Source organism: Caretta caretta, chromosome 6, assembly GCF_965140235.1.
Source record: "Caretta caretta isolate rCarCar2 chromosome 6, rCarCar1.hap1, whole genome shotgun sequence".
NCBI lineage: Eukaryota > Metazoa > Chordata > Testudines > Cheloniidae > Caretta > Caretta caretta.
Genome location: NC_134211.1, coordinates 127,529,127 through 127,601,215, shown reverse-complemented (window position 1 = coordinate 127,601,215; position 72,089 = coordinate 127,529,127). Strand labels below are relative to the sequence as shown.

The 72,089-nt window shown below is 46.2% G+C and overlaps 1 long non-coding RNA gene across 1 annotated transcript; it reads left to right on the top strand.

The window, feature by feature from the left end:
• Positions 1-24,899: 24,899 nt before the first annotated feature.
• Positions 24,900-60,534, top strand: LOC142072377 (uncharacterized). The gene is made up of 2 exons (XR_012668776.1): positions 24,900-25,006; positions 59,918-60,534. It is a non-coding gene; the product is annotated as an uncharacterized LOC142072377 (long non-coding RNA).
• Positions 60,535-72,089: the final 11,555 nt, after the last annotated feature.

Below are 72,089 nucleotides of genomic sequence, written 5' to 3'. Positions count from 1 at the left end.
GCAAACAAAGGCGAGGGACACCATCCCTGCCCATCTTGGTTAATAGCCATTGATGGACCTCTCCTCCACAAATATATCCAGATCCTTTTTGAACCCTGTTATAGTCTTGGTCTTTGTGCAATCATGTGATGGCAACATTATTTAGGAAACAGAAATAGCTCTATGTTTTTCCTAGGATTTTTCCCTTCTCCTGCTTTGGAATCTCTTAGCAGGGACACCTGGATCCATCCAGAATCCCAATCCAGGAATCCCAATCCAGGGCTTTTGTTTGTTTCATTAGCTGTTGAAATATCATGTTTGGAAAGACGCCAGATGCTCTCAAAGATGAAGTCCTTTGACCCCAGAACAGAAGCAGCATCGGCAGCGGTTAGTATAAGCCTCCCCATTCCGCACATGACCTTGCTGTTACTCCTGAACCCCGGTGGCCGCGTCTGGAGTCTGAGAAGGCCCGTAGCTCAGGTTCCATGCCCCTTCAGTCTTCTGCCTCTCTGCCCCTGCTGCCTTTATGGGTGCTTAATCCTGTCAGCCGGGGTGGTGGTTTTGTGACTGGGGAGGTGAGGGAAGCAGTTCTCCTAGGAATAGAACTAAAAGCTGGAGTCATTTCTCAGAGGCACCTGAGCAGCCGTCCAGTGGAATCTATGAGTCACATGTTAATAACGTTTGGTCACTGCTGACCTGGGCTGAATTAAAGCCTCCCATGGAGGGGATAGAATCCAGGGACCCTTCTCAACCACAAGAGCCACCTTGGTTCTTGCATGTGAATTTCCTACCGCTACTTGGGACCGACTGATATAATCAAATAATTTCACATGACGCTAATGTAGCTTCTTCCCATGGCCAGCGAAATGAGCGTAAGTGGGGAGATTCCAGGAGTGAATTCCAGAGTGGCCAAGCATTTAGTTATGTGATTCCCTTTAGAGTTATTGACAGGTTTCAGAGTAGCAGCCGTGTTAGTCTGTATCCGTAAAAAGAAAAGGAGTACTCGTGGCACCTTAGAGACTAACAAATTTATTTGAGCATAAGCTTTTGTGAGCTTCCAATGAAGTGAGCGGTAGCTCATGAAAGCTTACGCTCAAATAAATTTGTTAGTCTCTAAGGTGCCACGAGTCCTCCTTTCCTTTAGAGTTATTGGAGCTTTATCATTATACGGTGCCAGTAAAATGTGGCCTCTGCAAGAGACCATAGGCAATGTGAGCACTAAATGCCCCCAAGTCATGACCCTTGTACCTTCTGATACAATTGTTACAATACCCCTGATCAGGTCATCGGTAGGAAATGAACCTCAGAGGCAGAAGCGTGACTCTTTATTGCTGGAGCAGTAAACCGGTCCAGTGGCAGAGGTCTCATGTTGTGATCATATAGTCGTTAGTACACTGTGTGGTCACCTTGGCTTGAATTGGAGTCAAGGTAACCTTTTCATCAGCTCCAGACTTGGCACTTGTCTCTTTCCAGCCATTAGCCACAAAAAGGGCTCTTTCTTTAACAAACACTCGGGGCAGTTCTCTGACATGTGTTACACAGGAGGTCAGACAAGATGATCACAACAGTCCCTTCTGTCCTTGGAATCTATGACTCTAAAGGACGGGCTCCATAGCAAGGGGGTAAGCAGTGAACTCGTAAACTTCTTTACATGATCAAGACACTAGAGGGGGACAAAGACACACCTGGCCAGTAGGTTACTACAATACTTCTGTTGCTGGGTTTCTCTAGTAATATATTTACGCAAGGCTTCAGTGTAAAATGGGTCTTTAAGCACCCCTTTCCCTATCACACCCATCAAGGTTGGTAGTATATGGCACGTTTTGCTATTTGCTTACATTCTCTATTTTTAATGGTACTTGTTGAAGACAGACCTTTGACGGGATGTTGTCAGGTTTGACCATTGTGCCAATTGACGTCCTCACGGTGCCAAAGGCCGGGAACAAATCCTCCCCTGACAGGAACGCTCAAGTGAATTTTTCCTTCAGTGCCAACAAGAGAGGCCAGGAGGACGTGACAATGCCAGCACTGTTTATTCCTCACACACAGCAGCGTTTGGAGCTGGTTGCTCACGGGGAAAGGAGGCTTTCTGATGCCTTGGCTGCCTTCCTATCATTTCTGTGGCTCTGTGCCTTCCCCTTCTGGAGCTCTGCACACGTTTTCATGCTCGAGTGGGGCTGCACAAAGCTTTATCATTGTGACATTGGCACCACATGGCACCTTTTGAATTTTCAAAGTGAATCGTTAACAGCCATTGGGCTTGCTGTAGGCAGCAGCTTTAAACTGCGGTGATTTGGGGATAATCGGGGGGTGCAGGAGGGGCACTTTCCTCTCTTGAATTTCTGAACATGGCTGAAAACCCCTTGTATGGAGGAGGGAGGAGGTTGGCTTAAAACCAACAAAATGCTTATGTGCTGTGGTCATTTCTGCTGCCCCTTTGCTCTCACATGTTGATAGTTGATGCCCTTTTTCCTATAAACACATTTTTGTGTGTGGGGGGGGGGGAGTTATTGTGATAATCAGTCTCTTTGCCATCTCCTGGCTGCCCCTCCCAGTCTTCTGTGTTCAGGAGGGTAGCAAAGAGCATCACTGGCACGTCCCACCCATCTCCCTTCGGACTCAACAAGGATCTTCTGGTTGTCTTGGTCTGCTTGTCCAGCAGGATTGTGATGGGGTGGGGAGGGGGATAAAGTTTCCCTCCACCCCCAAGAACTGTTATCCTGTTTAGTGCATATGCCACTAGCTAGGGGGAGACAGCAGCAGCAGCCCGGTACAGCTCCAGGCCCTAAAGAATGTGAACCACAAAAGGTTCAAGCGTTTGTTCCTCACCTCAGACATTTCTATTGTGTAATAAATTATCCCCTTCACTAATTATTCTTGGTGACCAGTAAATTATTCTAGCAGCATTTCCTATCCTACCTGTAACAACCTCCTGCTTCAGCCATTGGTAGGGTGCAAACCTGAACCTTCCGATCCACACTATAGGCCTTTTACCACCTGAGTGAAAGGAGTAACTCCATTAGCTGGTAGGAATAGTGAAGTGGGCCAGCCACTAGAGGGGGACAGGGCACACGCTCTTACATACTCCTTTACAGTGCTTAGGACTGACTAGCTGATAAAGAGGCTTCTCCAGATGCAAATATCCAGCTGTTCTCTGTTTGACCACAGACGTAGTGATTGTCCTTACATCTTCCTTCATCCCTCAGACATAAAAATTAACAATCCCAAGATCTGTCATGGCCTCTCTGGATCTGCCTATCGGCCTGGTAACCTCCAGTCCATCATGTCATCTCATTTACACCACTGTTCTTTGTTGTTCTTTTCTCTGGGTGCTGTCTTTCACTACACACCAGGGGCAATGTTTTGTTACAGACCCTTCTGCCATTTGCATTATTATTTGAGCAGTGAGTATTTTAGCAGAACTGTAGGAAGCAATCCAGTGTGCACAATATTACTTAATAATTTGATATATTTACAAACCAGTGCTAAAAAAAAATCCATCTAAAGCAAAACCAACCACCCTTCTTTTCTACATTATCCTGATTGTTTTATATAGCACCCTTGACCTTTAACCAGCACCACTTCAAACGGATCTGTTGCCCATTTTGATTGACCTAATCTGCCTCCAAGACCCAAGATACAGTGTGATCTTTCCCCCCACCACCTATAAAACCTGACCCAAAAACCTATGCCATGCCAGCAGACACTGCAATGCTGAGGACCATAGGAGACTTTATATGGAGCGTTCAGTCCGATGGAGAAAACGGAGAATTGTTTAATGTCTCCAGAGCTGGTATGTGTTTATGGAAGGGTTAAGGGGAAGGGTGTCTCTAGCCCCTGTTTACCAGAAGCTGGGAATGAGCGACAGGGGATGGATCACTTGATGATTCCCTGTTCTGTTCATTCCCTCTGGGGCACCTGGCACTGGCCACTGTCAGAAGAGAGGAGACTGGGCTAGATGGACCCTTGGTCTGATCCAGTCTGGCTGTTCTTATGTTAAGAGTGTTCCTGTGAACTTGGAGGGGGGATTCTGTGATGTCCTCCAGGTCAGGTCAAGTTCCCCCATGGGTGCAGGGTTATGATGACCGAGAGTGGGTTGGAAAAATGAGGAGTTTGTTTCTCACTGAAAAATTTCACAAAAAAGAGAAAAAAAATCTTTTTGTTTAAATTCTCTGTGGAAAATGTTGACTTTCACACACACACATGCCACCACCACATTTTCAACAGCTGAAATTTAAAAAAAATATTCAACTGAAAACTGCCAAAAATTGGGCGGGAAAAGGGCTGAAAAGTATCTGGTTTAGGTGTTCCAATGAAAAATCAGAACATGTCAAAGAAAACAGACACTTTCCATGAATCTGGGTTTAATCGAAGTCCCAATTTTCCGTCTGAAAAAAGGTTTTGATGGGAAATTTTCAACCAGTACTACTACGGCCATCGAGACATTCACACCTCTCAACACACCTTGTCCCAACATGGGGTGGGTGCCACACCAATGGTGAATTGACAGTGTGGGGTGGTACAGGAGAGCTCTGCATGGGAGACAGGGCGCTGTGAAATGGCGAGGAAGTGCAAAGATGGACGTGCAGCCCTGCTCTGAACAAGGTAGGACGGTTTAAGGATATTTCTATGGTAACAAGCATACCCAATGTATGTATAATAGGACTATAAAAAAAAAACCAAGAGGTTCTGGAAGGGATATAAATCCCCATGTTGCAGGGCTGAGCAGCCTGTACCTGGTGAGACTAGGAGGAAGCATCCCTTGAGGGCAGGTAATTCTATACCTGCCAATAGCACTGTTTGGGAGCTGGAGGGCTGCAACCCTGTTCGTCATGCTGTGCATAATCATGCAATAACTACCTTGTGATTCCAACACACCTGGTCTGCTGCATCCAGCCGTTGTCTCCCATCTTATACTTAGCTTGTAAACTCTTCAGGGACTGTCTCTTTGGGTGTGTGCAGAACCCAGCCCAATAGGGCTTTGATCCATGACGGGATCAGACACTGCCATCATATAAATAATAAATATTAATAATAATAATAAAAGTTTCTTCATGCCTTCCTCTAAGCCATCCGCTTGGGGATTGGTCCTGCTTTGAGCAGGGGGTTGGACTAGGTGACCTCCTGAGGTCTCTTCCAACCCTGATATTCTATGATTCTATGATTTCTATGCTGCTGGGCAGGACACTGGGCCAGCTGGGTCATTGGTCTCATCCACCATAGTGATTTGTACATCCTGTAATCATGCCACAGGCCTGGAATTCAGAAGATGTGGGTTCTATTCCCAGCTCTGCAGCAGGTCCACCTGAGGAAGTCACTTAGGCCCAGATCGTGAAAGGTATAGAAATGCCTAATTCCCATGGGCATTCAGAAAACTCCCATGGGAGTTAGGCACCTAAGTTGTTTTTTAGGGGTTGATCTAACATGCAGAATTGTATTCCTGTTGTTGAACATTTAGCGGCTGAAACCTCAGCAGGTTTAAAAACCAACAAAAGGAAGTATTTCTTCACAAACACCCAGTCAGTGGAACTCCTTGCCAGAGGATGTTGTGAAGGCCAAGACTATAACAGGGTTCAAAAAAGAACTAGATATATTCATGGAGGATAGGTCCATCAAAGGCTATTAGCCAGGATGGGCAGGGATGGTGTCCCTAGCCTCTATTTGCCAGAAGCTGGGAATGGGCGATGGGATGAATAACTTGATGCTTACCTGTTCTGTTCTTTCCCTCTGAAGCAGCTGGCATTGGCCATTGGTGGAAGACAGGATACTGGATTAGATGGACCATTGGTCTGACCCAGTATGGCCATTCTTATGTTCATGTTGGACAACATTGTGCAAAGCACTGTACCAACATCTAACAAATGACAATAGCTGTTGAGTCTCTGCTCCCCAACAATACTCCAGCGGCTGATTCTTTGAGCTTCCACTATTAGGACAAGTTCAGCCCATCCAGAAGAAAACAGATTTTTTTTATTATTATTGTTTTTTTTTAACAGCAGTAGGGGATTGAGGGAGTGAGCTGGGGCTGACCTCTTTCCTCCAGGAGCTCAGATTTTTCCCCCCGCAGCCTAATGCTGACTGGGGAACCCTCCTGGGAATTAGATCCAGGACCCCTGGGAGGAAAGCAACTCCCTCCAGAAGCAAACATGGACAGATCCAGGCCCCTCCCCTTTGACATCAGAGATGAAGGATGATGCAGTGGTTAGGGTGCTAGCCAAAGACTTGGGGGTACATTTACACCGCAAAACATACCCCACAGCAGTAAGTCTGAGCCTGGGTCTACAGGCCCACTGGCTGAGGGGAGTGGGTCTCAGAGCCCAAAGAGGAACAGCTACAGTGTTATTTTTAGTGCTATCATGTGAGCCTGCATCAGTAGGCTGGGGCTCTGAGACTCACTGCCACAAGGTTTTTTTTTTTGTTTTTACACAGTGTAGATGTACCCTTGGAGACATGGGTTCAATTCCATACTCCACAAACCCCTTGGGTGACCTTGGGCAACCGACTTAACAGCTCTGTGCCTCAGTTTCCCATCTGTAAAATGGCAATAATACCACCTTAGGAGGGATTGTGAGGACAAATCCATTAAAGATTGTGAGGTACTCGGTTAGTGTGGTGATGGGGCCACATAGGTACAGGTAGATAGATAGAAATCAGAGGCTAGACCTGGACGAAACCAAGTAACACAGCAGTGAAGAAATGGTTGTAGGCTTAAAAAAATGCCATTTTGATTTACAGATCTCAGCTGGATATCACCCCTGTATCTTTTAGTGCTGTTGCTCGCCTGTCAGCCGTTACCTGCAGATGGCTTAGACAGAGAGACAACTGCGCAAAAGGTTGTTACTTGCATCTCGGTTTTTGGCACTTAAAATAGTTGATGAAAATTATTATTTTCTTTCTGCAGCACCTGACTGCTGCTCCATGGTGGCTGTGCTGCTCGGATACTTTTATTTCAAAGATAATGAACTGTCGATAGTCTGTGGAATGGTTTCATATGTTATCTTCAAAGTGAACTCCTACATTCCAGTCTCTCGCCAGCTTGGGACTATTATGTCCTGCTAAGCTGAATACATTACATGAAAACCTCTCCTGTTTCACGGCTGTGCAAAGGTGAAATCAGATACAAAACCATTAGATTGTTTCATCTCTGTTTAAGAGATGGAACAAGACCCTAGCTCCGCACCTTGAGGAGTTGGCTTCTCTCAGTAGCTGTTTCTAGGTGTATTTGTAACTAGGTTCATGCTTGAAAACAGGCTTCTCTTTTGTGCTCTGAGAGTGTATAACACCATATACCTACCTGGTTAACAGAGAGATCTCCCAGAGAAAGAGCGACAGGTTGATTATTGAGGTTTTAATTGGATTTTCAAGGTCATTTAGAATTTAGTTAATTAGGCGGCTGATGAGAATAGAGAACCCTAAGCAGACTTGGCGCTCGGAAATACTTCTAGGCTGGAATTCAGTCCCTGCAGCAGCCCAGCTAAAGGCCGAAATCCTCAAAATAGGTCTTAAATTATGCCCATCCTTTGGAGTGGCCCCTCTATGCTGGAGTGAATTTTACCTCCTGCACTAGATCCTCAGCTGGTGGAAATGAGCATAAGAACATAAGAATGGCCATACCAGGTCAGATCAATGGTCTATCTAGCACAGTATCCAGTGGCCAATGCCAGGTGCTTTAAAGGGAACGAACAGAACAGGCACTCATCGAGTGATCCAGCCATCCATTGACAGCAATGGTTCGCAGTCCAGTTCCTTAACCATATGACGATCCCTCTTCTGCATGTCTGCCGTAACCATTCTACAGCTATGATGGTGTCTCAGGCTACATCTACACTACATTGTCAACCTGGGTCTGTGGGACCCAAGCTTGTGGACTCGGTGTTTCCAAGCTCATGCTTGAGCATCCACACTGAACTGTAGACCTGGGTTTACAATTGCGGGACCCAGGTCTCACAGTCAAGCTAACGTGTCCCTACAGCACCGTGCAGCCCTTCTGACTCAGGTCTGCGGCTTGAGCTATGTCCACTCGGCAAAACGTCAGCATTTGGACTTGAGTCGCCTGGGGCCTCAGGCTCTGACCTGCTCCCCACAGCGGGGTCTAGGACCTGGGTCCTGAGTGCTTGCTAACCAGAGTCAGACTGATTTGTGTGTGAACAGAAGGGGGACTTGGGCTCAAATCCGAGACAGAGCCTGGGCTTAGTGTGCCGTGTAAACATACCTCCCGAGGCCTAGTGTGCCTGTCTTACACAACCCTCCTTTTTATTTCACACCATTAGCGGCTGAGATGCAATGCACAGACGCATGGCGTCGGGGTGAGGAATAAGGTGGAGGGAGTTTAACCCTTCTAGATGTATTTTAGCAGAATGGTTAATCCCTTATAATGTAGCCTATTGTTAGCACCGATAAATTCATTAGAACTGCTCGTCTGAATTTCAACCTGTGACTTATACAGGGGGAAAACACCACTTTAAAATATCTGTTAAAAAAAAACCCCAAGTTCCTGTATGTCCCTTAGCTTTGTGCCATTGTTTAACAAGTGCATATATTGAATCAATGAAATCATCCACTTGTAATTAACTACTAGGAAACGTCATCCTTGTCAACTGACCTTTCTGTTTGATGGGACAAATATAATTACATTGTCCCTTCCGTTTGGTTTAGCAAACAGCCAGAAAATGTTCTTTAATAAACTGCTACATTGAGATGGCAGTTTATGGTGGTTTAAAAGAATGTTTAATCTGAGTTAATTAATACTGTCTAATCTACCAGAACTAATGAACTTTCCACTACAATAGTAGGTCACAGCCATTGTCTTCAATGACACACAAACATTACAAGTTACAAATCCATCAGAACATAAATGACACAGGATAGAAGTCAATGTTGACCTTTACTAAGTATATTTTTTTAAATGTTTGTTCGTTTCCCTATAATTACATAGTAGGTATAAGAAACATGCTGACCATGCTGGTATTATGTAGCTCCACAGGAAATCACTCAGTGGGACCTATGCCAGCGTACGGGAATAACGCACTGAGATGGTTGATCTGTAACACAGTGAAATCATCAATCATGAGTATTTACTGTTTGTATTACAGTTATGCCCCAAGTGACAGCAGGGTCCCCACTGTGCTAGGCACTGTACAAACACATCATAAGACAGCTTTTAACACCAGAGAGCTGCCAGTCTAAACAGACAAGACAGATGGGAGAGGAAACCGAGCCATGGAGCGATGGTGAGACTTGCTCAAGGTCACACAGCAAATCAGTGATAGATTTGGAATTTGAACCTATTTCTCTTGATTCCTAGTGTAGACTAATCAACAGTCCACTAGACCACCCTGCCACCCCACTAGCTGTTAACTGTAATTGTAGCCTATATGTTTCGTCATCTTTAATAACAGAGACTAAAACCCTGATCCTGCAGCTGGCTCCATGGGGGACAAAACTCCAACACCACAAATCCATTTGCTGGACTAGGGCCTGATAATGCTACCCACTACTCTGTCTCCTACAAAATTCAGCATTCTTATTTATTGAGAGAATTATTACAGAGTTCTGTAACTGGAAAGGAGCAGGATGATGTCCTTGTAGCATATAAGGATGAGGAAGTACCTTCTTGTCCATTAGGAACTAAGGAGGATGTTAAACATCTAGTAGGCATAAACATCTATAAATCAGCAGGTCTGGATAATTTGTAGCTAAGAGTTCTAAAAGAGCTGCCTGAGGAGATCTAGCCCAATGGTGTTAATTTTTAAATAAATAATGGAATACCAGGGAAAATTCAGAAGACTGGAAGTATGCTAATATTTTGCTGATATTCAGTTGGGTTAACCCAGGTAACTACATGCTGGTTAGCCGGACATCAATCCCATGCATAGTAATGAAAGTTGATATGGGATTCAATTAATAAAGAATAAGGAATACAATGGCTGTCAGCATGGTTTTGTGAAAAATTGGTCTTGTCAAACAAACCAGTTTTCATTCTTTGAGGAGATAACCAGTTTGGTTGATAAAGATAACTATGTAGATGTAATGTAGTTGGACTTTTGTAAGCATTTGACTAGGTACCCCATGATAGTCTAATTAAAAAACCAACACTATATCAATAAAGCACATTACACTGAAGTAAGCACTGGACAGCTGACAAATCTCAGAGTAGTTGTCAGTAGGAATCACTATCCAATGGGGATGTGCAGCATGGCAGGCACTCACTGCCGCAGCACCTCCTGCCGGTCATCCGGGAATGAACTCAGTTTCAGCCTCTGAGCGCCTCCTGCTGGCCAGTGTCTTCCTACCAATGCCTGCTTCCTCCTTGATCTCCACCACTTATAGCACTTCCGGCCCCATGTTCCTCCTGGACCCTGGTGCCCCTTACCTTGGGGTGCTGCCCCACAGCAGTGCTCCCACACTCTGGGTCTCCCCTCCCTTGGGGAACCCCAATCCCCTAAGCCCATCTCACCTCAGTGACCCACTGCCAGTCCTCATCTATCCCCTTACCTCAGGGGCAAACTGCAGTGGCCACTCATAATCGGCAAGGGGGTTTGCACCTGATGGCTTTCTAGGACCTCCTCTGGCCTTTAGCAAGGCCTCAATCTGGGGACTCAGCAGGCCAGAGCTCCTCAGCTCTGCCTCAGGTACCCTGCTTGCTCTCCCAGGTAGCCTAGTCCTCTCTGCTCCTCAGCTGGAGCAAGAGTCTCTTCTCTCACTCTCCCAGCCTGCCCTTTTATCAGGGCCAGCTGGGCCTCAGTGGGTGCAACCACACCTGTGTCTGACTCCCCAACCAGCCTCCCTTGGCTGCATTTAACCCCTTTCTAACTGGAGCGGGGTAACCAACCTGCTACAGGATGCTTCTAGTGGGGTTCTGAATTGATCAGTACTATGCCCAATGCTTGTCAACATTTTCATTAATGATCAGGAAATATAAAAATCATGGCTGATTAAATTTGTGGCTGTGTGCCGGGGTGTAGAAACCCCTCACCAGAAGTGAAGGGGTTAAAGAGCAATGCTGGGCCCAGGTGACCCCGCTCAGCCCCACCTGCAGAGCATGCTCCAGCTGAAGGTGGATCTTAAAAGGGAGCCAGACGGATGCAGGGGGTGGGGGGGAAGGTAGGGTAAGGAAGGACCCGACCCGACCCGACCCGGCCCGGCCGGGCCCGGCCCGGCCCTGAAAGCTGCTGAAGAAGGATGTTATAGAAACCTTTTCCTGGCAGCAAGAGCTGGCCTGCTCAGTCCAGAGGGGCTGAAGATTCAGTTATTCTCCTTTTCTTTGCAACAGTGACAGACTGTAGGACTTTGAGGGGGCAGTAGCTGGAAAAAAGGACCCCAAGGAGACACCCATAAGGCACTCCCAGGTGTTGGACATTTTTGCTTCTCACACAGCCCTGAGCTGGAGTCCACTGGAGTGGGAGAGCCAGGCTTCCACTATCAGCAACCCTTGTTAAGGAGGGCACAAAACCCCTCTCTTCCAGTCTCCCCCTGGGGGAAACCCAGAGAGGATAAAGGCTTTGCAAACTCTGTGGCTAGGACTGGACACCTAAACAGACTGAAGGTCCTCCTTTCCCCCCTTGGGGAAGGCATGGCACCCGATATATTCCTTGGGATACCATTACCCTGGAGAGGGATACGGCTAATCGGTGAACTGAGCGGAGAGTTGGGTCAACACCACAGGATGCGACAGGGGCCAGTGAGAGTCATTAGAGGAAGGATGGTAGAGTCAGAGAACCCTAATGACTGGGACACACTGCCAGTGAGTGCTGCCCATCCCCAGCTGACACAAAGATTGGTGGAGCGGCAAATAATGAGGGTGGACAGGGCCACCAGATGGAGCGATGTGGATCACTTGGAAAGCTGGGCCCATTGAAACCAAATGTGTTTTAACACAGCCAAATGCAAAGTTATACATTTAGGAACAAGGACTGCAGGCCAAGCCTACAGAATGGCGGACTGTATCCCAGAAAGCCGTGACTCAGAAAAGGAGTTAGGGGTCATAGTGACCAAGCAACCGAACCAGAGCTCCCAGGCAATGCTAGGGCAAGAGGGGATAATGGGATCCTAGGAGGTATAAACAGGATAGAAGTAAGCCGGAGAAAGGAGATGATTTTACTTCTAATTGCAGTGTAGACATACCCTTCACCCACTTCCCAGGCCAGGGTGAGACTGACCATGAAAAACTGCACACCCTTCTGGTGTCCTTTATTTTTACAATGATGTTGGAAAATTGGAGTGGGTGCAGGAAAGAGACACAAAAACAAGTTGAGGGCTGAAGAAAATGCCTCACAGTGAGAGACTTAAAAGCTAAATCTGTTTAGCCTTGCCAGAAAGACAACTAAGGGGTGACTTCATTTTAGTGCATCGGTACCTCCCCAGGAGGAAAATACCGGCTTTGGGAGGGCTCTTCAATTTACTAGAGACAGGCAGAATAAGAACTAGTTGGAAGCTGAAGCCAGATAATTTAAAATTAGAATTTAGGCACAGATTTTTAACAATGAGGATGATTAAGCATTGGAACAAACTACCGAGGGGAACAATGGAGTCTCCATCTCTTAATGGCTTCAAATCTGATCCCTTTCTGGAAGATGCTTTGGTCAAACACAAATCAATACAGAGGGAAGTGTGTGAAACTTAGGGTATGTCTACACTGCAATTAGATACTCGCAGCTGGCCCATGCCAGCTGACTCAGGCTCACAGGGCTCAGGCTGTTTAATGGTGCTGTAGACATTTGGGCTCAGGCTGCAGCCCAAGCTCAGGGACCCTACCACCTTGTGGGGTCTTAGATCCTGGGCTACAGACCAAGCCCAAACATCAGCACCACAGTTAAACAGCCTCTCACCATGAGCCCAAGTCAGCTGGCCTGTGATACGCAGGAGGCCAGACTAGATGATCTAATGGTCCCTTCTGCCCTGAAATTCTAGGTATCTGAGTGTGTAATGCATGTGCTTAAGTTCTATTGAAGTCAATGGGCCAGAGTCATGGTAGTGATCAATGGCTCCATGTCTAGTTGGCAGCCGGTATCAAGTGGAGTGCCCCAGGGGTCGGTCCTGGGGCCGGTTTTGTTCAATATCCTCATAAATGATCTGGAGGATGGTGTGGATTGCACTCTCAGCAAATTTGCGGATGATACTAAACTAGGAGGAGTGGTAGATACACTGGAGGGCAGGGATAGGATACAGAGGGACCTAGACAAATTGGAGGATTGGGCCAAAAGAAATCTGATGAGGTTCAATAAGGATAAGTGCAGGGTCCTGCACTTAGGACGGAAGAACCCAATGCACCGCTACAGACTAGGGACCGAATGGCTAGGCAGCAGTTCTGCGGAAAAGGACCTAGGGGTGACAGTGGACGAGAAGCTGGATATGAGTCAGCAGTGTGCCCTTGTTGCCAAGAAGGCCAATGGCATTTTGGGATGTATAAGTAGGGGCATTGCCAGCAGATCGAGGGACGTGATCGTTCCCCTCTATTCGACATTGGTGAGGCCTCATCTGGAGTACTGTGTCCAGTTTTGGGCCCCACACTTCAAGAAGGATGTGGATAAATTGGAGAGAGTCCAGCGAAGGGCAACAAAAATGATTAGGGGTCTAGAACACATGACTTATGAGGAGAGGCTGAGGGAACTAGGATTGTTTAGTCTGCAGAAGAGAAGAATGAGAGGGGATTTGATAGCTGCTTTCAACTACCTGAGAGGTAGTTCCAGAGAGGATGGTTCTAGACTATTCTCAGTGGTAGAAGAGGACAGGACAAGGAGTAATGGTCTCAAGTTGCAGTGGGGGAGGTTTAGGTTGGATATTAGGAAAAACTTTTTCACTAGGAGGGTGATGAAACACTGGAATGCGTTACCTAGGGAGGTGGTAGAATCTCCTTCCTTAGAAGTTTTTAAGGTCAGGCTTGACAAAGCCCTGGCTGGGATGATTTAATTGGGGATTGGTCCTGCTTTGAGCAGGGGGTTGGACTAGATGACCTCCTGAGGTCCCTTCCAACTGTGATATTCTATGATTCTATGATTAAGTGCTTTCCAGAGCTGAACCCTTGATGACTATCGATATGCTCTAGAAGTAGCTGAGGTACTTGCAGTTCAGCTATCATTGCCCATATGAATCCATGAAATACGATTGTTTATCACTTGTATTACCATCAACCCCCATTGTGCGATGTGCTGTACAAACATAGAAAATGAAGACCATACTTGTTATTCCACTTTTTGGACCCTTTATTAATCTGAAGACTTTTTTATAGGGAGGAATTTAAAAATGTACCATCTGGCTTTGCTGAAGTAAGCACCTTTTACATATTCTGCAAACAGAAATTATGAGCTTAATCTAGGTATTACTGGATTAAATTTGCTGGCCTGTGTTATACAGGAGGTTATACTAGATGACCACAATGGACCAATGGACCTTTCTGGCCCTAACACATATGAATCTGTGAAAAACAAATGTCACCTGTATTGAACTGGTGGGCTAAAGAAAAAAAATCTCTTCTTGCAAGATTTCCAGCCAAGTTTTATAGACCTACAATAAATAAACACCCAAATACTTTCAGCCAAGTGCTTTTCTTCACTCAAAGCTGTGAACCTTAAAACTTTGCCCATCTCTTGTTGATATTCATCTGCTTAAACACCTTTCCAATTACTAGACACAAATATATAGCAGATGCAAACTCAATGAAATTAGGTTCTGGACGAGTTTGTGAGAAAAGTGAATATTTTGAACCTTTCAGCCAGTTGGTTTTATGATTCTTTTTCCCATTAAAACTCTTTTCCTGGCAAACAGAAAGAATATTCTCTACTGGATTTGGCTTGTGCAATAAAATAACTCTTTAGCGGAATTACATAAGTGCCCATGGCTATTTGCTTGCAGTCATGAATATAAGGTAGGATCAGAAGCTAAAATAGGGAAAGAGCAAGTTAAAAATGACTTAGACAAGTTAGAAGTCTTCAAGTCACCAGGGTGTGATAAAATACATCCTAGAATACTCAAGGAGCCGACTGAGGAGATATCTGAGCCATTAGCGATTATCTTTGAAAAGTCATGGAAGACGGGAGAGATTCCAGAAGACTGGAAAAGGGCAAATAAGGTGCCAATCTATAAAAAGGGGAATAAGGATAAGCTGGAGAATTACAGATCTGTGAGCTTAACTTCAGTACTTGAAAGATAATGGAGCAAATAATTAAGCAATCAATTTGCAGACACCTAGAAGATAATAAGGTGTCTGAGCCCCAGTTCTTTGTCCCTTCCAGCCTTCTACACTCGCTTCTGCAAAAGCCTGGGGGAATGGATGCAGATCTGCAGTTTGTCCTAAACGATTGGAAAAAATACCTTATAGTGATAGATTCAAGGAGCTCAACCTATTCAGCTAAGAAAGGGAAGGTTGAGGGGTGATTTAATTATAGTCTATAAGAACCCACCCACTAAAATATTTAAATCTAGATTGGATGTTTTCCCAAGAGATCTAGTGCAGACAGAAATTAGATCAGGGAACTCCTGTGGCCTGTATTATGCAGGAGGTCAGACTAGATGATCACGATGGTTCCTCCTGGCACATCTGGCCTTGTGGGTAGCAGGAAACCAAGCCCCTTAAGGAAACATCAAAATCCACTTGGGACTCAGTTGTCAGTCCGTGCCCGGCGCCGAGCACAGGAGCCATCCACTCTTGGGGTGGGACACGGCATAGCAAGTGGACAGCCGCTTTCGGCACTAGCTGCATTGGTCCAAATGCTGTGCAGGAGCAGCACCACGCACAGCTCCTTGTCCCAATCCGTGTCTGAGATGATAGAGGCCAGGAGAAGGTGTGGGGAAGTCTGCATGCTGCGAAAAGGTCCTGCCGCCCACCTCCCAGATGGAAGTGAGCAGAAGTAAGCTGCACAGTCAGAAGTAGCGAGGGGAAAAGAGGACAAACTAACCCGCCCAACACATCTCTCAGTCCAGGGAGATGGTTGGTTTTCATTGCAGCAGCACCTAGAGGACCCTGTCAAGCCTAAGGTCCCTCGAGGCTAGGCTCTGTTCACATGCCTAATAAGAAACAATTTCTGGCCCAATGACTTTACAATCTCAATAGACAAAGACTAGATTAATATCCCCATTTTAGAGAGAGATGAAGTGACCTGTCTGAGGTCACCCAAGGACTCTGTGGAAGAGTTGGGAATTAAATCTAGATGTCCCACACAAGACCATCCTCCAGGAGTTACTAATACAATATTTACCAATTCTATTTGCTTCCCCCCGGCCTATAAGCTTTTAACAAGAGGACTAGGAAGAAGAGGGGTTTGCTCACTAGGCTCTCTTGATCTCTCACTTCTTTTGTTTTTTTTTTGTTGTGTTTTTTTGTTTTTGCATTCTTAAAGTTCAGTCTAATATAAAGTTTTAAATCTAACCGGTGTGATCAGCTCTGGTTATTTTCATTTGATTTCCTCACCACATCTTTTCCTCTCCATTTCCTTGCTCATTGTGTTCATTACGTCCTTAAAAGGTATTTTAAATTAATTTACAGCAGTGTGTGAACGCTAGTAAAAATATTAGCTTTCAAAGAGTTATGTCAATGTGGGAAGCATGCTCATTCTTCCTTGAAGAAAGTATATTATAAAAACTATAACCCATAAAACAAAAGCTAACTTGCATTTTCCTGCTCTTTAAATCCATTCCTGAGCTAATGCAATGGATTTTAGCACTTAATTTATAATAAATATGCATGGAAAAGCCAGAACACCTAACCAAACACGCTTATTTACAGTGTTACCCACGAGGAAATTATTAGTATATCAAAGGAAATAGTCACACTCTGCAGCAAATACAAAAGGGGCTCATACAAATTCCTGTCGAAATAATTTTTCTGCGTCTGAGTTATGGGGGAAAGCCAGGCTGCTGGAGCTGACCATGCCAGTGCAGCGATCATTCTGACGCAACAGGTGATTGCCAATGGAGTTTGGTTTCTAGGTTGTAAACATCTTTCTGCAGCACAATTTAAGAGCTCAGAGGTCCTGCAGCCACCTCACCTCTGTAGTGTGTTAAGGATGCCGAAGGAATTACTGGGTGCGCTTGTCACATAGTGGTGCTACGCAGAGGGAACAAAGGGTCATCTTTCTTGTCCACTGCCTGCCTTTTGCACAGCCTGTGTATTCAACAGGACACAGGGACTGCTGCCAAATCACTCCTCCGCCATACCTGGAGGAACTCACCAGAAAGGGGGAGGGGGAATAGGTGGCGCCATGGCCATTTTACGGGGAGCATGCTGCACCCACAGAAGAGATGTCTCAGACTGGGCTCCCACCAGTGCAACTGCCCAGGTGGATTCCCCCCCCCCAATGCTCTGTACCATGGGCTGTGTCTTAAAACCACCCTCGAGCCCTACCCGGGGGCAGCTTGCCACACGCTGCAGTAAAAGCACCTGTGGAGTGGCCAGTTACAGCAGCTCAATAAAGAAGCAAAGAGTCTTTTGTAGGAAACACCTAAGCAGACAGGAGAGCTCTAGGTAAAAAGCAGATGGAGGTTGGCTCCTGGAGAGTGGTAGAGATTCTGCATGAGGAATAAGTTTTCTGGGGAGGTCGGGGGGCGGGAGGTGATAGTTAAGATCCCCTAATTTTAAAGAGCAGCAGAATGAAAAGCCAGAAGGTGAGAATGTTTTAGTGTGAAGGATCTTTGGCTGATGGCAAAGTTGTTGGGTTTTTTTAATTTGTGTGGGTGTGTCGGGGAGTTGTTTTTGTTTTTGTCACAAAGCACCAGGTGACACAAGATGAGCCTTGCGGGAGATGTCCTTCTTCATCCAAAGTGTAGGAGCTCAGGACATTTCCCAGTGATCCGAACTGCTTCCAGGAGCCACACCCACCGTTTTCTCTGCCCTCGCTCTCAGCATTGCTGCCACTCTCTCCCTGGATCCTCCCCACCTTGTAGAGCCAGCAGGGCCCAGGTCCACAAAGGAGTCTGGGTGTTGTGATGTTTAGGGTTGCAGCCCCTAACGTTGAGGCACACACTCAACCCTGTAACCCACAATGCCCGAGTTAGGCGTCTAGGCTGCCTGTACAAGCGATGGGGAGAAAGAGACGCCTGAGCATACAATTGACAAAGCCAGCATGCTAGGCGGAGAGCCGCCTGCACTAGCCAATGGCTGATGCCAACCAGAGGGATAAGTCAGAAGCCCTGCCCCCCAACAGAGATAAGCCCGAAGTCTGCCTTGCCGGGAGATGCCTGTCTCTGCTTGCAATCCGCAGATAGGCGGAAGATTGGCATTCGGCCAGCCAGGTTCTGTGGGGCCTGAAACAAAATGGCTGAGAGAAGGAGGCCCTCCCTCATAACTTTTAGCCCAGTGGCTAGGGTACTCCCTCAGAATGTGGGAGACCCCCAGTTCAAATCCCACCCCACTCCACCCCCCGAGGAGAAGGGATTTGAAACATGGATCTGCCACCTCTCCAGTTAGTACCCTACCATCTGGGTGATGATGTTTTTCCAACTCTTTTTTTCTGATCCAATTAATATATAATTCTTCAATGATATAATTAAAGAGCTGATCCCCTGCAAACAGTAACAAGACCGGAGAAGCCCCAGAACCTCTAAAAGGTGAGGAACAAAACCAGTACAACTTGCTCGCAGGTGGCTTGCCATTGCTCAGGCTCTGCGGCTAGTTTAAGGGGTCGAGTGTGGGTGAAGGCAGGGAACACGACCCCTGTGGCATGCTCTTGTTTAACTCCAGTGTATACACAGCAGAAGTGAAGGCTTCTCCTTGAAATCAGTGGGGTTACAGCAGCTCAAATAGGAGTAATGCATTGGTAAATCAGCCCTCCAGTGTGCATCATGTGCTGTGTTAATTGCTAAGCAATTTATAATGATCTACAGAAAGACCATGGTTCAGATACATAAGGGGAAGGGGCAGAGTTAAGGTTACATTTGTGCTTTCTGCCTCGGTCCTCCATTTCCTGGCTTTTGAGGCTTTCTTGAATTTGACTTTGCAGTGACGCTAGCTTTTTGCATGGAGCAGTATTTTATGCAGGTAGCAAACCACTGATCTAAAGTGGAGTGAAAGCTAAAGTTACCTTCAGCATATCTGTAAACTAATGGATATTGTGACTGACTCTGGGAATTGCTTTCAGCAGGTTCCACTCATAAAATATCTTAAAACCTATCAATATAATAAATCCACTCTCAAGTTCCTATTCATAGACTAATAAAGCTGTCAGAGTAAAATGTTTGCAGAAGAAATTTCCATTGAAAGATGTCTTCTGCCAGAAGTTAAAAAGTACAATTGTTTTATCTGAGTCTGTGGTAACCTATGAAGTGAATCCAAATTGGTTTGGAGGGAAAATCTGCCAAGATTGTAATTCCGCCTTTTCAAGTGGACAGACTTCCTTTGAAGAGGAGGGCATTTTTATTATAATTAATTAAGACATTGCAATCAAGAAAGGAGTCGATTCTTTGATCTCTGGATCAGCTGCAATGCACTAGACATGGCAGAAATAGCTAGAGGCTTCTGCAAGTCTCTTTGAAACGCGTCATCGTGATTTTCTTTTGTAACAAAATAGGTGTTATATATGCTGAAATGAACAACCTTAACCAAGCTAAGAAACCTCTTCCCGACCTCCCTTTACACGTTGTGTTCTTTCCATAAGTACAAATGAAAACCCAAGTGGTAACAGAGAAATGTGCAGAAACAAAACAGACACTCTTCTTTGTTGAGCTTAAAAGGAACGTTGCGGAACTTGTGTTTGTAAGAATACAATTGGGGCACTGGATGTAAAACATCGAGTCTACTCAGTCGTTATTATTTAGATCAACATGGTGACAGTGCTTTCCCAGTACTGACCAACCTGAAAATAAGAGCCTGGCCAAAGGTATTTTAACGGACTAAATCAGAGGCTGGCTCAGAAATAGGTCTCGTCTCAGTCGAATACCTTGGTGTTCACCTGCAGACAATGAGAGGGTGAGAAAAATAAGCACTATAGCAAGTGTAGCTAAAAACTAACCTGTTGTTCGATTATCAGCTCTTCGGAACACGAGCTGTCTTTTTTTTTTTTTGTTCTGTGTTTGTTTAGCACCTAAAACAATGGGGGCGTGGTCCAGGAATGTGACTTCTAGGTACTACCATAATACAAATAATTAATAGTAACAATTGAAATTAGAATTCAACAATATAATATTCAGGACTATTCCAATTATTTCTGATTGAATTATCTATTTGTGTTAGTGTTACCAATTCTCTTGATTTTATTGTGATAAATTGGGATAGGACCTTAAAGCTTTAGCTCCTGGAGTCTTGTGGTTATGGTAGAATCTCAGCTTTTCTATACAAATCAAAGTAAGTTTCTTGCCCTTGTGGTTATGGAGAAAAGTTGGGAAATGTGAATCCTAAAGGCTGAAAAACCAAAGAGAAATAATAAGAACCTACAAAGTATTGTTTTTAAAATCTCATTATTTTTAAGCCAATCTGCTGATTTTGGGGGCCTGACTCTCAATTTTTGAATGCTGCTGAGTTGAGGATTCCTACTTGATCTTTTCCCTGTTGGCTACCTGCTTTCGAGATCTAGATGTGGTCTGGTCTTCCATTCTTCCTATGTTTTAGGTATGAGATATGCAGATATGGCCAATCCAGGTGACCTGAAAATTGACTGAACTGAAAGTAAAACTATGCATCCACTTAGGGTGCATACATTTTTTTCAAAACTATGCACATGCGTGGTGGCCAGCAATTTACTGAAAGATGGATTAGGCCACCTGTTAACTGCTAACTCCAGGAGCAAGGTGGAAGCAGGGAAGAAATTATGTCTCTGGATTTTCTCTGCCTCTTAGTGGGTCACCCCGCTCCGGCTCAGAAAGAGTTAAAAGCCTGCCCTGGGAAAGGGACGGGGCTGAAAGCAGCTGAGGGAGGCTGATTGGGTAGGCAGCAGCTGCAGTTGTGGCCACACCCAATTAGGGTCCAGCTGGCCCTGATAAAAGGGCTGGGAGCTAGGCAGGGGCAGAGTCTCACTCTAGCCTGGGAGTGAGAAGGGCCTAGCTGCCTGGGAGCACAGGGTACCTCAAGCAGAGGAGTGCTGGGGAAGGGCAGGCAGAGCTGGGGAGCTTGGGCCAGGTGAGTCCCCAGGCTGAGGCCTGGCTAAAGGCCAGGGGAGGTACTGGGGCTGCCAGGAAAGGTAGCAGGTCCAACTCCTTTGCCAATAATGGGGGACCATTACAGACTGCAGTTTCCCCAGAGAACAGGGGCTAGATGACGACTGGCAGTAGCCACTGACACAAGGTGAGTATAGGGGGTTGGGGTTGCCCTGGGAGGGGAGACCCAGAGTGTGGGGATACTGCTGTTGGCAGAACCCCAAAGCAAAAGGCACCAGGGTCTGGGAAGGACATTGGGCCTGAGGCAGGAGAGACACCGGCCAGCAGGAGGCGCTCGGAGGGCTGGAATTGAGCTAATTCCTGGACAACCAGCAGGAGGTGCCATGTCAGTGAGTCAGCGATCTGCTACACCTGGGTTCCTGATCGCCCCTTGCACTGGGCTTCGCCTGTAATTGCTGTCTAACCATGTATATATGTCGCTCTTATTGTCCTGCACAACCATACGTATGCTGATGTGTCATTCATCTGTGTGCAATTTGAATGCATTTAAAAACTTTTTTGGAAACCACATTAAAAATATTGCAAGAGTAACCCCTGAATTCTCCCATGAGACCTGCATTTTGACTTCTTTAGCATTCCACTGCCTGTGCACGGTATTCAGCTGCTCTCGTTCATGCTGAGCGGCACCTGACTCCACGACAAATCAATTACTCAGAGACTCTCAGGGCTGGAAGGGACCTCAGGAGGTCACCTAGTGCAACCCCCTGCTCAAAGCAGGACCGATCCCCAATTAAATCATCCCAGCCAGGGCTTTGTCAAGCCTGACCTTAAAAACCTCTAAGGAAGGAGATTCCACCACCTCTCTAGGTAACGCATTCCAGTGCTTCACCACCCTCCTCGTGAACAAGTTTTTCCTAATATCCAACCTAAACCTCCCCCACTGCAACTTGAGACCATTACTCCTTGTTCTGTCATCTGCTACCACTGAGAACAGCCGAGCTCCATCCTCTGGAACCCCCTTTCAGGTAGTTGGAGGCTACTATCAAATCCCAACTCATTCTTCTCTTTTGCAGACTAAACAATCCCAGTTCCCTCAGCCTCTCCTCATAACTCATGTGTTCCAGTCCCCTAATCATTTTTGTTGCCCTCCGCTGGACTCCCTCCAATTTATCCACATCCTTCTTGTAGTGTGGGGCCCAAAACTGGACACAGTACTCCAGATGAGGCCTCACCAATGTTGAATAGAGGGGAACAATCACGTCCCTCGATCTGCTGGCAATGCCCCTACTTATACATCCTAAAATGCCATTGGCCTTCTTGGCAACAAGGGCACACTGTTGACTCATATCCAACTTCTCGTCCACTGTAACCCCTAGGTCCTTTTCTGCAGAACTGCTGCCTAGCCATTCGGTCCCTAGTCTGTAGTGGTGCATTGGGTTCTTCCGTCCTAAGTGCAGGACTCTGCACTTGTCCTTGCTGAACCTCAGCAGATTTCTTTTGGCCCAATCCTCTAATTTGTCTAGGGCCCTCTGTATCCTATCCCTACCCTCCAACATATCTACCTCTCCTCCCAGTTTAGTGTCATCTGCAAACTTGCTGAGGGTGCAATCCACACCATCCTCCAGATCATTAATGAAGATATTGAACAAAACCGGTCCCAGGACTGACCCTTGGAGTACTCTGCTTGATACCGGCTGCCAACTAGACATCAAGCCATTGATCACTACCCATTGAGCCCGACAATCTAGCCAGCTTTCTATCCACCGTATCGTCCATTCATCCAGCCCATACTTCTTTAACTTGCTGGCAAGAATACTGTGGGAGACCGTGTCAAAAGCTTTGCTAAAGTCAAGGAATAACACGTCCACTGCTTTCCCCTCATCCACAGAGCCAGTTATCTCGTCATAGAAGGCAATTAGATTAGTCAGGCATGACTTGCCCTTGGTGAATCCATGCTGACTGTTCCTGATCACTTTCCTCTCGTGTAAGTGCTTCAGAATTGATTCCTTGAGGACCTGCTCCATGATTTTTCCAGGGACTGAGGTGAGGCTCATTGGCCTGTAGTTCCCAGGATCCTCCTTCTTCCCTTTTTTAAAGATGGGCACTACATTAGCCTTTTTCCAGTCATCCGGGACCTCCCCAGATCACCATGAGTTTTCAAAGATAATGGCCAATGGCTCTGCAATCACATCCACCAACTCCTTTAGCACTCTCGGATGCAGCGCATCCGGCCCCATGGACTTGTGCTCATCCAGCTTTTCTAAATAGTCCCAAACCACTTCTTTCTCTACAGAGGGCTGGTCACCTCCTTCCCATGCTGTGCTGCCCACTGCAGCAGTCTGGGAGATGACCTTGTTCATGAAGACAGAGGCAAAAAAAGCACTGAGTAGATTAGCTTTTTCCACATCCTCTGTCACTAGGTTGCCTCCCTCATTCAGTAAGGGGCCCACACTTTCCGTGACATTCTTCTTGTTGCTAACATACCTGAAGAAACCCTTCTTGTTACTCTTATAATCTCTTGCTAGCTGCAACTCCAGGCGTGATTTGCCCTTCCTGATTTCACTCCTGCGTTCCTGAGCAATATTTTTATACTCTTCCCTGGTCATTTGTCCAGTCTTTCACTTCTTGTAAGCTTCTTTTCTGTGTTTAAGATCATCAAGGATTTCACTGTTAAGCCAAGGTGGTCACCTGCCATATTTACTATTCTTTCTACACATCGGGATGGTTTGTCCCTGTAATCTCAATAAGGATTCTTTAAAATACAGCCAGCTCTCCTGGACTCCTTTCCCCCTCATGTTATTCTCCCAGGGGATCCTGCCCATCAGTTCCCTGAGGGAGTCAAAGTCTGATTTTCTGAAGTCCAGGGTCCATATTTTGGTGCTCTCCTTTCTTCTCTGTGTCAGGATACTGAACTCGACCATCTCATGGTCACTGCCTCCCAGGTTCCCATCCACTTTTGCTTCCCCTACTAATTCTTCACGGTTTGTGAGCAGCAGGTCAAGAAGAGCTCTGCCCCTAGTTGGTTCCTCCAGCACTTGCACCAGGAAATTGTCCCCTACACTTTCCAAAAACTTCCTGGATTGTGTGTGCACCACTGTATTGCTCTCCCAGCAGATATCAGGGTGATTGAAGTCTCCCAGGAGAACCAGGGCATGCGATCTAGTAACTTCTGTTACTTGCAAGAAGAAAGTCTCGTCCACCTCATCCCCCTGGTCCGGTGGTCTATAGCAGACTTCCACCACGACATCACCCTTGTTGCTCACACTTCTAAACTTAATCCCGAGACTCTCATTAGCCCAGGTTTTTGTGCAGTTTCTGATCGGAGCTCTGAGCAGTCATACTGCTCCTTTACATACAATGCAACTCCCCCACCTTTTCTGCCCTGCCTGTCCTTCCTGAACAGTTTATATCCATCCACGACAGTACTCCAGTTATGTGAGTTATCCTGTATGGGGAGACTTTGGCAAACCAGTAAAGTGCTTGAAACTACTATGGCTTATTGCTAAAATTAGCCAATTCAGCAGGCTGTAAATTAGCCAATTCAGCAGGCTGTAAATTGGCCATTCAGCACTCTCAGTTTGACCAAGGCAGGAGTGGGGTGGGGTGGGGGAGTTTTGGGTGCCACAGAAAAGGCAGCTTGACCCCTTGTCCTTCCTGATAAGAATTGTGTTGAAGTGGCTGATACATGCATTTTCGAAGAGCCGGATGTGCCTCAGGAATGTCTATTGGGGCCTCAAGGCTGCAAACTCTGGAAAAACCCACACCTGGTTAATTGATAATCCGAAGGAACCTCTTGCTTGACTATTGAAACTGCTTACTTAACAAGTTTTCTTTAAGGGACATGTCATTCTATTACTAATGTATAAATAAGGGGGGGAAAGTTTGATGTAGTTGGACTCTTTTTGGACTCTCCCTCTGGATACATCTTGCAGTCCCCAATGGCAGTCGGAAGATTTGGCCACCGGAAGCCTGCCACTGTGCCACTCGAGAGCCACACTCAGCTTTGGTAACTATCAAGGGCTGGGGGTGTTTTACTAACCTTTTGTGGATGTGTGTTAGTGCTTGAGACTAAGTAAAGTTTAGCTTTAAGTGAAAGCACGCTTGTGTTGTCTTGTTTGTGCCAGACATCTATTGGTCGGACGGCCAAGTCTCCCCTGATTTATTTCCTTACACCACCTCGCACAGAGTAAAAGTTACCAAGAGCTTTGGGTTGAAAGAACCCCGAGTAACAATCCCACCAAGTCTCTGTTATTCCAATCACATCATAATTCCTTGACTGTGCCAGGACTTCCAGTTCTCCCTGCTTGTTTCCCAGGCTTCTTGCATTTGTGTATAGGCATGTGAGATAACTCGCTGATCGTCCCTCTTTCTCAGTATGAGGCAGGAGCTCTCCCCTCTCACACTCTCCTGCTCATGCTTCCTCCCAGTATCCCAAGTCCCCACTTACCTCAGGGCTTTGGTCTCCTTCCCCCAGTGAACCTAGTTTAAAGCCCTAGGTTAGCCAGCCTGCTCGCCAAGATGCTCTTCCTTCTCTTCGTTAGGTGGAGCCCGTCTCTGCCTAGCACTCCTTCTTGGAACACCATCCCATGGTCAAAGAATCCAAAGCCTTCTCTCTGACACCACCTGCATAGCCATTCGTTGATTTCCACGATTCGACGGTCTCTACCCGGGCCTTTTCCTTCCACGGGGAGGATGGATGAGAACACCACTTGTGCCTCAAACTCCTTTATCCTTCTTCCCAAAGCCACATAGTCTGCAGTGATCCGCTCAAGGTCATTCTTGGCAGTATCGTTGGTGCCCACGTGGAGAAGCAGGAAGGAGTAGCGATCTGAGGGTTTGATGAGTCTCGGCAGTCTCTTCATCACATCGTGAATCCTAGCTCCTGGCAAGCAGCAGACTTCTTGGTTTTCCTGGTCGGGGCGGCAGATAGATGACTCAGTCCCCCTGAGGAGAGAGTCCCCGACCACCACCACCCGCCTCCTTCTCTTGGGAGCGGTGGTCATGGAACCCCCAACCCTAGGACCGTGCATCTCATGCCTTCCAATCGGCGGAGTCTCCTTCTGTTCCCTTCCCTCAGATGTATCATCTAGTCCACTCTCCGCAATGGTACCTGTGGAGAGAACATGAAAACGGTTGCTTACCTGTATCTGCATTGCTCGTACATGGACGCTCCCCTTTCTTCTTCTGGAGGTCACATGCTGCCAAATTTCTTCACCGTCCTCCTGTCCCCGCTGTGGAGGCAGGCTCTGGGCAGCTCTCTGTGTTTCTGTGGATCATCATCCAGGAGGGTAGCTTCCAATTCCAATAAATTATTTCACCTCCACGGCTGCCCCTGGCTCTCAGGCTCAAATATGCCAGGTTGGTTAGTATTTAAGCAGTTTCCAGATCAGTGTTCTCTTTGAATCTGTCCTTTGCCTCCCCAGAAGTGCTGGTGGGAAAACATCACAGCATTAGGTTGCGCTGGTTGATTTAGCCTCTGCTGTTTAGCATAGTGCACAAAGCTGAAATGGACGAGCCGCTCAGCATTGGCCTGTCATTTGCAGAGCGCCCACCATTCCACCTGAAAATCCGTGGGATCTGAGGGTACCTTGCACCTCTGAGAAACAGGACCAGTATTTTATTGCCAAGTAAGGCTTTTGGTGCTGTCTCGCATGACCTCCTCCTAAACCAACTAGGGAACACAACCTAGATGGAGCTACTATAAGGTGGGTGCAGAATTGGTTGGAAAACCATTCCCTGAGAGTAGTGATCAGTGGTTCACAGTCATGCTGGAAGGGCATATCGAGTGGGGTCCTGCAGGGATCAGTTCTGGGTCCAGTTCTGTTCAATATCTTCATCAGTGATTTAGATAATGAGAGTACACTGAAAGTTTGTGGATGATACCAAGTTGGGAGGGGTTGCAAGTGCTTTGGAGAACAGGATTAAAATTCAAAATTATCTGGACAAACTGGAAAAATGGTCTGAAGTAAACAGGATGAAATTCAATAAGGACAAATGCAAAGTAAGAAGAACAGGAGTACTTGTTTCAGAGTAACAGCCGTGTTAGTCTGTATTTGCAAAAAGAAAAGGAGAACTTGTGGCACCTTAGACTAACCAATTTATTTGAGCATAAGCTTTTGTGAGCTACAGCTCACTTCATCGGATGCATAGAATGGAACATATAGATAGATATAGATATATCTGAGAGGGAGAGGGAGGGGGGTTGGACGTTACCATACAAACGCTGAGAGGCTAATTAGTTAAGATGAGCTATTATCAGCAGGAGAAAAAAACTTTTGTAGCGATAATCAAGATGGCCCATTTAGACAGTTGACAAGAAGGTGTGAGGATACTTAAGTTAAGGAAATAGATTCAATATGTGTAATGACTAATTAGCCTCTCACAGTTTGTACGGTAACTTCCAACTTATCTGTATGTATATATATATCTTACTATATGTTCCATTCTATGCATCCGATGAAGTGGGCTGTAGCTCACGAAAGCTTATGCTCTAATAAATTTGTTAGTCTCTAGGGTGCCACAAGTACTCCTGTTCTTTTTGTGGATACAGACTAACATGGCTGCTACTCTGAAACCTATCAAATGCAAAGTACTTCATTTAGGAAGGAACAATCAATTGCGCACATACAAAATGGGAAATGACTGCCTACGAAGGAGTACTGCGGAAAGGGATCTGGGGGTCATAGTGGATCACAGACTAAATATGAGTCTACAGTGTAACGCTTTTGCAAAAAAAGCAAGCATCATTCTGGGATGTATTAGCATGAGTGTTGTAAGCAAGACATGAGAAGTAATTCTTCCGCTCTACTCCACGTTTATATGACCTCAACTCAAGTATTGTGTCCAATTCTGGGCGCCACATTTCAGGAAGGATGTGGACAAATTGGAGAGAGTCCAGAGAAGAACAAAAATTATTAAAGGTCTAGTCAACATGACCTATGAGGGAAGATTGAAAAAAAGTGGGTTTATTTAGTCTGGAAAAGGGAAGACTGAAAGGGGACATGATAACAGTTTTCAAGTACATAAAATTTTGTTTCAAGGAGGAGGGAGAACAATTGTTCTTCTTAACCTCTGAGGATAGGACAAGAAGCAATGGGCTTAAATTGCAGCCAGGGCAGTTTAGGTTGGACATTAGGAAAAACTTCCTAATTGTCAGAGTGGTTAAGCACTGGAATAAATTGCCTAGGGAGGTTGTGGAATCTCCATCATTGTCTAACCTGCTCTTAAAAATCTCCAAACACCTGTCAGGGATGGTCTAGATAATACTTAGTCCTGCCATGAGTGCAGGGGACTGGACTAGATGATCTCTCAAGGTCCCTTCCAGTCCTACAATTCTATGATTCTATGAAGTACAGTATGTTAACCAATCTACTACATTTCATCCCAACAACCCTAAATGTGTTACACCTGCAGGTGGGCTCCTAGCCTGCATGACAGGAAATTACTTATTTCATACACAGATCCCAACATAGTGTTGAGAGCGTAGACCATTTTGCTTCTCTAGTGCTGCCTTTTTCATTCCACGTTCTCCTTCAGCTTTCGGTCAGTTTGTGGGAGATGGCCCAGCTATGCCAACCCAAGCTGGAACTGAACTTGCAAGCTAAGCAGGGTGGAGCCTTTTCAGGACTTGAAAAGACCCAGGTGCGACAGGAACTAGTGCTGACAACTAAGCAGATGTCTCGCTTCTGATTTGCTATTTCTCCAATGCTCCAGCAAAATGGTTATCTGTTAATAAGGTACTCAGTTGAAAACACCAGAAGAATTGACAGGGGCAGATTATATTTATATTTAGCCCAGTGTCATGACCAAAATTCCAAAAATGTAGGTAATTATTTTCAGCTTCCCTAAATTTCTCTATGATTAACAATCTGTAGCTATTGTATAAAAGTTGCATAAGACGTTCCCAGGCTTAATGCTTCCCCTCCCCCAGCCCCGTCCCCCGCACTGCTAAGCTGCTGCTGTTTCACACTAGAGGTAGTTGTGTGTTTAATTGTGGATAAAATGGTCTCTGTATATAGCATTTGCAAAGCGCTGTAGGACCCTCCGAATGGAAGGTGCTGGGTAAGTGTGAGTCACTCTCCTGAGGTTGAGGCACCGTACTCTGAATCTTTGCATTGTACCTTCAGAATCTCGGCAATTTCCTTCCTGTAGCAATATGACTACTACCTCTCGAGGGCTACGTTCTTCATCTCCCATTACTGTGCGGGGCACCCATTGAAACATTTATAATGAAAACGTTAAAGCAAAAATAAAAATGAATTCTTGCTCTTTCTAGCTCCCTTTTATTTCCAGCAAAATGCTCCTTCCCTTGCTTTCCATTCTGGAATAACCTAAGAAACACTCTTGATAATTATTGCTGGGGTGGGGGGAGGAGGAGGAAATTTCAAGAATTTATCATGAATAATTTAGGTTAATATTCAGAAAAGTGGGAAACAAGGCCCAGATCTTCAAAGGTATTTAGGATCCTTACTGTCCATTGATGTTTGGAGGGTACTTTGGAGGATCTGGTCCCAAAGCCCAGAATCATCTTGAACTATTGGCCTTCCAGTAGACTGTCACAGGGTGGCAGGCCCCTCTAAATGGAGTAGGTGTAGTGTCCCTAATGAGCAAGCAGGGGAAGCCAGTTGATGGCCTGATGGGGGCAGGGTGACACCTGGCTTTGAGAGTCAGCAGGGACTTGCAGAGAGGAAAGGGAAGTTCCAGCTTGGCAGCCCCGAGTGGGCTGGAAAGGGAGCCTGGAGAAAGGCTTTGGGCTGAAAAGCTGTCTGAGAGGCCTTCAGGGTGAAGGGAGGCCTGGGGAGGGCACTGACATGAACCTGAACCAGCTGAGAGTCCCTCGTGGGGGTGGGTAAAGTGCAGCAGGAGAGAAGGTGACCCAGGAAAGACAGTGGTATGAACTCTGAAATACTATGATTATCCCCAAATGGGAGGACATTAATTTGGGCTGACCGTGGGGGGAACCTGGGGACTGCTCCCCCAGGAAAAGATAATCAGAGCCCTGAAGAGCCTGGTGCAATGGAATGGGACTGATTTAAAAAAAAAATCATACTGGCAATAGAGTTGCTTAAAATGCTAAAAGGGATCTGTGAAGTAATTATTAAGAGACCAGCAAAGGGCATAATCCTGGCAAGAACTGTGGGTCCAGACCTGGGCTAGCAGAAGATGCATTTGGATGAGCCAGTTGTAGACCCAGTGCCACGAAGGATGTGTGTACACTGCAATAAGACACCTGCGGCTGGGCCGTGCCCGCTGACTCGGGTCAAGCTAAGGGGTTGGTCAACGGCAGTGTAGACATTTGGGCTCGGGCTGGACCCCGCAATGTCGGTGGGTCCCAGAGCTCAGACTCCAGCCTGAGCATTGACACTGCAATTAAACAGCCCTCTAGCTGCAGGCAAAGTCAGCTGGCCAGTCGTGGGTGTCTCGTTGCAGTGTAGACCTACCTAACTGACTAAGGCAGTAGGCTGGACTCTGATCTAACGTCCAGTGAAGTCAAAGGAAAGTCTCCCATTGATTCCACTGGGCTCTGGACTGAGCCCCTGTTGAAAGCAAATAAGAGCAATAGTTCAAGTTTTGCTACCTTTTCCCCTTCTCCCTCTGAAAACCCCATCCCTTCTTTCTCTATTTTGAGAGACATTCTGCTTCAAGTTGCAATTATTTTGTTTATACATGTAAGTATTTTCCAGGTTTCTGGCCAGTTGAGCAAAAAGATTAGATTTAATTGGCACGGTCATGCATGAAATTATTTCTTTTCAGGCAAGTAATGTTACCAATTGACATCAAGTGAAGAAATGATTAAGATTAAGATTAAGAAGCTTAATGCTAGTGAAATGTCTGACATTAAAACCTTTTGACTCAATATAACTACGGAAGTTCTTTGACATACTTCTGGAACTTTAATTTTCTGCGTGTGGGTTGCAAGAGCAGGCTACCGTTCCTAAGAAAGCAAGGGAAGCGAAAGCATATTCTTCTCTGAGATGGGGGGAAAAGCACTGCCCAAACATTTGTTTTCCTGTTGGAGCATTTGGTAATACTTATGTAGCTTACACTCTCCATCAGCTCCAAGACTTGGTCAGAAAAATAGGGGAAGGGAGGGATGAGGTTCTTGTGATTATGGAGTTCAAGAATAATGAGTCTTCCCCACCTGCAGTAGCTGGGTACAGGTGGGTGTGGATTGAGAAACACTGTCCATTCCGCTGCCTAGCCGCGTGTTCTTTCTTGGGGGCTGGTACCAGCTGTGAGAAGCTTCAGAAGAGGCAGGTGCTGCGATGTGAGGACTTTGGCTTCCTGGAGGTTGGAGGTTAGACATTCTCGCCTCATACCCTTAATGTTACATCATTCCATTACTCTGGTAAATCAGCTTGTGCCAACCATTCATAGCAGGAGATTTTGGGAGGAGCAGACCTCTGCCAGATTTCCCCAGGGGATTTTCCTCAAATCAGACGTTCTGGAAGGTTCACCCCCAAAGAATGGGCAGCAGTTCTACCCACCTTCCCTGCCCCCTGCAGATGCCCCAGAATCTTAAGGAAGCCAGGAGAAGCCATGCAGACACCCTAGGGCCCTCCACCACTTCCCCAGATGCCTGGCAGGGTTTCTTCATTGTCACCGTGCTGCTGGGGCGGTTACTCAACTGCAGCTGCCTCGAGGCATACCACCGTACTTCCCTCTCTGCAAATGGGGTTCCCCAGGGAGCTGTGGAATAGTCCACACAGCTATAGGCTGCATTAACTCCCCACCCACTTTTCCTTTGGTCACTGGCGGGATTGATGTATACCTCTTCCTGAGCTAAATATCCCTGACCTCTGCTGGCTCTGGGGTGGGGTGGTCCTACAGAAGAGGCTGAGTCTGGGAGGGAGGATGAAGATCCACATGAAGAGTCTTTTCCCCATTGGATATAGTGAGGAGGAGACTAGGCCCTCAGAGTTCACCACACAGCCCTATGAGAATGAGCGTGCCGAATGCTGGGGAGAGAGAACTATGCCTGCTGTCACCAGATGCACCTGCTGCGGGAGGAATGGAGCCCAGTGGTTTGTGCGTGGATCTGCCAAAGTGTTAAGTACATTTTCAAGGGACAATGCTGCAAATCAAGGCAGGGATCTGGGGCTCCTGGCCTCCCTTCACCAGAGGGCTACAGGTGCATTCTGATAAATTTTAGGATTATTTTTCTTGGTCCTCTTCATCCAATTGCTTCTCTGTAGGATCCAGAGGGGGCTCAAAATAACCATTCCATCCACTTGTCTCCCCACCCCCAGCTTGCATCAAATTAACAGCAGATCCAGGACTTGTACTCAGGAATGCTGACTCCCACTCCTCTGTTCTACCCACTCTACAGACACAGTTTGCAGTTCCCAGCAAAGGTCCAGAGGCTGCATGCATGGGGTTCTGGCTTTGATTTTCTACAGGCAACAGTTCAGCTAATAAAAGCGGCAGATCTCAAAACTAATTGGTGAAATTGATTCATAAATTACACTAATTGAATGGATAATATGATCTGATTCAAAACATTAGAGATAATGCAATCTGTCTAGGTATGCATCAAACAAGTCTGAGTGGCCAGGGGCTGTCCTATGGCGATCCAAAGTTGGAGTGGGGGTGGGAAAACTATGGCCTATGGGCCGGATCCAGCCTGCCAGCCATTTTAAGCCAGGTCTGGGCTTGTCCCGCTCCAGAAGTGTAGCTGTGTGTTGTGATGGCAGCTGAGGGACCAGAATGGAAATCTCCCAAGGGACCTGTTTTCTGGAGGGACCTATTTTACTTCCTGATCATTATTTTTTTCTGTGTTAACTGCCTTGTTTTGTTCATATTCTGTGTGCGAGGGGTGAATACAGGGGTAGAGACTGTCACAACACCACACGATTTTCGGGAGCAGCGTGTTTCCAGTTTGTATATGATGCCTTACGTCACCTTATCTTGTAGATACAGCTTATGAGAAGTGTGCATTAGGTGTAGCGAGTATGTCAGGCCTGACAAGAATTGCTGATCCAGAGTAGTAAACCACCAATGGGCCTCTGTGTCACTCCTGCCTTCTTTTTTATGGATGCAACTGAAAGTTGGAGGCATGAATCTCCACATTCACCCTTCCGACTCCCTGACTGCCTGCATGTCTTGTGTGTGTGTGTAAAGCTTTAGTTACAAAGAGGGTGGGGAACACACACATTTGTGTGCAATACCCTAAGTAGGTAAAGAAGCCTTAATAGCCAGTTCAGATTTTGCTGTACCATCCACGCTGTGATATTTTTTAATCAAAATTATTGGAAAATATCATCACCAATTGCTCATTCTGATCTGTTTGGAAAACTCCAGCCAGGTTTTGGAACATATCACTGCTGAGAAACAGCATTATTGATGGTATCTAATGATTTACTTGTGGCCCGAGAGGGAGGATCTTGGCCACTTTTAGTGGCATGTGTTCTTTCAGCTGCATTTCATGTGGTAGATCATGGTTAAGCCGGGTGATTGGTTAGAATAAATTATACAATCATTATAATGTGGTCTTGAAGGAGGAAGAAGACAGAAGTCACAAATGTGGAAGAAAAATAATGTCCAAAGTCAGAGATGGCATTATTTTATTCAAAAGATTCTTCATTCTGCAGCTAAAAATGAGTTAGGAGTTCTACATATTTAAAAAAAGAGAATCATAGGCTGGGGTTAACATAATAAACAACCTGAATAAGCGAGCATTAATATTCAGCTGAAATAGAGACATGCCAGGGATACAAAAATATACAGTCCAAAGGGCAAGAGTTGGAATAATTTTGGGAAAAAAAATAGGAAAGGGGGTTACATTGATGATGTTGCTTAGCACAGCAATGCCTCACTCATCCCCTATAATCAACATTTTCTGACTATCAAAACAAGACAAAAAACCCCACAATAAAATAGAAACTTTTTTGCAAGCCTTGTAGAAAAAAGATTAAACAAGCCGCAAATCAACTGCTACCTTATTGATCTACGTGTCTTGAAGAACTTGCAATAATTGAAAAAGTTAAAGTTAGAGTGGAGGTGCGTGTCCTTTGGGTTTGTCATGACAGTCAGACCTATATTTAGATATATTCCGATTAAAGGTAAAGCTTTGAGTTTAGCATTTTCCAGGAAATCTGCACTGATTAGCCAGTTGGAAGATCTTAGCTAAGGCCAAGGGCTCCACAGATGTATGAGAAGGTAGAAAGCCTGAATATAATTCTGCCACACTAATTAACTGCCTTGTTTTGTTCATATTCAGAGTCTCAGGATTGCTGAGTCACTTCATTTCCCAAGCTCTTTCTTGTCTATGGTCTCTGCCACCAAACTGCCGTGTATTTATGATGTGTTTTCAGGGGTGAAAGTAACTTAAAAGTCTTACCGATATGGAGGCCCGGCCTCGGGTGGAAGGGGTGGGGCTGGGGGGTCAGCCTCCCCAGCCAGCTCTTCAGCACTGCCCAGCCCGCACCGCCCAGGGCACCAGCGGTGATTTAAAGGGCCTGGGACTCCGGCCGCTGCTGCAGCAGTGGTGGCCAGGAGCCCCGGGCCCTTTTAAATCGCCAGGCCTCAGGGCAGCTGCTCCTTTTGCCCCCATCCCCCTCCCATCGGCAGCCCCCGGGGGGGGGGGGGGGGGCAAAGGGGCAGCGATGGCATCGCTTTAACGTGGGCTGTGTACGGGCCTGTACGGGCTGTCACTTCTTACCACTATGCCGTGCTGGCCTGTACCGGCCCACTTTCAGCTCTGTGTGTTTTCCTTCAAAGCGTGTTTGGAGGACATAGTCTGGAGGCTGATTTACTGTACAATGATATAATTCCCTGCAGTGCTGAGTTCTAGCTTCAATGACAACACAGTAGAGCAGTTGGATATAAACTCAGTTTCACAGGTTAATGTGAGTTAGGGGGGTCGGGGAATTCCATGAGTGACAAACACGGGTAATGCAGCAGATACGAGCTACGGCAATTTAATCCCAAAACCATCTCTCAGGAGAACGTGTCCATTGTTTGCACCTCTTGTGCAACACCAGAAACAAACTCAACCAAATCTGCAGAGGAATCCCACTGGCAACAATTAATGCAACCATGGTACTTGCAATGCAGTCATTAACTGTGATTATTTGTATTCTAGTAGTAACTTCAGGTAGGCCCCACTCCAGATCAGGGCCTATTGTACTAGGGGCTGCTGATAGTAAGAGACAGACCCTGCCCTGAATTGCTTGTGATCTAAATAGACATTTTCTATATGGGGAACTCAGGTGCAGAGAGATTGACTTGCCTGAGGCTACCCGGGGCTGGGAATTGAATCCTGGTGTCTTGAGTCCAGTCTAGTGTCTTAAGTGAAAATCTATTCTTCCTTTCTATTGCTGCTTCCTTTATAAACTCTATTTTTCACTGGTTTGTCGCTCAGACAAAACTATTCCCTTTGACTTGAAACCTGCATTTGAGGTCTCAGCTAGGGACATCCTAGGAAAATCTAAAACACTAGATAAAAATATTGCATAGGTTTTCATATGCATTTTTATATTGTTTTCCCTATTAATTAAGCTGTTACTGTATGTGTTTGGTCACGTTGCAATAGCAATGTGTGTCATGTCTGCTTCACACACAAAATTCTACTTGCTTGTGCCAAAATGTGACTAACAGAAAGGTCTCTATGCATAGTCCTTAGAATATAGACATCATCCCTCTGTTTTTAGAACAGCAAACCACACGTGGCAAGGCAGGAACAAATTTTCTTTCTACCATTTGGGGAAAGAGAAGGAAGAAAGTGGAGCAGAAATCAAAATCTACATAAATGGGCAAAATTAAAAAGCAAGAAACTAACCTTGAAGTATGAAGCCATTGCAATGTATTTCTTTGTCTGCCTTAGTTCTTACAGCACCAGCCCGATCGCAATTCTTTGCTCCCTAAAGCTTGGCACAATTAATCAATGTTGTTATAACAGAATTACATTAACTTTTTACAAATATTCCTGCTGAACCATTTAACTCAATAACCCTGCAAAATGTCAAGCAGAATAGACAAAGCAGCTGACTTGTGCAATAATTAGCAACATTTTGTAGAATACCATCTCCTATGGAATGCAAGTAATTGGATCAGCTGGTACAAATTAGTATAGTCTTTGTTATTTTGATGGAGCTTTGCTGATTTACATCTGCTGAGGATAAATCCAGTTTCTTGACCTGAGGAAAAACTATCTGCAATTAGTGCAATAGGTTTGATCCAGTATGACAATTCCTATGGTCCAGCGGCCAACACCAAATGCTTCAAAGGGAGGTGCAAGAAATGCCACAGTAAGCAGATGCGGGTTAATCTGTCCTCACACACACACACACACACACCATGAAGGTCTCACACTAATCCCCAATAGTTAGAGATTGGTTTACACTCTGAAATATGAGATGTAGTAAGATGAGGCCCTGAAACATAAACCTTTGGTATCAGAGGCCCGGTATGAGACCTAAGGCCTGAGCTAAAGTAATGGTCAAGACTTTGCTAACATAAATCAAAGTTAAGCTGTGATTTAGAGGCAGGCCCTGTTCACAGAAGCTGGCAAGGAAAGGGCTGATGTTGCATAAACATATACTGTTGCATAAATATATATCTAAAGTATATTGGATACCAGAGCTGTACACAAATGGTACAAGAACATTCTCACACTGTCCACAGAGATAACAAGGACAGGAGCAAAAGGCTAGGATGATGGATAGAGTTGTTTTGTTCAAACCAACGTGTACAAGGTGAGAGGCGGCACCTTACTGCTTAGAAGGGTGTGCATTGTTACGTAGAGGGGTTGCACCTCAATACGTCAAGAGTGTTATATAACTTGTTTGCACCTGTGTATAAGAATGCATCCCTGAGTGGATGTCTCTGTCCAGCCTAGGGGGCAGTGGAAAGTCCCGCCACTGACTGAGCTGAGTCCATTGTCAGGGAGCACACAGGGACTAGCAACAAACCGTATATAAGTTATATGAATCGGGAGCTAGAGACTGTGTTTCTCTTCGACAATAAACCTGGCCGACGTGCCTTCGTACCTTACTAGAGTTTGTGCTCATTGGAGGTTCTCTCGGGGTCTGCTGTGTCAGCAATCTGTGCAGACCTGGGGCAGCACATAGAGGGAACACGCACGCAGCCAACTGTTATCATCATCGAACAAGAGCAGAGCACCACACTGGTAGCTACTGACAACATGAGATATCTCCCTCCCAGTGCTTTTTATTATCTTTAGCTATTATTCATATAAATGTCCAATACCTCTTTGACTATTGTAAATTTGTGGCCTCTGTGACATAATGTGGCAATGAGTTTCATTGTCTGTTTATATGCATTGTGTGGGGGCAAAAAGCAGTATTGAATTTCTCCACACTGTCCGCTTGTCCTTGTGTCTCCTTCTCATAGCACTGGGACTAGGGGTCACCAAATGAAATTAATAGGCAGCAGGTTTAAAACAAACAAAAGGAAGTATTTTTTCACACAACACGCAGTCAACCTGTGGAACTCCTTGCCTGAGGATGCTGTGAAGGCAAAGACTGTAACAGGGTTCAAAAAAGAATTAGATAAGTTCATGCAGGATAGGTCCAATGGCTATTAGCCAGGATGGACAGGGATGGTGTCCCTAGCCTCTGTTTGCCAGTACCTGGGAATGGGCGACAGGGGATGGATCATTTGATGATTACCTGTTCTGTTCATTCCCTCTGGGGCACCTGGCATTGGCCACTGTCAAAAGACAGGATACTGAGCTAGATGGACCTTTGGTGTGGCCATTTTTATGTTCTTATGTTATGAGACAGGGAGACCAGAAGTTCCTCTTCCCCAATCTCTAGATCATTCATTATTTTAGAGACTTTTATCATGTCTCCTCTTGTTTATCTGCTTTCCAGGATAAACAATCCCAGTCTTTTCACTCTCATAGTTTTTCCAAGCCCTGATTGTTCTTGTTACCGTTTTCTGTATCCCCTTTTTGAGTGGGTGGATACAGAAAAGTGTTCCATGTGGGGTCCCCAATGAGGCCACACCATTGATTTAAATAAAGGCATTAGGATATCCTCCATATTATTCTCCATTCCATTTCTTAGGCATCCTACCATCTTGTTTGCTTTTCTGACCACACTGAATGAAGGTATCCATTGTATTGTCTACAATCACACGCAGGTCCCTTTCCTGAGTTAATACAGGTAATTTAGGGCCCTGTAGGGAGTTCAAGTTGTTCAGCAATTTCCCTCCGATCTGCATTACTCTGAACATAAGAACGGCCATACGGGGTCAGACCAATGGTCCATCTAGCCCAGTATCCTGTCCTCTGACAGTGGCCAGTGCCAGGTGCCCCAGAGGGAATGAACAGAACAGGTAATCATCAAGTGATCCATCCCCTGTCGTCCACTCCCAGCTTCTGGCAAACACAGGCAAGGGACGCCATCCCTGCCCATCCTGGCTAGTAGCCATTGATTGATTTATCCTCCATGAATGTCTCCAGTTTGTTTTTGAACCCTGTTATAGTCTTGGCCTTCACAACACCCTCTTGCAAAGAGGCCCACCGGTTAACTGTGCGTTGTGTGAAGAAATACTTCCTTTTGTTTGTTTTAAACCTGAAGCCTATTAAACATTGCATTTATTGACAATGAACTTAATCGGCCATCATATTGACAAGTCACCTAGCTTGGTTTGACCCCTCTGACTCGACTAACCTGAATAACTTGTGTCACGTGCGCATTTAACTGCTTCATTGATCACTCTTCTATTACCTATAAACATATTTAGAAAAACCCACAGGGCCTAGTACAGAATCCTGAGGCCCCCCTGTTAATCTTTTGCCATGATAGACCATGTATTCCCACTCTTCTTGCCCTGTGGCCAATGGTTCTATGTCGGTGTGGATCCACCACCCCCATTCTGTTTCTAGTCTCCTCCGAATCCTCCTCCCCGGCAGAGGAAGGGCTCCTTGCGCAGCTGTGGAGTCTGAACCCCACGCACAGACTTCCCATGTCGTGGCCCCCTCTTTTGTTGCATGGCTTCTGCTGCTTTCCCCATGCTGGGGAAGAGGTTGGGTTTTGTCCCGCAAGCAAATAGTGTGGTGTTGTTCACTGCCCTGATTAAGGAGTGATGCATAGCAGAACTGCCTCAGGGAGGAATTATTACTCAGTCACAATTTGCTACAGCCCTTTCCTGGGTCTAGTATATCCCCGACTTTGTGCTGGCTCAGTTCTGCTGAAGGCCCCCTCTCAACCCACTCCATCTCCTTCCAGCCCACCTGCTCAGGGGAGAGTATCAAGTACACAGCTGCTGACCTCCCCTTCCCTGTGCCTGGACCCAAGCTCTGGACAGCTATACCTGAGCTGCAGAAGAGGCTGGGGACAGTCTGCCATTCTCCCCTGGGTGGTACAGTCTGACTCTACATGGTTTCCAGCACTGCCCACTGAAGGCCTGCTCTTTGACTCTGGGAGTCTGATGGGAGACACCATAGCTGACTTTCTCCAGTGCGGTTGCCCTGAAACAAAATCGCTTTTCCTATTGATCTGGAGGACACTCCATTATTTTTCCTGTCGGCAACCAATCTGAAGCCAGATTGGCTGCTAATTTTGAAAAATGAGGAAAGAACCCAAACCCTGGCATTAGGTGCAATTAAAACTGTCCCTTTCTGGTGTCGATGGTAAAATATTGGTTTCTTAATAGCAAATTCAGCCTCTTCTAAGCCAATAAAGTGCTACGCGGATGAGTGCACTTTTTTCTGCAGACCTCATGGAAAGAGGTACAAGAGAAAGAGACGTTATGTGGTAAAAACATCAGAATGTTTGAAATATGAGAATATTATAATTGTCGTTTAATATGCTAATGGGAACGGAGAAGAATTAAAGTAATTTGCCCATATATTACGAAATCCTCAGTGACAGGTAATCTGGGAGTCTGGACATCATTATTAATTGGAAACTTGGCCTAGAATTTATTGGACATCGTTACTGAATGGAAACATTGCTTGGAATTGAGGGCAATAAACTCCCCCAACTACAGTTTATGTTTTCCAGTTGTTTCTTAAAGCCATTTCGAGCACATGGCACGTGTTGTTTCTGCAAGCAGAGTTAATTGAAACCAACGGGTTTTCATTTTATGTCTTGAATCCTTTGAGGTTCAGGAGATGGAAATTAGAGTCAAGGAGTAATTGCTGACTGCTGAGATTTGGTGCATGCTTGGCACGCACATTGAAACTTGCGGCTCTACAGCCAGGAGATCATGCCACAGTAAATTTCGCCACTGAGGGCTTCATCTAGCCTGACTCTGTCCTATTAAGGTTCTTGTACCGAGCTCTTCACCATGGTATCTGGCGCCCAAATCCTCAAAGGGATTTAGGTGCCTAACTCCCATAGATTTTAATAGGAGTTAGATGCCTAAACACCTTTGAGGATCTGGGCAAGTGTCTAATCCCTCTAGCTAACGAAGTCCAGGACTTCTCTACATCCAGAATTCCACCAGTTTAATTTAGGGAATGATTTTAAACTGATTCAGTTAAACCAGTGCAGGAGGCTGTATGGATCTTCTTAATTCAGTTTAAGCCAGGTTTATTTTGGGTTTGCTTAAGTTGGTTTGGAAGAGGTTTACCTGAACTGCAGTAAGCCACTTTTAAATCAAAACAAGCGTCCGCATTAATTCAACCAGTGCATGGTCGTGTTTTCTAGACAAGGATTGGAAATCTGTGATCTACTTCTCTGGAGCACAGGGCTTTTCTCAGTGCCCATCGACGTCTTCACCCCCTGACTCAGATTTTAAAGGCCAGAAGAGGCCATTAGAGCACCCAGTCTGACCTCCTGATTAACACAGGTCCTTAGATGTCGCCCAGTTACACGGACCCCAATAACTTGTGTTTAGCTAAAGCAAACCTGCCAGAAAGGGATCCACTCTAGATTTGCCACTTTGCCCCGGTGGTTCTGTGACAGTTCAGTGATGGACAAACTGGGCCAGGGGTTTCTTGAGGTAGATGCCGGTTTCGCTCCTGCACACGCCCCCTCCCCCCCATCCCCCAGCTGAGCTCCCCCCAGCCCTGCCTCCAGGCTGCAGATCACAAAAGAAGAACTCCAAACTGCTTTCGACATCACTGGAACTTTGCATGGGGCCTTTCAGTTCCCTCTTCCCTGGTACAAGTGAACCCACTGAGACACCCCCTATAAGGACAGCCTTCTCCATTCCACCTGCTTTCACCTGTGGGGCAGTCTGCAGGTGTGTATCCATTCAGGGCCTCATCCTCAGCATGTCCTACCAGTTGGGTTTCTGTAGTTTCCCCAGCAGCCTTTAGACTTGCTGGCTCACACACATAGGTAAGATGGCAGTGGTAGCAAAAAGATTTGTCGTCCATCTGTGTGGGGCACGGGGGGAGCTGCTAGTGCAGGATGATGGACCTCCTCTGTGCATTCGCTTGGGCTGATTCAGTGGTGTAGGAAGCCTTCACATGTGGGGTCCAGTGTGTGTACTGTGGGGAGGGGAGAGGGATGGGGTTAAAGACGTGTCAGATCCTACTGATTGGCTTGTGCATAACCATCGCTACTTGGGCCGGCCGCAGGATTTGAACCCTGGACCCTCAGTACCGATGAAGCATGGTCCCTTGGCATTTGAGCTAAAGGATCAAGTCTCCTAACTGGCATCTGAGGCAGACTCCTTAACCCTTTATGTCAAGCAGCCACTGAAGCAGGATAAAGACAATGGCAATCCTCTTCAGCGTGGAATAATTGGGTCAGAGAATGGTGGTGACCATGAGTTTCCTACCCACTTTGAAATCTCAGGATATGGCACCAGGCCACAGTCCTCTTTGTGTGTTTGAGAGGATGTCCCCTAGCAATGTAAAACGGGCCTATAAAATACATCTGTGTGGCACAAGGCTTCAGTGGCATGTTTTCTCCCGTGAAAGTATCGAGACTGAGCGATGGGTACGCAGTTCCTCTCAGGCCACACCCAACTGTCTCCAGACCGATGATGCAGCAATCCTCACGGACACTAGCCCCAGAGAAACATTTCTGGCTCCTTATGCTGATCCCAATGCGGTTCATACACATGAAGCAGAAGAACAGACTTTCACTTTGGGAAACAGCACCATAGAATCATAGAATCATAGAATCATAGAATATCAGGGTTGGAAGGGACCCCAGAAGGTCATCTAGTCCAACCCCCTGCTCGAAGCAGGACCAATTCCCAGTTAAATCATCCCAGCCAGGGCTTTGTCAAGCCTGACCTTAAAAACCTCTAAGGAAGGAGATTCTACCACCTCCCTAGGTAACGCATTCCAGTGTTTCATCACCCTCTTAGTGAAAAAGTTTTTCCTAATATCCAATCTAAACCTCCCCCACTGCAACTTGAGACCATTACTCCTCGTTCTGTCATCTGCTACCATTGAGAACAGTCTAGAGCCATCCTCTTTGGAACCCCCTTTCAGGTAGTTGAAAGCAGCTATCAAATCCCCCCTCATTCTTCTCTTCTGCAGGCTAAACAATCCCAGCTCCCTCAGCCTCTCCTCATAACTCATGTGTTCCAGACCCCTAATCATTTTTGTTGCCCTTCGCTGGACTCTCTCCAATTTATCCACATCCTTCTTGTAGTGTGGGGCCCAAAACTGGACACAGTACTCCAGATGAGGCCTCACCAATGTCGAATAGAGGGGAACGATCACGTCCCTCGATCTGCTCGCTATGCCCCTACTTATACATCCCAAAATGCCATTGGCCTTCTTGGCAACAAGGGCACACTGCTGACTCATATCCAGCTTCTTGTCCACTGTCACCCCTAGGTCCTTTTCCGCAGAACTGCTGCCTAGCCATTCGGTCCCTAGTCTGTAGCTGTGCATTGGGTTCTTCCGTCCTAAGTGCAGGACCCTGCACTTATCCTTATTGAACCTCATCAGATTTCTTTTGGCCCAATCCTCCAATTTGTCTAGGTCCTTCTGTATCCTATCCCTCCCCTCCAGCGTATCTACCACTCCTCCCAGTTTAGTATCATCCGCAAATTTGCTGAGAGTGCAATACACACCATCCTCCAGATCATTTATGAAGATATTGAACAAAACCGGCCCCAGGACCGACCCTTGGGGCACTCCACTTGATACCGGCTGCCAACTAGACATGGAGCCATTGATCACTACCCATTGAGCCCGACAATCTAGCCAGCTTTCTACCCACCTTATAGTGCATTCATCCAGCCCATACTTCCTTAACTTGCTGACAAGAATACTGTGGGAGACCGTGTCAAAAGCTTTGCTAAAGTCAAGAAACAATACATCCACTGCTTTCCCTTCATCCACAGAACCAGTAATCTCATCATAAAAGGTGATTAGATTAGTCATGCATGACCTTCCCTTGGTGAATCCATGCTGGCTGTTCCTGATCACTTACCTCTCATGCAAGTGCTTCAGGATTGATTCTTTGAGGACCTGCTCCATGATTTTTCCAGGGACTGAGGTGAGGCTGACTGGCCTGTAGTTCCCAGGATCCTCCTTCTTCCCTTTTTTAAAGATTTTAAAGACTTCTTCCCTTTTTTAAAGACCATCAGGCCTTGAAGCCTGGCAGCCTTACTGTAGGAAATCAACACAAGTCTCTTGGGCTTCCATTCAGACCGGCCTCTAAGCTTCCTTCCAAACACTACTCGGTTTCAGTGGACTTTTCTTTCTGTATCCTTCATGTGAGGCACACCACCCTGGTGGACAGGTCATCCTCAACTCCGGTCTCTAGAGAAGGATGCTCAGAGCAAATAAAAAGTTCCTCTCTGATTCCTCTCATAGACTTATTGGGCACACACTCCCTATTGGTAGCACTAGCTGGCTCTTTTTCTTTTAATTAACCACATTCTGTAAAGAGATCTTCAGTGCTAACACATGGAATTACATGTGAAAATTTCAGATTACCAGAATCCTCTGAAAGGACTGATTGTGCCCTGAGACAGGCTCTGAGGATTCTTGCTTAGTGAGGACTTGACACATCTAGGAAGCAAATATCAATACCTGTTGTAGAAAGAGCCTGGCTTTGTTTTAAAACAGATCAGAATACCTGCTTGCCTGCAGTTTATTTCCAGGATATTGCTGCCTTGTGTTAATTAGCTGTTTTATAGAACACTGCATGTGACCAGTGCCGTATCAATCAATCCACTATTAACGTGGCAAAAATGGTAAGAGATGCTCTACACATGTATTGGCATAAGCCATGTCTGGGAAGGTAGGTCAACCCATAGAAGGGGTAAACAGCCATTGCAGACACACCTGCCAAGGGGGTGGGGAGAGGCTGCATGGTGGAGTACAGAGGGGAGTGGGTGTTACAGTATCTGCAAAGGAGCACGTCTACCATGCTTCCCCTGCGCTCCCCAGAGCAAGGTGACATTTTCCCTCCTCCAGCTACTTACTTCCACATCACCCCCTGTCATAAATATAAAGGGAAGGGTAAACACCTTTAAAATCCCTCCTGGCCAGAGGAAAAACCCTTTCACTTGTAAAGGGTTAAGAAGCTAGGATAACCTCGCTGGCACCTGACCAAAATGACCAATGTGGAGACAAGATACTTTCAAAGCTGGAGGGGGGCGGGGGCGGAGAGACAAAGGGTCTCTCTGTCTGTGTGATGCTTTTGCTGGGAACAGAAAAGGAATGGAGTCTTAGAACTTAGTAAGTAATCTAGCTAGATATGCGTTAGATTCTGTTTTGTTTAAATGGCTGATAAAATAGCTGTGCTGAATGGAATGGATATTCCTGTTTTTGTGTCTTTTTGTAACTTAAGGTTTTGCCTAGAGGGATTCTCTATGTTTTGAATCTGATTACCCTGTAAGGTATTTACCATCCTGATTTTACAGAGGTGATTCTTTTACTTTTTCTTCTATTAAAATTCTTCTTTTAAGAACCTGATTGCTTTTTCATTGTTCTTAAGATCCAAGGGTTTGGGTCTGTGTTCACCTATGCAAATTGGTGAGGATTTTTATCAAGCCTTCCCCAGGAAAGGGGGTGTAGGGTTTGGGGAGGATTTTGGGGGGAAAGACGTTTCCAAGCGGGCTCTTTCCTGGTCATATATCTGTTAGACGCTTGGTGGTGCAGCAATAAAGTACAAGGGAAAAAGGAAAATAGTTTGTACCTTGGGGAAGTTTTAACCTAAGCTGGTAAAAATAAGCTTAGGGGGTTTTCATGCAGGTCCCCACATCTGTACCCTAGAGTTCAGAGTGGGGAAGGAAACTTGACACCCCCACCATGCAGCGGGGCATTGGCCATGCTGCTGTCCAGCCTCTGGTGTTTTGAATAGAGCTGATGAGGATGGAATCTTTCAATGGAAATCTTGTCTCCCTGAAAACGCCGATTCCCAAAACCCAAAACTTTGCAGAAAAGGGTCAATTTTGATTAATCTCCTGATTAAAATAAAAATGGGGCGAGCAGAAGGGGGGGGGAATTGTTAAAACGTCCCATTTCAACATTTTCCAAACGAAAAGTTTCCTTTTTTAGTTTGAAACAACTTTTTGGTTTGAAACTGTAGTTAATTTGTACTTCAAGTTGTTGGTGGTGTTGGGGTAGGGGAGAATGAAAAGGTCAAAACCAAAATAAAACATTTAGAAATGATCAAAATGAAATGTTCTGATTGACTCAATCTGATTGTTTTCCCAGCCTCTCAGTTCATGACAGCTTTTGTGATTTTGACTTTTTATCCCAGTTTCGGGAGGGGGAATTTTTTTTCAAAATCCTGAGAATTCTCAGAGGATGGAAAAATTGTTTCCCATTTGACACCTAAATTCATGTGGCCTTTCAGAAGCCATGGCCATATGAGGGGGCTGAATTTGAGACAGCCCCTGGACATGATCTTCATAAAGGAACTGAACACGTTTGGGGAGTTAAAGTTGCCAGAATCCCACAACCTTCCTGCAGTGACCCCAACTCTTGAAGTTGAGCATCTATCCTCCCTCAAATCAATCATAGCAACCACTCAGCTGGGTCTGTGAGATGCTGAACACCTAATGTTCCTGTTGGCTCCTATGGGAATTGTCAGGGCTCTGCACACCTGAAAATCAAACCATCAGAGCATGCTGTAAATATACAGAAACAGGTGAGGAAAGAATATCCTGAGTCTATCCCAACAAAGAAATAACCCAGTCCTGGTGTCAAAGTCCTTCCTGACCCCCCAAAGTGGTGGCAATTCGGTGGGTTGTTTGGTGTCTAGGTAGAATGTTGGCAATGTTGGAGAAAGGACTAACTCTGACTGAACAGGGGAACTACAGGCCAGTCAGCCTCACCTCAGTCCCTGGAAAAATCATGGAGCAGGTCCTCAAAGAATCAATCCTGAAGCACTTGCATGAGAGGAAAGTGATCAGGAACAGCCAGCATGGATTCACCAAGGGAAGGTCATGCCTGACTAATCTAATCGCCTTTTATGATGAGATTACTGGTTCTGTGGATGAAGGGAAAGCAGTGGATGTATTGTTTCTTGACTTTAGCAAAGCTTTTGACACGGTCTCCCACAGTATTCTTGTCAGCAAGTTAAGGAAGTATGGGCTGGATGAATGCACTATAAGGTGGGTAGAAAGCTGGCTAGATTGTCGGGCTCAATGGGTAGTGATCAATGGCTCCATGTCTAGTTGGCAGCCGGTATCAAGTGGAGTGCCCCAAGGGTCGGTCCTGGGGCCGGTTTTGTTCAATATCTTCATAAATGATCTGGAGGATGGTGTGTATTGCACTCTCAGCAAATTTGCGGATGATACTAAACTGGGAGGAGTGGTAGATACGCTGGAGGGGAGGGATAGGATACAGAAGGACCTAGACAAATTGGAGGATTGGGCCAAAAGAAATCTGATGAGGTTCAATAAGGATAAGTGCAGGGTCCTGCACTTAGGACGGAAGAACCCAATGCACAGCTACAGACTGGGGACCGAATGGCTCGGCAGCAGTTCTGTGGAAAAGGACCTAGGGGTGACAGTGGACGAGAAGCTGGATATGAGTCAGCAGTGTGCCCTTGTTGCCAAGAAGGCCAATGGCATTTTGGGATGTATAAGTAGGGGCATAGCGAGCAGATCGAGGGACGTGATGGTTCCCCTCTATTCGACATTGGTGAGGCCTCATCTGGAGTACTGTGTCCAGTTTTGGGCCCCACACTTCAAGAAGGATGTGGATAAATTGGAGAGAGTCCAGCGAAGGGCAACAAAAATGATTAGGGGTCTGGAACACATGAGTTATGAGGAGAGGCTGAGGGAGCTGGGATTGTTTAGCCTGCAGAAGAGAAGAATGAGGGGGGATTTGATAGCTGCTTTCAACTACCTGAAAGGGGGTTCCAAAGAGGATGGCTCTAGACTGTTCTCAATGGTAGCAGATGACAGAACGAGGAGTAATGGTCTCAAGTTGCAGTGGGGGAGGTTTAGATTGGATATTAGGAAAAACTTTTTCACTAAGAGGGTGGTGAAACACTGGAATGCGTTACCTAGGGAGGTGGTAGAATCTCCTTCCTTAGAGGTTTTTAAGGTCAGGCTTGACAAAGCCCTGGCTGGGATGATTTAACTGGGAATTGGTCCTGCTTCGAGCAGGGGGTTGGACTAGATGACCTTCTGGGGTCCCTTCCAACCCTGATATTCTATGATTCTATGATTCTATGAACAAGGAACATACACCTCCAGAAACACTGATGGGCTGTTTTCTAGCCTGCAGTTTCAATTAGTGGCCAACTCCTGGGTCATTAGGGGAAAGGGAATGGCTCAGAGCATAGTTCAGATTTATATTCTGGGCAAGAGCCCACACTCTTAAAATTGATCAAAGTAGGTAGGTATATGATTCAGAGGAAAGCTCATACACAGATTTGTACACTAATTTGCTAAGAACTTAAAGAGTGGCAAGAGGCATGGTCTGCTTTAGTGATTTTGTAGCTAGATCTGCTTTAGCTTTGCCTTCTATTGTCTTGTTTCTAAGTGACAAGAGCTATGTATCATCAGTCTAATTGCATAGAGGTGCTCCCCATGGTTTATGGGTACCATGATAAATCTCTTCCCCATTCTCCATGACTGCACATGAGTTAAAGATACTTCCCAAAGCCCATAAGGGCTGAGGAACGCTAGTTCCAAGCATCTCCCAGGGAGCTCCTCTTACACGGATGCCCAAGGTAAGGAGAACATCTCCATAGCCCAAATATGCAACATATAGCAGCACAGAAGAAACACAGTGGATGAGATCCATGAATGCACTGGGAAATGGGTCTTGTAGGCTATGACCATGAAATCCTAAAAGAGTACCCTTACTCAGTGCTCTGTTTATGCAGGGGATGATAAGATGACATTGCCTACAATGGCATGTGGCCCATTGGCGAATGTCAGTAGCAAAAATCGCCAATGGCAGGAGATGGGACACTAGATAGGGAGGGCTCTGAGTGACTACCTAGAATTCTTTCCCAGGTATCTGCCTGGCGGGTCTTGCCCACAAGCTCAGGGTCTAACTAGTCACCATATTTGGGGTTAAGAAGGAATTTTCCCCCAAGTGAGATTGACAGAGACCCTGGGGATTTTTCACCTTCCTCTTCAGCTTGGGGCATGGGTAACTTGGAGGTTTAAACTAGTGTAAATGGTGAATAATCTGTAACTTGAAGTCTTTAAACCATGATTTGAGGACTTTGATAACTCAGCCAGAGGTTAGGAGTCTATCACAGGAGTGGGTGAGGTTATGGGGCCTGCAATATACAGGAGGTCAGACTAGATGATCATGATGGTCCCTTCTGACCTCCAAGCTATGAATCTATGAGTGCTATGGTGGTCAGGAGGAGACCAAAATTCAGCAAAGTCTCTATCTGATACCAAGAATTGTCACAGTGAAACATCTGACAATAACCCAAGATCTCATTAGTGCCCAGGCTAATAGTCAAGTATCAGAGGGGTAGCCGTGTTAGTCTGTATCCACAAAAACAATGAGGAGTCCGGAGGCACCTTAAAGACTAACACATTTATTTGGGCATAAGCTTTCATAGGTAAAAAAACCCTTCTTCAGATGCATGGAGTGAAAATCACAGATACAAGCATAAATATACCGGCACACGAAGAGAAGGGAGTCACCTTACAAGTGGAGAACCAGGGCTGACAGGATCAATTCAGTCAGGGTGGATGTGGTCCACTCCCAATAACTGGTGAGGAGGTGTCAATACCAAGAGAGGGAAAATTGCTTTTGTAGTGAGTCAGCCACTCCCAGTCCCTCTTCAAGCCCAAATTAATGGTGTTAAATTTGCAAATCAATTGTAGCTCTGCAGTTTCTCTTTGAAGTCTGTTTTTGAAGTTTTTTTGTTGCAGGGTGGCTACTTTTAGATCTGTTGTAGAATGTCCAGGGAGATTGAAGTGTTCTCCTACTGGCTTTTGTAGGTTACCATTCCTGATATCTGATTTGTGTCCATTTATTCTTTTACATATAGACTGTCCGGTTTGGCCAATGTACATGGCAGAGGGGCATTGCTGGCACATGATGGCATATATCACATTAGTAGATGTGCAGGTGAATGAGCCCCTAATGGTATGGCTGATGTGGTTGGGTCTTCTAATAGTGTTGCTAGAGTAGATATGGGGACAGAGGAGGCAACGGGATTTGTTGCAAGGATAGGTTCCTGGGTTAGTGTTCCTGTGGTGTGGTGTGTAGTTGCTGGTGAGTATTTTCTTCAGTTGGAGGGGCCCTCTGTAAGTGAGGCTAATAGTGTATATTTTTCTTCAGTCCAAATCTGGATTTCTTTGACTCTGGTTAGACACTAATTAATATTCTACTAAGGAAAAAACAAAAGCCTTGGCATGTATTGTGTTTTTCTTTTTTTAATTCTTGGAGTATCTGTATTTTTTTTTCAGTGCTGCTTCATGCAAAGAAATCCAGATCCTTCCCCAATCTGGGACACTTTTTTAGGGGACATCAGATCCCTGAAGTGTTTTGGAAAATGTCAGTGAAATATGGAGGACAAAATCGAGCAAAATCCTTCAGAGATATTTTCCCACTATTCAGCCAGCTCTGTTGGTCATACACAAATCCCCTACAGCAGGCTTATGTGCAGGCCTCCACTACTATTTTCAGTATTGGATGTCTGAGGCATATGTTGCCACTAGAAATGGGTAGCTTCCTGGGAGCCTGATCAACAATGTGCTAAGCACCTTCCATTCCTATTGACTTCAAAGGGAGCTAAAAACGTTTAGCAGCCCTCAGGATCAGATTTTGGTACCCAGTGCATCATATACAGTAACCAGTTCAACAACCATCAGGAAATGCATGGGATTGATCCAGCCTATCATTCCCTATATTATCATTCTCCCTTGTTTTTCCCTATGCTGCCTTTTACTTGTGGAAAAACTTCCCATCAAAACCTGGAAAGCCAACACCTTCAAATCCCTCTTAAGACTCAACTTTTCCATGATTCCTACACCATCTCACCTGCTCACCCTGGCTAGGTGGCTGTGACTACACCCTATTATCACAGAACATGCTCATTTTACTGTTACCTTGTCCTTACTCCCCATCCATCCCATGCAGCCCTCATTCATCTGCCTGCTGTGTCCTGTCAACAAAACTAAAATGTGAGCCAGGGTGTCAGAATAGGGGTGACCAGTGGGGCATGCCCCTCCCATAAGGGCGAGCAATGGGAGGAGGGGGCAGAAAGAAGCAAGTGGGGGGCAGGGTGTGGGGGAGAAGAGGCAGCGTGGGAGCGGGGCCTCAGAGAACAAGGAGGTTGCGGAGGAAGAGCGTTGGGGGGAAGGGGTGGCGCGAGGCAGGGAGCTCGGGGAAAAGGGGTGGGGCGGGGTGCGGCTTCAGGGGGCAGCACAGTGCAGGGTGGGGCCACAGTTTGGTCGCCTGTGGCCCTCCCACTTTTAGGGCACTTCCACCACTCCTGAGGTGAGCTATCTTGGTCCAGGACTGTATTTTTCATTCGTTGTTTGTACGGCCCCTCAGCACCAAGGGACCCTGATCCTGGAAGGGATCTCTCGGCTCTATTGTAATCCAGATAAAAAATGCTGTATGCAGTAAGTACCTAGCCCTTCGTTGATAATCCCCTTCCTGAAGCATCATCATCTGTGAAAGGTCTAAAAGCTCTTTTTTTGTGGTGACGGTTTCATGAAAATGTCTCTAGGCCTAGTCAACAAGATGGCATAAGAATACATGCTGGTGACCTGGCTTGCTTTCAACCACCCATGGACTCAGATTCATCCCTGGTGTATTTCTGTAGTGTTACAGCAGGGATCAGTTTGGCCCATGTTTGTTTAAAGAACAAGGGTGGTAACTGTTTTGCAAAAGGAGAAGGAGGTAATTATGAATTGCCCATCACGGTCTCCTGATAACCGGATCCTAAATGGACGAAAAGCCTGTTTCATTAAAAGCTGTTTCTCAGGAAAGTGAATAAAAGATTGTCACTAGCAATAAAAAAACCAAACAGGTGTTTTTATAAACTTTGTTGCTCTCAAGCCACATGATTAAAATGTACTGTGTATAAAACTGTAGAAAAAGACAAGAAGACAAATCTCAGCCTGTGGCCTGGCATTCTGCCCAGCACACAGAAAAACAGTAGGAAATTCACGTTTCCCTAGTGATGAGAATCTGAGCCGAACCAACAAGTCTGGAGTTGACGTATGAAAGAGGAACAGGACAAGCCACTGCTCTCCAGAGGCCAGGGGGCCATCGGTGGCTCTGCGTTTGTGTTAGGAATGTTTTCTCCTGTCTCCCTCTTCAGACATCCAGCTCTGCTGTCAGAGAGCGGAGCTGGAGGGCTGCCTGCTCCATCTGCTCAGCCCAAGGCTCGTAGCACTGAGCCTTATATGTAGTGTGCATTCGCACAAACAGAAAATGGAGGAAATACCTGGCCCTCCCAGTAAAGAAATGCCGTGCCCAAAGCTCTTGCAGGGAGGAGGCATTACAGTAGAATGGGGGAGGAGTCGCAGGTGTATTTAATGGGTTTGCAATGCCTGAGGGGATCATGGCCACCTGCCCTTCCCATATTGTTAAATGGGACCTGGCTGCATCCTGGTTAGATGGGAGAGGTATCCCCGGGGGGCATTTCTAATATGGGAAAGTCTGAGAACCCCCTGGTTTATGTAAGATCTCCAATTCATTTGCAGGACAGAGATTTCAGCTTCTTTGTTTTAAAATGTGTTGCAGGGGATTAATGTGGGTGGGGAAGAGGGCTGGATAAAGTGTGTGTGCGTGTGCATATATACTGGATGTAGACTTGCTCCTTCATTTTCTCTCCATTTGCTTTAAAGCATCCTGACACCGGCTGCGGTACCGGGGATATAACTAGCAGTAGTGTCAGTCGGTATATGCCATCACTAAGGTACAGTAGTAACCCAAGCGTAAGGTAAGTGTAACAGGGTGGCTTGTCTCTGAAGGGCTGGAGGCCTGGGACCAGCCAACCCTGATTACTAAAGAGGCACATCTGAGCAAGGTCAAGTGATCCCCCTATAAGAGCAGTAGAAGGCTGCAGTGAAGGGAACTAAAGGAGACCAGAGACTGTTTCTGCTGGGGCCTGCTCACTCCTGAGTCCTGGAGCTGGGACTGATGCTCCAGACAGGTAGGGCCTGGGAGTGGCCTGCCAAAGCAGGAAAGCCCCAGGTAGGAAGAGAAACTTGGGCTTCAGGTGGATTTTTGTTGGACTTGACTTTGGGGCTTGTGGTTTTATTTAGATTTTACGTTTATGTTCCTAAGCCTAGACCCCTGGGAGGGGTATTTTTGGCCACAGAAAGAAGTGTGGAGTTTATTGAGCAGTCCAAGAGGGGAAACTGAGGTAACAGACTGCTTGCAGGACTATGTGGAGGCTACCAGGGCTTGCCCAGCAGTGGCTACTCATTCACAATAAGTAGAGCCCTACAATAACCTTGCAAATGCCCCCCACTCCACTGCCCCACTACTTCTTTTTGGGCCAGGACCCCTACAGTTACAACACCGTGAAACTTCAGATTTAAATAGCTGAAATCACGAAATTTATGATTTTTGAAATCCTATGACTGTGCAATTGACCAAAATGGACCCTGAATTCGGTAGGGCCCTAACAGTAAGTCATTCCAAGGAAAGGTACTAGTTGCTCATCCTTGGTCACTTTTCCAACTTAGTTCAGCTTGGGGTTGGCTGGCATAAAACATAGTCGCCTCCAAGAGCAAAAATGCTGCTCCCATGTCCATTAGAACAACAGCCAGGCTGCACCCCATTCCAGCTCCATTCTGTGCTCACCAAGGAGGCCACGTACTCCCTGGGCATCCCGCCATCTCCATTCTGAGCAGCAAGAGCTAGCCATTAGCGCTAGTCTCTCTTATGACAGCTCCCACCCAACAAGCCATTGGAACAGTCCATTACTTGTGCACTCGAACAAAAATGTCTTGGCTTCAGTTCCTGGGAGACTTGCCCCCAATTCCAGTCTTACGAGGGGCTCCTTCCACACAATATTGTGTGAGGATATTCAATATTGAAGGCAACTTTTCTCTCTACTGGTGCTACAAAGGTTATGTCTCAGGCCAAAGGTCTGACTTGCTAAATATATTCCACTCCAGTTAGTAACCTTTCATAGCAAATAAAGCAAGAGACGGTTCAATTGTCAATCATGTCAGCTGTTGTTAGAAAATGTGTCAATACAGGGGAACGAACCAGCAGGTAAAACCGTTGTACTACTGTGCTCAAGACAAAAAATGTCAAGGGATTGGAAAGACACATAGGAATCGACCAGTGACCGTAATGTTCTACTCCATCAAAGACATTGTGTTATTTTCAAGTAAACTTTCTAAACTGCAAAGCAATGATACTTGGCCAGATCCTCAGGATCTGTGTAAATCACTTCAGGAGAGTGATGGCAATTTAAACCAGTGTAACCTCTGGTACCTCAGAAAAAACAGCTATGTAGGGATGCAGATGTAGGGCAGATCTCAACTGGTGTGACTTAGCTGGTAGCTCCTCCGAACCTGCATTTCACCAGCTTACCTATCAGAATGCCATATAGGACTGTGTCAAAAGCCTTGCTAAAGTCCAGGTACATTATGTCCACCACATTCCCCCTATCCACCAAATCAGTTGCTTTGTCAAAGAAGGAAATCAAGCTGGTTTGACATGATTTATTCTTAGTAAATCCATGGTGGCTGCTCGTGATCACCCCTTTGTCCTCCAGGTATTCACAAATGGAATGTTTTATTCGTTGATCTAGTAGCTTTGCAGGTATCGAGTCAGGCTGATTGGTCTGTAGTTTCCCAGCTCCTCTTTTTTTCCCCTTTTTAAAGATGGGCACCACGTTAGCCCTTCTGCAGTCTTCTGGGGCCTCTCCTGTTATCCATGAGCTTGTAAATACTATTGCCAGTGGCTCCGAGACTTCTTCAGCTAATTCCTTCAGTACTCTTGGGTGAATAGCATCCAGCACCATTGATTTGAATTCATTCAAATTGGTCAGAAGATCTCTGACATATCCTTTACTTATCCCAGTCTGCATCCCTTCCCCTTCATTGTCTGTGGTAACTTTGCTCGTCATCCGGTCACATATTATTTTTTGTGTGAAGACTGAAGCAAAGTAGGCATCGAGCAGCTCTGCCTTCCTGTGATTTTTCCATTACCAGGTCACCTTCTCCATGGAGCAGCAAGCCCACCCCATCCTTGATCTTTCTCGCTCTATTCCCATGTATACTTCCTTGGTGACATGCCCCTCCTTCCATTTCCTGTATAGATCCCTTGGGGATTTTAGATCACTAAAAAGCCCCAGGTGCAGCCACACTGGCCTCCTGTGGCTCTTCTTATCTCTCCTCTGCATTAGAATAGACGTTGAGCCTCTAGTATTACATCTTTTAGGAGCTGCCAGGCCCCTTTGACTCCTTTTCTTCCTAATTGCCTATTTCTCTGAGTGGACAGAAATCTGCCTTTCTGAAGTCCAGTGTCCTTGTTTTGCTGTTCTTATGTTCTCCTTGCCTTAGGATCTTGAATTCTACCAGATGAGGATCACTTCCTCCCAAGTTCCCGGCCACCTTTGTGTTCGCAACTAATTCATCCCTATTGGTCAATACCAGATCCAAAATGGATGACTCCCTAGTTGTTTCCTCAACTTTCTGAATGAGACATTTGTCTCCTACACATGCCGGGGGTTGGGCCTTCAGTCCCGCCAGCGGTGCACCAGGGTTTGGAACTTTAGACCCACCTGGAATGCTGGGGCTTGTGGCTTCAGCTCCCCCTTCCCCCCCAGGCGATCCAGGGCTGAGGATTTCAGCCCCTCCCAGGTGCGCTGGGCTTGGGGCTTCAGCTTGGGTTTCAGCTGAGGCCCTGAGCCCGATGCCTCCCGCAGGGCTGAAGCTCCAAGCCCTCGTGTACCCCAGCAGTCCCTGTGGGGCTCCATTTAGGGAGGGCCTCTGCCACCCTGAGTTGTGTGTGAGCCCAGGCACCTACTCCCCAAAGCCTGCCAGGACGCAGCCAGTCACTCCTCTACCCACACTAGCCCAACCGCACTAACTGCCCACAGCCCCTTAGATTTTCGTGGTCAGGTCAAAAGCTTCTGGAAGTCTGGATTTGGCCTGCGGTCCACATATTGATTGTCCCTGCAATAGGCCCTGGGTATATTAGACAGCTTTGTATGTGTTCGTTGAACAGGGACACTTGTGGTGTGAAAAATGTTTCTTTGGAGTCAGGATCTTGACAAAAAAAATTGACCATCTCTGGGGTAGAGAGTCTGTCTTGCCCAACATAACACAGAAAGTTTATGGTGGCTCAAGGAATTGAACTCTGGTCTTGTAAGAACAAAGCTAGGGAACCTAATCACTGGACCATCCTTCTTCTCTACATTATCTGCCTACAACCGCAATGTTGAAACTAACACATTCATTTCCTTTTACCTGACAGACTTTTATATTGATGAGCTTTTCTGACTGAGCTTGAGCTCAATAATGCTTCAAATGGCACAGAAGTACAGAATGGATTACAAATTATGGGTGGCTTCTTTCTGTGTGCCGGGGAAGAAGTTTTCATGTCATACATCACTTACAGCTAGCTGCAGCTCCTACAATTAGCCCGGCATCCTTAAGACAAAGTTAAGGAAGTTATAAGAAAAGGAGTACTTGTGGCACCTTAGAGACTAACCAATTTATTTGAGCATGAGCTTTCGTGAGCTACAGCTCACTTCATCAGATGCATACCGTGGAAACTGCAGCAGACTTTATATACACACAGAGAATATGAAACAATACCTCCTTCAAGAACCTTATAGGTTAGTGCTGGCTGACAACCGCATAGACTTTAAGGTCAGAAAGGACTATCATGATCATCTAGTCTGATAACCTGCACATCACAGGCCACAGAACCTCACCCACCCACTCCTCTGATTATTAAACACCCTCAAGGGCCTACTGTCCTTCCCTCCCATCCTTCTCCACTGTCAAAAGACCAAGACCAACAACGGTTACAGAACACATGCAGATGGCAGTACCATCTGTGTCAGCCTAGTGCCAGATCAGGCAGTCTGCCGCTTAGTTGAGGGGAAACACAGGGAGCTCAAGAGTGACTTGAGGTTAGGTGGGGCTCAGCCAGTGAATGTATTATTGTGAAGGAGGATCGTTCTGTTTCTCACAGCTCAGAGCCAAGTCAGCTGCACAAGCTGCATCTGAGGTAAAGAAAAGGTCAGAGTCGCTGAATTATTTCAGCAACAACAATTGGGTCCCCCATGTTGGATAGCTGCTGGGGGGGGGGGTTCACCAGGGTCTGAGGGCCCACAAGTTGCTGATGTCTCACTCAGCTACACACCAGATCATATCATATAGCTTCCCTTAGGCTCCCGAGTCCTGCTTTTTCTCTGCTCTAGCAGAAGCCTCCTGGGGACAGACTTCTCCACCAGCCGGAGAACAACTGAAGGCTGACAGATGGTGACGCCCTTATATGGGAGAGTATGGCACCATCAGAAGCTTTCCTGTTCTGTCTCCATCTTCTGAGTGGAAGAAGATAAAACCCCAAGTGTTTAGGTTGGAATAGACCATCAAAAAGGGATATTCCAATTATTCTCAGATAAGAAATGGGTGCACATCATCCTAAAGAGGAGTATGTCACAAAACAAAATTATGTGAATATTCTTTCAAATGTATGAACCCAGACATTGTGAGACTGGATCAGACCTATGGTCCAGTATTCTCTCACCAACAGTGGTCAGATGCTTCAGAGGAAGGTGCAGGAAAGCCCACAAAAGGCCAATGTGGGGTAATCTTCCCGCCATGAAGTTCTCATCCCAATCCCTACTAGTTAGGGATTGGTTTAAGGCCTGAAGCACCAGATTTACACTCCTTCCCATATTCTTTGTTAGTGTTAACTGTGTGATAAATCTGGATGTTCTTGTTATCCATACAAATGTCCCATTCCTCTTTAAATCTTTGCAAACTTCCTGGCTTCAACGATATCCAGTGAAGCCAATTTGCTCTGACTGTGTTTGCCTTCGTTTAGGAATATTTTGCTCACAGGTTTGCTGTTGGTAATGTTCACAATCACAGCACATTTTAAGCAAGCCTTGCAGAACATTCACAGACAGCAACATTTTCAACTAGTAAGCTCTGTTTGCATGGGAGACCTATTTCTCAGCACGATGCCCATCCAATGAAAGTCATGGAACAGAAACATACAGTGTGCCCACAATGTGCAATCTCAAAGCCTGAAAGTGGATTAACAAATACTTGCAATGATCAAAAGTTCCCCATGGAAATTATATGATGGAAAAACTGTGGATAATAAATAAATTCAAGAAAACCATGATCTGGACAATTTGTGAAAATAAAGTTTTCGTCAAACCAATTATTTGTTAAGGATTATTTGCCCATCTTTAGATGAATCTGTGATGCAGAGCTCACTGGTCAGTGTTGGGTTTTACTCCTTGTTTCCAGCTAAAAACATTAAATTATTTCCTAATATTTATTTTTTCATGAAAAAACCTGCCTTAGGGTAGAATATTCAAAAGCACTCAGTGTTGGCCTAACTCAGGTCCAATCAAGTTAACAGGACTATTGCCTTTGACCTAGGTCTTGTGCTTTACAAGGGTGAATTCCACCCTGTGTGATCAGTCACTTACATCATCTGGCATTGATTGTGCTTCCTAAACCTTCTAAACTACTGCTCCTGCCCACAATACATTTTATTTTGTCCACTCTAATGGGCCAAAGTTCATTTTCTGAGAACATTCATATGAAAACTTGCATTCCACAAGCATTCACATGACCTGACTACACTTCAGCTCATCTGTCTCCTTAGGCTTGTTGGTGCCTCCCTTGAAGTGTTGCCCCCTGTAGCCGTCTAGAACACACCTCGCTGGAAGAAAACTGTGCCACATACCCTTGGACTGAGACCGAAGCGATATCTTTGATCTCATAAAGTACACTCTCCTTCAAAACTGAAGTGTCCTTTTCCCCTTGCGGTGAACTGCTTGGAACTCCCACACAACTGTAGAATATCCCTTAAAACAAGATTTTTTTTAAAAAACAGAGGGAAATGGGTTTAAAAGAAAAGAAACGGCTTGCTGAGCATTCTAGATTTACACTTCCCATAAGCTGAATCGATAATGCCTCCTCTGCCGAGTCACAGAAAACCAAAGTAAGTCTTACATGTTCAAGAGCAGGTTCTGGCTCTGACCTGTCTTGTGGGAGTTCCACCGCCCCCTCACTCAACCTGGTGTCCAAGCCTCAGGTGTTAGATGATTTAATCTAATATGGTAATGGACTCTTTCCCCAAAAACAGATTTTTTTTCAAACCCTCCTTCCTCTCTTCTCAGCCCATGGGAACTTCCACCCCATGGGAATTTCTCTAGTTCCAAGAATAGGTATGTCACTCCCCAGCGTGTTCTGTGAGTATCTGCCTAACCCATCCAGTTGACTGGTTTCTGGTTCTTGAGGAAAGTAGTTCCATCAGGCTGGGTGGAATATTTTCTAAATTTAAAACTCTCCTCCCTTGGATATGGAATATTTCCTGATAGACTAACGTCAGTCTCTTGCAATTCAGAAAAGCAAATAGAAGGATCTGCTAACGTATAGTCAAAGCAAACTCCTATTTAGAAGCCACAACTGCTCACAATTAGTTTTTTCCAGACTATTCACTCAGTTCTGCTCTGGGACCTCTTTTAGAATAAGTTGCCATCCAAAGTTCAACCCCTGTGTAATGTCTAACCATACTTGCTTTAAACCACTGTTGATTGTTTTTCTTCCCTATCCCTGGAATTTAATTAATTAATTAAATTTTAATGAATGCGAAATCCTGCAGCTTCAAAGGGCATGGTGATGTGTGCAAGCATTTGCAGGTCATTTGAATTGCAATTCAAGTGTATTCTGCTCATTGGGCAAGGAGCATTAGGGCTGCATGCATGCCTAGATGCGGAATAGGGAATTGATGTGCTCTCTCACATCACAGTAATCGGCCTCAGTGGTCTCTTCAAAGGTCTCATCCAGAAGTTGGGCAATGCGCTTGCGCAGGTTTCTCGGGAGAGCCACCGTGTTCCTTGTCCCAATCAGGCTAACTTGTCCATGCCACTGTGCCGTGAGGGACGGGGAGACCATTGCTGCACACAGGTAAGCTGCATATAGATACTAAGGTCAGAAGGGACCATTATGATCATCTAGTCCGACCTCCTGCACAAGGCAGGCCACAGAATCTCACCCACCCACTCCTGCGAAAAACCTCTCACCTACACATGGGCCAGGGCAGAAGCCACATTGCAGTAGAAGACCTTCCTGTGCTTCCCAGGTCACCCTCAGCAGCGAGATATCTTCCAGGACGAACTCCTGTGGAAAATGTGGGGACAGTGTTCAGTATAGGGGCCCCCTGCTGCTGTTGGCTTTCCCCAAGGCACAGAAACCCAGAGGACAGTACAGCCGTGAAACAATCAGTCATGCTTGACCCTGTGCTCACTCACCATTCTGGGGCTCCCATGGGTTATGTGCGCTCATTTTCGGACAGGCAAATTACGCTATGGTGTAGACTGTGCTTGCCCTTAAGTACAGGGGAATCCTTGCTCTGTCTGGTGTGAACAATGCTGTCTCTGTTAAGTGTTGCATTTTGCCTTTACAGATGCAACCTTGAGATCTCAGCCGTCCATGTTATCACCGGCCAAAAGACTCCAAAGCATCAGAAAGAGGCCACGTAGAAGCAAGGAAGACATGTTGCATGAAGTAATGCAGCATTCAAATAATGAAAATCAAAAAGTGCAGGAGTGGCGGGACCGGGAAAGGAGGGTCTGCCAGCAGAATGCGGATCGCCGGCACCAAAGCACGGAGCGGCTGCTAAGCATCATGGAGCACCAAGCAGACTCGATACAGGCACTCATAGCAATGCAGGCGGAGCACTACCGTGCCCACCGCCTCCTGCAGCCCTTGTCCCAAAACTCTTTCCCTTGTGCCCCCATATCACCTCCAACCCACTCTCCCCCACATCCAGGTTCTTACCGCCACCAGATGCCTCCAACACCTGTAGCTTCACCACCCAGCCATGACAACTACGACCCTGACCCACTGCACTCAACCCCCATCACCATGCAGTACAGCCATCCTGAAGTGCAGCACTCATTGCACAGCACTCCAGCCAGGACATACGCAAATCTGTGATTGTACCGTTCCCCACCCCCTTGCCCTTTCTGTTTCCCAAGCAATTGTGTCTCTTTTCAATAAATGAATTTTCTTTTCAATAAATGGATTTTTTGGCTCTGAAAACATTCTTTATTACTGCATAAAGTAAAAGATACCTTAGCTCAGGAAAGAAACAGGCACTGCAAGTCAGTGTTGCAAACACAGGTTTCTACTAACACTGGAAACACTGCACTTCATTCCCATGCAGGACACCAGACATTACTGGTGGCTTTCAGCCTCAGATTGCTCCCTCGAGGCATCCCTAATCCTTGCAGCCCTGCTCTCTGGCTGTTCAAATTCAGCCTCCAGGTGTTGAACCTCTGAGTTCCATGCGTGAGTGAATCTTTCACCCTTCCCTTCACAAATGTTATGGAGATACAGCACGCAGATATAACCGCAGGGATGCTGTCGTAGGCCAGGTCCAGCTTCCCATACAGAGAGCACCTGCAGCCCTTTAAACGTCCAGAAGCACACTCCACAGTCATTCTGCACCGGGTCAGCCTGTTGTTGAACGGCTTCTTGCTGCTGTCAAGGCTCCCTGTGTAGGGTTTCATGAGCCATGGCATTGGTAAATGGGGTCTCCAAGGATTACAATGGGCATTTTGACTTCCCCTACGGTGATCTTCTGTTCTGGGAAAAAAGTCCCAGCTTGCAGCTTCCTGGACAGGCCAGTGTTCCGAAAGATGCGTCTGTCATGTACCTTTCTGGGCCAGCCTGCGTTAATGTCAATGAAATGCCCACGGTGATCCACAAGCTCCTGGAGAACCATCAGTAAATACCCCTTCCGATTAATGTACTCGGAGGCTAGGTGGGCTGGTGCCAGAATTGGAATATGCGTCCCATCTATCGCCCCTCCGCAGTTAGGGAAACCCATTTGTGCAAAGCCATCCACAATGTCATGCACGTTACCCGGAGTCACGGTTCTTCTGAGCAGGATGCGATTAATGGCCCTGCAAACTTGCATCAACACGATTCCAACGGTCGACTTCCCCACTCCAAACTGGTTAGCGACTGATCGGTAGCTGTCTGGAGTTGCCAGCTTCCAGACTGCAATAGCCACCCGCTTCTCCACCATCAGGACAGCTCTCAATCTCGTGTCCTTGTGCCGAAGGGTGGGGGCGAGCTCCTCACACAGTCCCATGAAAGTGGCTTTTCTCATCCGACAGTTCTGCAGCCACTGCTCGTCATCCCAGACTTGCATGACGATGTGATCCCACCACTCAGTGCTTGTTTCCCAAGCCCAAGCGTGGCATTCCACGGTGGTGAGCATGTCCATGAATGCCACAAGAAAACTCGTGTCATATGTATTACTTGAGTCAATATCATTGTCGGAGCCCTCACTGTCACTTTGGATCATAAGGAATAACGCGACTGCCAAACGTGACGTGCTGGCGAGACTTGTCAGCAGACTCCTCAGCACTTCGGGCTCCATTCCCGCAGACCGAAAGGGAAGACAGAGTGTGCAGTACAAAAAATGTTGAAAGATGGCGCCAAATATGGACGGAAGCAAAGAGAATGCTGGGATGCGAACCGATGCATCACGGGGCTTTGGGACAGGACCCAGAATGCCCCCCGCCCCCTTCCCACAAGCCACAGCGCCAGAATGGGAAGAGGTGCTCTGTGGGATAGCAGCCCATAATGCACCGCTCCCAGTGCTGCGGCAAGTGCCGCAAATGTGGCCACCCCAGTGCGCTTGCAGCTGTCAGTGTGGACAGACTGCAGCGCTTTCCTACTGCGCTCTACGATGGCGGGTTTAACTCACAGCGCTCTACATCTGCAACTGTAGCCAGGCCCACACGCACAATAGGTTTAGGACATCCCAGATATAGTTACCCACAGTCTGAGATGGTTTTGAGTGATCACCAACCAGATTTCTAGGGGCTTTCTTTCCATCCAGCTGATGGGGAGTTTAGATCTCAGCTCCTTGCCTGAAGGAAAGCTCCCTCGGACTGCTCTGAGGTATTATAGCTAATCTTTTATAACTAACTTTAACAACACGCATAACCTATAGTGACTCCTAGTTGGTCAGTATAACAACCTCTACTGGTTTCAGAGTAACAGCCGTGTTAGTCTGTATTCGCAAAAAGAAAAGGAGTACTTGTGGCACCTTAGAGACTAACCAATTTATTTGAGCATGAGCTTTCGTGAGCTACAGCTCACTTCATCGGATGCATGCTGTGGAAACTGCAGCAGACTTTATATACACACAGAGAATATGAAACAATACCTCCTCCCACCCCACTGTCCTGCTTTAAACAAACTTCTCATTATCTCAAAGCGCTCCTAGTATTTCTAGCCATAACAACAATATGTCAGGGGCTCCTAAAACCAAGGTCGCTGTTCACTCATTCTTTTCCATAGCTTTCTGTCCCATCCTCCCATTCTGATTAACACACTGCAAGTATGCAGCTCTCTGAGCTTGTCTTACAAAGGCCCAGGATTATTCCTAGCTCTGTGATGTTTTGTTTTCAGCTGGCAGTGGTGGAACATACCAAATGGCTGACTGCAGTACTGTCAAGTTCTGGGGTACAGGCAGGAATGTCAAATTCATGGGCAACAGAACCACTTTGGGGATATCTTTTCCCATCATTCCACCCCCTGTAATTCTCAGGGACCCTGTAGGATGGGTACCACATCGCCTTGCATCTGGAGGTTCCCAAACTGTGTGGTCGATTTTTAGTTTTCATTGTTTATTCCAGATTTCAGTAAAGTTTTACAGCTTACAGAGAACAAGGAAAGTTGTCCAGGCAGCCTTTTAATAAGTGAGAACTGTAATTGGATGATGGAAGGAAGAAGACAAGTTTAATAAATGTTAGGCCATTTTCCAGGCCCGGTGCACTAATATACCTTAGGATTCCATTTATTTGGTGTATTCATATCACACTTTTAGCTGTCCTGACATGTTTCATTTGTCTAGCTGTTGTTTTTTGTATCATGTGTCAGTTTATCATCCAGCCACAAATTTATTACCAATTCAAATCTCTTTAAGGAATTGGAGCAGAATCCTGATAATGAATTTGCTGCTAACTGGTGCCTGATAGAATATCTCCTGGTAGTGATTAAGCATGTTAGCCTGGCTGCAAGCTACCTACCAGTATTACTGCTCCCCTGACAAAGCTGCCTGTGGAATCACAGGTGGCTGGAACTTTTTTCTCCATCTGGGAGACAAAGCCCTGTCCTGTTGGGATCCTGGAAGTGGGCAGGCAAAAGCCCACCCACTGCTAAAGAACCTGCCCCAGGCTAAGGGGAGACTCCACAAAGTCCGGGATCTCAATTAATTACGGGGGACAACTAAAGATATAGCTGGGACAGGAGTGAGATCACAGGGCTAAATGAAGGGAACCTGACGGGGACGCCGAGCAGAGAACCCCGGTACAGCGCCCACTGCTCCGCGAAGGTGTCAAGGGAGCCAGCAGACTCCGCCCAGAGGAACTCCGCCCGGATGCATGAGCGGACGGAGGGTCGGAAATAGGTTCCGCAGCTGCAGGAAACCCCGTCAGCCAACCTCCTCTCCCGGGTCTTGTAGATAGCCATTTTGGCCAGTGCTAGGAGGAGGTTGACAAGGAGGTCCCACAACAAGGGGCCACAGATAGGAAGTGCATAGATAAGGAGGTAAGGGGAAAAATGCAGCCAGAAACGTAACAGGATATCTAAGAGGAGCCGGAATGGGGGCTGCAACCCAGTGCACTCCAGATACACGTGCACCAGGGTCTCCCTCATGCTGTGGAAGGGGCAGGTGTCTGGGACGGGGGTGAACCACACCAAGAACACACCTGTGCTCACAGCTCCATGAAGGAGCCGCCAACTAATATCCCCAGCAGGGTTTGGGACCAGAGTGGAATATAGGCTGGCCCACCACCGGGGTTCCTCACCCTCCGAAGGTGGTGGGAGGTCCCGCCACTTCGTGCCGGGGCAGGACGCGAGGGTGAGGACGTGAAAACAATACAAATGGATGTATCAGTTCACTGCAATCAGAGAATCGACCATGCAAAACCAGAAGAAGGGTTGTGCGCTTGGGTTTCAGAGCGCTGGTATAGAAGTAGGTGAGCTTGTCCCTATTCACTTTGTATGATCACAAAGTACACAGCACTTCTCTGCAAGAGCAATACACAGATACATTGGTTCAACCCACTCTCGTGGTCAAAGATTGTGCGCCAGCCATTTTAGGGAGAAAGAGCAACACCAATCTCTCATTTCATCAGGAACGAAAGGGTGAAGAAGTATAAGGCTGGCCTCAGTTTACAAAATATAGGCCACCAGTCAATGATAATGGAATGGTTAGTTGATTTCTATCAATTGGCCAGTGCATTTCACTTTCGGAGAGTGTCCGGTAGCCAGTGTAATCTGTTCCGCCTGGAGGCATTGTGTCAAATCCATGAAAGCATCAAGAGGGATTCTTATTGTGAAGCATCAAGAGGGATTCTTATTAAATTGTCAGGGTTCTTTGTGCTGGAGTCAGACTTTCAATATTTCATGGTTGAAGTTCCCTCTTTTACATGCAGTGCACCGTAAACCAAAGCAGCCAGGAAAAAGATGGATCTCTGTTGCGACAGCTATTAGTCTTCAAGTTAAGAGTGGTTTGTTTTGTTTTTCCCCACAGTGCCTCAATATGTAAAGATGCAGCTGAAGATGAGAAACTGCATGAATCTGGGCTTTCCTTTTGGAAAATGGGCCAACTTTTGTATATACTCAAGTAACACCTACTGTCCAATGCAGGGACTGGCAACCATATGTCATTGGGGGTGGGGTGGGGTGGGGTGTCCATGCAACCTTTACTGGTGCACACAGATCAGGTATTTTGATCACACAGATTGAATACACCCTTTCTCCCCTCAAATGAAAAGCATGCAAACATTTAAGTGTCAGACCTATTCTTTCTTTCTCTATAACAGATGCTTGTGCATCAACTTTAATCTAGAAGACAGGTGCATAATAACTTTTAATGGCTGGAAGTTGAAGCCAGCAAAGTTCATACTGGAAATAAGATGTACATTTTTAATGCCAGAATAATTAACCACTGGAACAGCTTATAAAGGGAACTGGTAGATTCTCCATCAATTGGAGTCTTTTAGAAAGACATCCAGTCTTGATACAAATATATGCTCTAGTTCAACCAAAAGTTATTGGGCTCAGTTCAGGAATCACCGGAGATAAAATTAAACGGCTTGTGTAATTCAGGAAGTCAGGCCAGATGATCTAAATAATTAAAATCTAAGTTACTTGAGTCCCTGTTCCAGGTTTGGGACTACAGAGGGTTTGTTTTTCGAAAAAGGCCTCTCTGCAAAAATCAATGCTTCCTAGACAATGAAGTCCATTTTGGATTTTTTTCACCTTGTTAAAAGCTGTGGAGGTTTTACACTTAAGGAAGTAGACACAGCCGATGGAGCCTGTCAGTTTCACTTCAAGACAAGAATGATTCAAGGTTTGGAAAACATGCCTCATAGAGAGAGACTTTAGAAGCTCAGTGAATTTCATTTTCTCAAAAGAAGGTTAAGATGTAACTCGGTAATGGTCTACAGGTATCTACATGGGGAAGAGATTTCTGGTAGTAAACCAGGGGCGTAACCACGGATGGGCTCACCCACTTAGCATCCAGGCCCACGCAAATCATGCTTCAACCCTGCTCCCTGGCAGGAGCGCTGGGTGGAGCAGGGTCAGACCCTTCTCCATGGCAGGAGTGCCGGGCGGAGCGGGGCATGCTCCTGCACCTGGACCCCACTCCCCGGTAGAAGCATTGTATGGGGCAAGCCACCGCACCCCATATGTATTTCCATAGCAGGAGCGTGGGGGAGACTGCAGGTGGAAAGGGTGTGGAGGGACCCCCACTTGTCCTGGCCCAGGGCCCCACAAAACTGTAATCCCCTATGTGGGGGGAGATGGCCCCCCTGTCGTTGCCTGCACACCTGAAAGCTGGGGCCCACCCAGTTTTCCTATCCTAGCTATGCCGCTATAGCAGGGGTGGCCAACCTGTGTCTCCGGAGCCGCATGCGGCTCTTCAGAAGTTAATATGCCGCTCCTTCCATGGGCGCTGACTCCAAGGCTGGAGTACAGATGCTAACTTTCCAATGTGCTGTGGGGTGCTCGCTGCTCAACCCCCTGCTCTGTCCCAGGTCCTGCCACCACTCCACCCCTTCCCCCAAGGCCTCTGCCCCTCCCACTGAGCCTGCCAAGCCCCTCCCTACCAGAGCCTACTGTGCACTGCAAAACAGCAGGGAGGGAAGCTGATGGGGGGGCTGCTGACGTGTTACTGGGGCTCTTTGGCCATGTACATTGGTAAATTCTGGCTCCTTCTCAGGCTCAGGTTGGCCACCCCTGCACTATAGTAAACAGCTCTCTAATCTAGCATAAAAAGGCATAAGGAAATCCAATGGCTGGAAGCTGAAGTAATAAGGTGCAAAATGTAAGTGTGGGAAACTAATCACTGGGAGCCTTTCCATCAAGACTGGATGCCTTTCTAAAAGAAACGTTCTAGCTCAACCACAAGATATGGGCTGTATGCAGACGTTACTGGGTGAGGATCGACGCTCTGGGCTATTAAAAGATCAGACTAGATTATCACAATCAGCCCTTCTGGCCCTGGCAGCCTCTCTGCTCTGGCAGGACCCAGGGAGAAAGTGCACCAATGACGGAAATAGTATCCATACATTTATTGCTCCAGTGTCTTGAAATAACAACTGTAGAAACGTTGATCCTGGAGTCAACACTGGAGCAAGCAGAAATATTAATGGTGCTGGCCCGAGAGATGAAAAAAATAACAGGGGGGCAAAAGACAAAAGGGCAGTGAACTCTGCAGGAAGTGGTATATACAGAGCTAGAGAAGAGAGGGGAGCAAACTGCATACAGTGGTTCTAGAACAAACCTCCCTGAGTTTTGGGGTGTTTAGATGCAGCTGTTTGGTTTGCCCCATTATAAAAAACAGGCGATATTCAGATCTGGATTTGGACTTCCAGCATTTCCCTAATTCAGTGGGGTTGAGTGTGTGTGTATGTGTGTATGTTTGTGTGCGCACGGGGCAGGGTTCAGACCTTTTCCAGTATGACATCAGTTAAATGTTACGCACCAATATCTCGCCTCCTCCTCTCCTGTCCTCCCACAGTATTAATCGTCGAGGTGAGCCACATTAAGGTTGTACCTGGAATTAGATGCAAATCTGGACTTTCACAGCTTGGGCTTATCTCTAAATAAACCCGTCTGTTCATTTTAACAGGAATTCAGTGCATATGCCCTGTGCGGGTACCACACCAGATCTGCACTTTCTTTTCAGAAGAACTAGTGGATTTTCTATGGGGAAAAAAATCTCTCCTGGAGGAAATAGTAACTATTTTCAGCCTGAATTGAAAAGAAATTGCCACCTGGTAGCATCAATCATGGTTCCTACCATCATAGCCTATTATTGGCTCCAATTATGGACATTAAAGGTGTGATCCCACTCCCATTAGAGTCAATGAACAGACTCTCAGTGACCTCAGTGGTAATTGAATCAGGCCCTAAATGATGTAGACCCAGCCTAGCAGTGGGGCTCTCGTAAAAATCATTCTGCTGGCTACAGTCATCCTCTCCTAAGTAGTTGATCTAATGTCAATAGAGAAAAATCCTTTTCTGGTGTCCTGGGCATGACAACAGACTTCACAATTCAGGAATTAGGTGATGGACCATTGCTAGGGCAATTTGTGTGTAAAAATAAAGCACAATGTAGGGGGTCTCCAAATCATACCTCAGAGCACCCCTAATAATAATTACTAAAAAATACAGAGCTTGTATTTGGCACTGATGCGAACGCTGCTAAAAAGCTGTGCTCAGTTCTGGTGTCTACAAGTTCAAGAAGGACGTTAAGCGGTTCAGAGAAGAGCCATTAGAATGATTAAAGGTTTGGAAACGATGCCTGATAGTCAGAGACTCCAGGAGCTCCACCTGTTTAGCTTAACAAAGAGAAGGTTACGGGGTGACTTGATCACAGTCTGGAAGTATCAACATGGAGAACAGAAAATTGATGATAAAGGGCTCATCAATCTAGCGGAGAAAGGTCTAAGAAGATCCAATGACTGGAAGTTGCTGCTGGACAAATCCAGACTAAAAATAAGGCACATATATTTAACAGTGTGGGTAATTAACCGCTGGGACAATTTACCAAGGATTGTGGTGGATTTTCCATCACTAGAAATATTTAAATCAAGATTAGATGTTTTTCTACAAGTTCTATGCTCTAATTCAAACAGGAATTAATTCAGGGAAGTTCTCTGGCCTCTGTATATAGGGGGTCAGACTAGAAGATCCCAATGGTCCCTTCTGGCTTTATACTGATTAATCTATTTTTTAAAAATAAAATCTATCTTCCTAATTTCTTAAGGGATGTGTCCAAGCATCCCTTTGTTTAGCTTTATTTCTTCATTTCAAACATTAACAGAATACTTAGGACTTCTTTTGCTGCAGTTCACAAAAAAAGCAGCTGTCAATTATTGACCGTCTAATGAACTTGATGAAAGAGAAATGAACTGCTGGTGAATCACTTGCTATTACTCGCTGTCTACAGCTGGGAAGGAACGCTGATCTGTTTATACGGCTTGTGTTTCTTTATGCACAGTGTGGTGTAATTTAGAGACTTTGTTCCTACTCTTTGCTTTTCCTCTAACTGGTATATGCTGGGGGTTGTGTATTATTTCAGCAGCAAGCCCTCTTAAATATCTCACCGGGAGCCATTTTGTCATGTAGGCTTGTTACAGGAGCTTCGCACGCTTAACAATAACCATGCAGCAGCACGTGGGAGCCAAAGCTTCCCAGAAGCTGGGGATGAGCGACAGGGGATGGATCACTTGATGATGACCTGTTCTGTTCATTCCCTCTGGGGCACCTGGCACTGGCCACTGTCGGAAGACAGGATACTGGGCTAGATGGACCCTTGGTCTGACCCAGTACGGCCGTTCTTATGTTCTTAAGAGAAAGTCGGGGTGTCTGCATATCTGAACAGGTGGGAAAGCGTCTCTTTGTTCAGTACGGGGTCTGTCTCTTTAACGCATCCATGCATACTTAATGCAATGGAATAAGTGGAAGGAGTGATAGTTCAAAGAGATAGGTCCAAAGCCTCCCACCCAGTACAAAGCCCCAGTATGGGAGGGGCATTGGGTACCTCCAGGGAGAGAGGGAGCGGGGGGGGGAGAAGAAACCCTCCTCGAAGGCTGTGGAGCAGGAGCACTTCCACGCTAAAGCTACCATGGTCCTATGCATCAGTACAGGGGGAGCGCGAGCGCAGGCTGAGGCAGGACGGATCTCCCAACCCCTGCACAGATGCGGGACTCAGCCACTTCCAGACTACTGTCCCTCTTCCCCCAAGGCCCATCAGAAGGTGCTCCCCAGGGCTGAGGAGCTGTATGGGGGCAGAGAGAAGGCAGGTGTGGGTGCAGGGAAGAGGTGAGATACGTACATCATCCCACTTCTGACTTGGCAGAGACCAGACAATCAATCTTGGAGGCCCCTCAGTGCTGAGGATTTCCATTACAGAAGGTCCCCCGAAGAAAGTCCTTGGTAGCTGCCAGGTACCTGAGAGTGTGTGTCGCGGTTACGTAGGTCCGAGCTGCACCAGAGGAACATGGTTGTAACCTCCAGGGTTTCCCAGGACCCTGCGGATACCCCCACATGGGGCAAGTGTTACGAATTACACCTTGTAGGACATGCACACAAGTGCTACGAATTACACCTGATAGGACACGCACACCAATGCTACGAATTACACCTTGTAGGACACGCACACAAGTGCTACGAATTATACCTGATAGGACACGCATACCAATGCTACGAATTATACCTGATAGGTCACGCACAGTTCGAATCTAGGCTGAGGCACAGAAATAAAGTCCACAACTGCAGAGTTCCCAAAAGACACTAAGTTTATTACGCTCGAGCGTGGTGCCCCCCTGCTAGCCAGGAGGGGACCCTGAATGCAGATTATACAAAGGTTATATACTTTTTAGCAAAGCATGTTGCCCTCGTGCATCGGAAACCTTAGCCAATAAACAAACCCTTGTCTTATTTACCACCTATCCCTGCTTGGTGCATTCCTCGTGCTATACCAGTATGTTAATTACACAGCATGGTCCTAAAGCCATGCATCAGTAACTTTTATTATCAGGATGGGAGGCCTCACATCAAGGCCAAGAGACAGGGAGTTAGAGACTGACAAAAAACAGATACTGGGAGTCAAGGCAGGCTGGAGACAAGGAGGAGGATTTTCACAGGGATTCAGTATTTAAGGATTACTCCTCCTGGTGTATGATGTGCTGGCATTTAAACAATGGTGGGCTCCAAACCAAAATGGAGTCACATGTGCTAACTTTTCCTTAACACAAGCCCCCCTTTGAAGGAACGATACGTGGGATCTCTGCAAAGGGACTCAGACAGTTTTCCCCTCTCTAAACCACCTCCCCTGGGTTTTGCCAGGGAACCATTTGGACTATCATCCAGGTATCCTCTAGCTATCATACTTACATAGCCCTCGTTACCATAGTATGTGACCGCATGATCTTCAATGTATTTAACGTGCACATGCTTATTGTGCATTTTCATCTCAATTTATTGGACGCTGAGCCTAAGCCTGCTGAAACCTTTGGTAAACTCTCCTAGATTTGAATAGGGAAAGGACAGGGCCCACTTTCTGGGTTGGATTTTGAATTGGAGCTAAGTGAGAAGCAGAGCGTCGTGTTAGAAACCTGCTCTGACATAAACTGCAGGCAGAAACTGAGCAGAAGAGAAAAGGTAATTTGCCGCTAACTGTAACATTGCGAAATCATCTTAGGAGAATGACCCTTTGTCACGGCAGGTTATTGTACTTGTCAAACGGAGCCAGGAAAGTCCTGCCCGAAAAAAGAAAATGAATCAAATACATGACAGATACATTGTCCAAGGGAGAATTACATTTTCTAGGAATGATTAATTCTCATAGAACCAGCGTGTGGAGAAACCAGGGGTGAGTCCACCCTGGCCCCTGCCGAGCTGCAGGGTTACAACTTGGTCCAGGTTCTCCTCTGACATTGACCAGTTCAAATGCATGGACCGCAATGAGTGCAAGCTTTCTAACTCTGCCACTGGCGCAGACTATGCCCAGATGGCTGTCGAATGCACAAAGAAACAAAGTGAAACAATAGAGACAAAGTAATATAATTTCTTTTATGGAGAGTAATGTTCCGAGCTATTTGTACCATCAACAGGTACAAGTTTTCCAGACAGAATCTTGATTGCCCAGCTGGTGCTGTCCCTTTAAAGTAAATGGCTCCATGTCTAGTTGGCAGCCGGTATCAAGTGGAGTGCCCCAAGGGTCGGTCCTGGGGCCGGTTTTGTTCAATATCCTCATAAATGATCTGGAGGATGGTGTGGATTGCACTCTCAGCAAATTTGCGGATGATACTAAACTGGGAGGAGTGGTAGATACGCTGGAGGGGAGGGATAGGACACAGAAGGACCTAGACAAATTGGAGGATTGGGCCAAAAGAAATCTGATGAGGTTCAATAAGGATAAGTGCAGGGTCCTGCACTTAGGACGGAAGAACCCAATGCACAGCTACAGACTAGGGACCGAATGGCTAGGCAGCAGTTCTGCGGAAAAGGACCTAGGGGTGACAGTGGACGAG